This window comes from Chlamydotis macqueenii, chromosome 3 (genome assembly GCF_036417535.1).
Source record: "Chlamydotis macqueenii isolate bChlMac1 chromosome 3, bChlMac1.mat, whole genome shotgun sequence".
Classification (NCBI taxonomy): domain Eukaryota; kingdom Metazoa; phylum Chordata; class Aves; order Otidiformes; family Otididae; genus Chlamydotis; species Chlamydotis macqueenii.
The window spans coordinates 55,991,557-56,052,504 of NC_141558.1; the positions used below are offsets into that span (position 1 = coordinate 55,991,557).

General features: G+C 40.9%; 3 protein-coding genes across 7 annotated transcripts in view; 2 read left to right on the plus strand and 1 right to left on the minus strand.

Moving 5' to 3' along the window:
• The window catches only part of LOC147601250 (uncharacterized), a 25,719-nt gene extending 6,320 nt beyond the window's left edge, over positions 1-19,399 (plus strand). For 2 of the 5 annotated variants that reach the window (XR_015258126.1, XR_015258125.1), the window contains exons 2-5: positions 4,525-4,643; positions 15,711-15,780; positions 17,347-17,422; positions 18,877-19,399. Coding sequence is in view for 2 of the 5 variants with exons in the window: in XM_086744577.1 (XP_086600703.1) it covers positions 9,790-9,903; positions 13,013-13,200; positions 15,711-15,780; positions 17,347-17,422; positions 18,877-19,103 (675 nt within the window). In the remaining 3 variants the exon portion in view is untranslated. Of the gene's footprint in view, positions 1-4,524; positions 4,644-8,652; positions 8,846-9,468; positions 9,904-13,012; positions 13,201-15,710; positions 15,781-17,346; positions 17,423-18,876 lie in introns of those variants that run through there. The other 3 variants (XM_086744577.1, XR_015258127.1, XM_086744578.1) reach the window with 3 other exon arrangements.
• A 3,734-nt stretch (positions 19,400-23,133) lies between these two features.
• HSF2 (heat shock transcription factor 2) lies at positions 23,134-39,023 on the plus strand. The gene is made up of 13 exons (XM_086745125.1): positions 23,134-23,340; positions 27,147-27,255; positions 27,478-27,605; positions 28,337-28,461; positions 31,032-31,107; positions 31,930-31,991; positions 32,105-32,189; positions 33,092-33,261; positions 34,515-34,784; positions 35,362-35,467; positions 37,028-37,081; positions 37,624-37,708; positions 38,065-39,023. The coding sequence occupies exons 1-13, from the start codon at positions 23,203-23,205 to the stop codon at positions 38,352-38,354; spliced, it is 1,698 nt and encodes a 565-aa protein (XP_086601251.1). The 5' UTR covers positions 23,134-23,202; the 3' UTR covers positions 38,355-39,023.
• Positions 39,024-40,026: 1,003 nt separating this feature from the next.
• Positions 40,027-59,711, minus strand: SERINC1 (serine incorporator 1). The gene is made up of 10 exons (XM_086743593.1): positions 59,576-59,711; positions 52,434-52,595; positions 50,834-51,027; positions 47,524-47,603; positions 47,189-47,326; positions 46,114-46,283; positions 45,912-46,002; positions 43,692-43,833; positions 43,349-43,579; positions 40,027-41,659 (listed from the first exon to the last, which is right to left on the minus strand). Exons 1-10 carry the CDS (start codon positions 59,612-59,614, stop codon positions 41,521-41,523), a joined length of 1,386 nt encoding a protein of 461 aa, XP_086599719.1. The 5' UTR covers positions 59,615-59,711; the 3' UTR covers positions 40,027-41,520.
• Positions 59,712-60,948: the final 1,237 nt, after the last annotated feature.

The following is a 60,948-nucleotide window of genomic DNA, read 5'->3' on the forward strand; positions in this document are numbered from 1 at the left end:
GCTGTGCTTTACTCAGTTGTAAGTTTGAGGTTTTTTTTGTCTAGGGGAAGAGTGTGAAGGGAGTTGTTTTTTCAAAGAACTGAGTTTAGTCTCACATTGAAGAACTTTTATGTATGAGACACTGTGTGTTTATAGTAGTTTCTCAGTGGGTATCAAGATGCGTAGTGCAGTTTACTTGAGCATCTGGGCAGTATCTGCTTATGGAAGCTGAGAATGTAACTCAAAGGTTTTGTGGGGATATGCTTTTGTGGGTGGGGGATGGATAGAGAATGTTTGGGTTGTTCTTTTTTTTTTTTTTTTTTTTTACTGTGGGGCTTTGTCCAAACTTGGAAACCTCAATTATAATTTAAACTTTAGAGTATTTGTAAAGCACCTTCAAATTCCAAAGGGAGAAGATTTCTTTCTTTCCATCCATCTCTCTCCCCACCTTCCAGTCCAATTTTGGGGGAGAACTTCAGTCTGTTTGTTTTTTTTCACAGAAGGTCACAAGGACTTTAGTCCCATCTGTGTCCAGTTTTGACAGCTAAACATACTGTTGTCATTGCTAAGGCAAGTCTTAACTGTTTTGTTTTGTCTTTTTATTTGGACACAAAGATGCCACTTAACTCAAACATTGTGTTTGTTTTTCATTTTAAATTATTTTCATAATGTTATGCAATATGAGTTGGGCTTTGCTAAACAAGAACAATATGGTTCTGGCAAGCACCAACATCCTTTCTTCAAAAAAGGATAGGAAACGTTGCTGTGAAAGATTAAAAGGAAAGGAACTAACTTCAATTTCTGTTTCCAGGTAGTAATATCTTGAGTTTGTGAATAAGGTTTTAAATATTGTATTTCTACTTAGGATATCTCTCAGATATAGATGTGTTCTAGTCTTGAACTCTTGGTTAGTCATATTCACTTTGTAAGGTATAAGAGGCCATTATCAAATGTTGCTGGAGAGCGTCAGTGTTGCTACTATTAAGTCATTCTGGTTGCAGACAACATGAGTACAGCTTCTGTAGTCCTCACTATTTGCACTGTGTTACAAGAAAACTTTTTATGGTGAGCAACCTAATATGTTATCTTCAGTTAAAAATGTCAGAAGACTGAAAGGCACAAACTGTAACGTCTCAGAAGGCACAATTAGGTACAGTCCTGAAATGCTGGCAGTTCTTGCAAATCTAACATCTGTGTCTAAAGAGCTGTGTAAACAGCATTCTCATTTTGGAATTTAAATATCCTGTTTCAGTTAATGCGAATGTTAGAAGTATGCAAGCTTGCTTGTTCTGGTTCTTCAACCTCATTTTCCTTCTAATCAGTCACCGGATGCTAAGGGGATGAACAGGATCTTTTAGGGATGCTGGGCAGAATGATGATGGCAATAAGCTGTCGTTACAATTAAAGCTTTCTTTTCTTAACAGGATATTATGGTTAGTGTAGCACAGAACTTGTGATTAGAACGGCACAGGATTTCTACAAGCAGAATCAATGTAGCACAGCTCATCAGTAGCGTAACACAGCGTTTATAATGCAACTTAACTTACAGTTTCTAATCACCTGGACCCTCTGCAGGTCGGGTCAAATCTTGATACGTGTTTCACTGTATCAATATGACAATCGTCATCTAGACTTGAAAATTGTATAAAAATACATGTCACTCCTTCAGTCCTGCGAGGAAGCAGATGACAGTGGAGGCATCCCTGGTCATCGAGGGGAGTCACAGCTCTCACTGTCTCCCTGTCCAGCAGAAGTTTGGGTCCAAGTTCCCTGCTAAGGGCTTGCAACTGCTTGATTTTAGAGACAGTGCTCTGTGTGCTGTTATGCTTCCCTGGGGTCATCAACAGTCCCAGCTGGCGGTGTGCCTGGGACCTTCAAGGCTGGCAAGGGAGGGAGTAATCAGCCTGGTGCCTGGGAACCTTGAGGCTGGTAGGGAGGGGAAGAAGGAATCTGTTTGCTTTGTCTACTTGGTTCACAGGACCTTCAGAGCCTGATAATGAGGGAAAGGGAACAAAGACATGAACCTGCTTGGTCACAGAGAATGACTGCTTGCCTTAGAAAATGGCATTAGTTATGCTAACCACATTATCAGGGTCAGGAGCAGGGGGTACCAGTCACATATACATGCTTCTTTCCTTCTCATGAACCTTTTGAGAATGTGAGGGAGATGCTAAATAAAGGAACTTCTTAAGCAGTTGTTCTGTCTCTTTCTTGCTGCTTTTATTCAGTGTTCTATTTTGGTTGGTTTAGGAACCTTTACCTTGTATAGAAATTGGTATGCATGATCCAGAGGAGATCAACAAGGTGTTAGCAATTGTTCATCGGGTTCAAGTAAAACAGGATGTAATGGATTCCCCACTTTAATCATTAAAACAGGATATCAAATCCTTCTAAAGCTGGTACCTATCAAGACTCTGAGCATGTGAGTTCCTTCTTGGTTTATGGGTGGGAGGTTTTTTGTTTTCTTTTCTGTACCACTGTTCTCAACAGTTGAAATTGGCCTTTCTTTGGGTACTGTTGGGAAACAGTCATTCCACTTTTTCTCTTGATTGTGGAAAACTGTTCCATTATGAAATTGTACAACTGTCAGTTTTTACAGCAGCCTGCTTAATGGAATCGGACTCATGATAACAAAATGTGGTAGCCGACAGCCTGTATTTCATAGGCTGGGCTACTCCATGTGTTATTGTCATTTTTTGACCATGTTGAACCACGTTCCCAAATAATATCTTCAGGATCCCAGTGCTCACCAAATTATTTTTTTTTTGTGTGTTCATTTATCTAGCAGGGTAGACAGTTGAAGAAATAAGCTATTTGCTAAACCGAGGAACTCTTAAAATCAGATCTCTTGAGTCACCGCCTTCTAGTATGGGATAAATTACCTTTTGGATGTGTGCGGCTTCCTGAACCTGGACTCATTAACTTAGATATCGTCTTTTTAGATGCCTGAAGGTGACTGCCACAAGCATAAGGTGCTCCAGGCATACTACATCTCAAAGTTACTGGGTTAATGTCTGATGTTCAATTTTATTGTGAGAATGCATTTCTTAAACAGAGGTATAAATCTTGTATTGTAAGAGAAAGTTGGGAAACTCAGATTGCCTAACACATTCTTGTGCAACTTGAGGCTTTTCTCAGAGAACTCATGGTGGTGAAAGCTAAGGATCCAGCTGAAGACTGATACCTCACTGAGACCTTTTCAGGGCTTTTGAGTACTTGCTTGAAGAGTTTACTTTTAAAACTAATTCAGGAGGCTGTCAATGCGAGTAGCTTGGATGTACATAATCTCTGCTCCAGGTGAAGTACTGTCTCGCTTCATCTCTTCAGGATGGATGGTTGGCTTTCTTTCCCATGTTGTGTCTTTTTTTTTTTTTTTGTAAGAGAAATAGCTCCTGTATTGCAGGAACTCCTTTTAATAAATACCACTGTAATAATGAAGTTGTTCCGTGTTCACAGGGATTGAATTTCCTCCTGCTGCCATTTTCCATAGCATTACATTACAGACTTAAAATAAGCAAGTAGGGTGCTGCTCCCTCAATCTAGGGAGCTCCCTGAACATACTGTCTTCCTGTATATAAGGGCTTTTTGCTTGTTGGGCATAGCTTTTTGTGCTGCTCGTGACATTTTGATGAAGTGCTGTAACAGTCTTGAGAGATTGTGTCATGATGGTACATGACTCTTGCTAAACCAGTATCCTCATTTTTCACTTTTGCTGAGACTGCATGTGGTATAATAATCTAGATCAGATGAGGCTTGCGGAGGGAGGTAATTATCTTTTATTAGACTGGCTTATAATAGGACACAGCACCACGCAAGCTTTTGGTCACACAGTGACCTCAACAGGCTCACTTGCTGAGATACACATAAGGTCTTTTTTTCCAGCTATATTCGTTAGTCTAATAAAAAGTCTTACCTCTCCATAGGAACATTGCCTGACTTGCAGCCTTTGTGATCTAAGGATGCAACAACATGGCGATCGTTACCGAGGCTGACCAACATGCTCTTCTATCTACTATTTCAGTTCCTCCCACTCTTGTTTGCTATGTGCAGTTTTCTTGTCTGGGGTTTTTATATTCAAGATGCGATGAAGTCATCTTTAATCTATTGTGAAACAGAAGTTAATTTGTCTGAATTCAAATGGAAAAATTCACTTTGCAGAGCCTCTGGCATCTTTCAATATCACTTTAGTGCATGTTTTAATAAATGAGACCTAGGTTTATAACTCTGGAAACTTAAAGGTCATCCATGTTTGAGGTATAAATGTGTAATTTATCACTATGTCATGTTTGTTTGCTTTAAAACTTATTTGTGTTCGTGAGCAACACAATGCTTCACGGGATGACGTTTATTGTTGCTTTTCAGTTACTAAGTGAAGGACACTAGAAACTTTTTTTCATGTAAATAGGTTTTACTTCATGATGAAGGAAGCGTTCAATGATTGTTTTGAGGAGTTTAGTGTTACAAAATCCTAGTTTCCCTTCCCCTTCTGTCAATTTTGGGCTTTTTTTTTTAAGATCTACTGAAATATTTCCCTTGGATTTTCAGGAAGGAAAAACCCTTTGAAAGGAAGTTATTGATCTTAAACAGAAGCAAATGAGGCATTGACAGCTCTGAGGCAGCGAGTAACCATAGCTACTGAGTGATGCTAAACCATAAAACTTTAGGTTAAAATTGTGTGATTGTGTCCAACTTATGTACCTCTGACTCTGAGGTACAATACTGTATTTGCCGACTGTATGGACAACAGTATGACATATTTTGTTTTAAATAAATAAGAATATCTGGCAGTGGTTTATATTGCTACTCTTTAGAATTCCTTACTTATACCTGCTTACTCTGAGGTAATGTTTAATATTAGTCTTCCCTCTTCCCATAAAGGAGTATATGTGTGTGTATAAATAGTATAAGTACAACATATCTGTCTAGGCAGCTACAATGATCAAGATGATGGAGCCAGAAAGGTTCCTTTGCCATGGGTGTCTTCTGTGATGGTTTTTATACTGTTAACAATCCCTATAATACATCTGTTCCATTAACAATAAAAAGTTTTGTGCTGGCAATGTAATGGCTAATGGCTTTCCAGTTTGTAAGTTGATTATTTTTTTACTGCAATCTAATTAGTTACTGAGAAAACTACTACTTTTTTTTTAAAAAGCAGAAAACATAGCCATAGTGCCCCAGCATGTATATGTTTTCATTAACTGTGTACACTTACTTTTCTAGCAAAACGTACAAACACACACGCCCCAAGTCTTTTAATGATTATCTGAAGAAGCCAGATTTCAACGTGCTTTCAATGTTATTGAAATTATGATACTTTTAGTAATTAAGAGAGGAATGGGGAAGCATTTGATATCCCTCTAGCTGTAGCCTTCTCCAAATACTATAGGCTTTTATTATGCCTCTTGAAGATAATATGTTAAATGAATTTTGGTCAGTTACCAGTAGATTAACTTGCCTTCACTTGATGTCAGTACTCTGACTCTTCCTTCACTTCACAGGGTCTTCAAGGTATTTTTGGTATTTTTTTTTTTTTGTTTTGGAAGTTAGAGCATCTTTAATCTTGGGGAAGAGGAATTGAATGTAATTAATGCCACATCATGTTTCTGAATTTTTCTCTTGTGATTACAACAATAACTAATGTGTTGCTTGTCTTGATTATGAGTGAACATCTAGACTTAGACTGATGTAGGAAGGATTATTTTTTGTATAACTATTGAGTGGGAAGTGGTCTGTTCCCCAGTTCATGCTCCCCTTCTTCCCAGTAAGTGAAACAGATGGTAAAACTTAACTTTCTGAAAAAACTGACCCAGGTGTTTTCCTGCATGGATTTATGTTATTAAAATGGTGTCTCCTCTGGTGGCTTTTTTCCTTAGAATTTTAGTCTCTTTTTGTCAGATCCAGTCCAGGAAACATTTCCTGTCTTGATATTGAAGTAATCTAAATGTGAAAGTTGTGGGTTTTTTGTTCCCTTTGCAAAATACACACATGAGAAGATAAGAAATTACTTATAGAAAAGGCATTTTGATTACAAATCATGGATTTGCTCCATAGCTATTTGAGTGATTTAAATGTTATACTTCTATACAAATCCTTGTCATTGCGGGAAACCTTTTTCAGAACTTTTTTTTTTAACATAGACTACACACACTACAAAGTTTACTATGTCTAAATCTATTTCAAGCCTCTTTCTGAATGAACTTCTGGATAATTTGCATACAGCAAACTTGGAATAGTGGCAGATATAGATTTGTTTTTACCAGCTATCTTTTGCAAGTCCCTTAAAAGTAATTCATGATCCACAGTTGAAAACTGGTCTCAAACTCCCATAAAATTTCTCACATCTTTATTTTTCTTCCTCTGTTTTTAGCCAGTAACTGTTCTACCACAAACCCCAAGAACTTACAGCTGCTCTTCAGAGTAACTAGTGGTGTTCAGCACATATTTGCTCTGTCATGGCTGGAGCTACACTTGAATTCATAGCTTATAGATAGATATTACAATGAGCAGAGTAGTCAATTAGTATAGAGTCAGTACTACTTAGCACTTCCTAAAGGTGTAGAGAAAGAATTCCCTTGGAGATTTTTAATATTGCCCTGAGTTCTAACTCTCGTAGTTTTCAGGCTTGGTAATAATAAACCTCACTCTTCCAGGTCTTAAAGCAACATTGATGCAGATAATGGAGTTTTTACAGGGTGGTTTTTTTTTTTTTTTCTTATTACCAATGTGAGATGTAAATAACTTTATATCAAAGCAGTAAGGAATGTTTACAGCTGAAAAATATGGAGTAACTTTTGGAACCTTACTGTCAGAGTTCTCTTGCACTGGTACTATGCAGAATAGAGCTGTTTTTTAATAGTCTCACTGTCTTGGGTTGGTTTTTTTTTGTTGGTTTTTTTTTTTTTTTTAAATTGAAAAGAAAGCTTAGAATCATAGAATAATTAGGGTTGGAAGGGACCTTCAAAGGTCATCTTGTCCAACCCCCCTGCAAGGAGCAGGGACATCCCTGACTAGATCAGGTTGCTCAGAGCCCCATCCAACCTGGCCTTGAACGTTTCCAGGGATGGGGCATCCACCAGCTCTCTGGGCAACCTGTTCCAGTGTTCTACAACTTGCATTGTAAAAAATTTTTTCCTAATATCCAATCTACCTCCCTCTATTTTAAAACCATTACCCCTCGTCCTATCACAACAGGCCCTACTTGAACAGTCTCTCCCCACAACAGGGGAGAGAATTCAATCAATTCTGAATCAATTCTAGTGTTTTCTGATGTGTATCTTTCAGGGTCAGAGATCTGATTTGAAAAAGCATATTCTTCAGAGCGTTCTGAAATTATGCCTTATGTGACAGTAATTCTTACTACCTACATGTGGTCATTCTAAATTGCTGTTCTTGAGAATATGTTTCTCTTTAAGCAATCACCTTAATATCCTGCAGTGTTGAAATGCAGTTTGTTCAGTCTTGAGACAAAGAACCTCAAAGTGGTAGAAAAATATTTCAGTAGTCACACTGTGCTGACTATTGAAATTGAGGAGTTAGCTTTTTATTAGACTCATTTGGAAAATATTCACTTCCTGAAAGATAAACTAAGTTAAGTACTGCTATGCTACTTCATGCTTTACCTGAAATATTGAGAGAGAATATTGTGTAACTTGAGTTTAATCTTTTACATACTAGTTGTATGGGGCTGTAATTTAGCAAGCAAGGATTGAATCTATTTAAATTGAAGCATCTTTTTTTTTATATTCTTGGGATTGTTACATGGGATCATTCAGTTCCCTACTGAATTTTAAAGTGCCAGATCTGTTTTCTGGATTAGTTTGAAAAGCTTTATTTATTGAAAACTCACGGTACAATAAAGTATTGATTGAAATAGATTTTAGAGCCTTCAGAGATGAGAGGGTTTTGAGGGACTGTATAAAAATAGCGTGCCTTGCTGAAAGAGTAGAAAAATAACTTGGTGACCTCACAGCTGTAGTCATCAGAGAACTACATTCCTTTCCATGACAGATATTAAGCTGTTGCTGCTCAGACTGTTTGGATAATGAGGTTGATAGTTTGCCTACAAAGGTTCCCGGAAAAACATTAAACAACTAAGAGGACAAAAATGATTGACTTAAATGTCGTAACTATGATGAAAATGTCACGGAAAGCTCACTTTTCTCTTGAAAAGGAATTTTGATAAATTCAATATATCAAATTTCTGAATTTGAAAATACAGTGTTAGGAAGCGTATTTTTGATCCTTGTTGATGTTGATCAGCAAATCCATGTTATCAATGATTGAAGTTCAAAGCCCTCATGTACTGCAAGAGCTTAAAGCGAGCAAACTACTGGAGATCCATCCACTCTGTTGTCCTTTTAGCAATGCTGAACCAAGGGCACCTTAGAGGTTATTCAGTATTGTCATTAGGTATCCTCATTTCCCTGTTTGTGCTCATAGCAGTCTCCTCGCATTCTTTGAATAACGTAAGTTTAATTTGAATAATTCCTTGTGTAATAAAGTAAATAGGACCATATGATTTTGAATTTAATTTTTATCTTATTTTACACTGAATAAAGATTCAATTATTTCAAACAAAATGGCAGCATGATATAGGGGAAAGAGGTTTTTTGCCTACAAACAATCACTGAGTTGCCTTTTTTTTTTTTTCTGTCAGAGTTTGGAAAATCAGTGTGATGGGACAGGAAGGAGAAACAAAGTTGCAGCTGGAGTTGGTGGCCTTGATCAACAAAGAGTTGGACCAGGCACATCTCAGACATAGAAAAGGATGGCTGAAGAGTAAGAGCAGTACATTTAATTTTAAGGGGAAAACAAGACCTGAATTCTTAGGTCTGTCTAAGCAAGGAAAAAGACTGATCTTGGAGTTGAGTATTGTTGCTTTCCATGTAACAGTGAGGGGACAGCTTTGCTGTAAGGAAGTTGAACTAATATCCTTGTTTCTTGTTTGCCTTCAGCTGAGGCTGACGTTCTGATTCATGGCAGTTGGTTCAGCATGTTCTAGCTTGTGGTCATAGCTGGTTTGTGTTAGCTGTTCTTGAACTAAAAAAATGGGTATAGTAGTAGGAGAAAGGAAGACTTACGTGGAGCAGGAGCATGTGTTGGGAAGGATGAGTGGGCATTCCTTGTGTTTTGAATGTGGGAAAAGAGGAATGAGATTGCTCAAAAAGTTTGCCACCCTCCTTCCTTCTCTGGCCTATTGTGCTCATGAATTAAGAAGAAGAAACAGAGCTTCGAAAGGAGCTTTTAGGAGACGAGGGGGCTGGGAGCAGTCCCTTATGTTGATGGGAACAAGGGTGAGAAAAGGGACCCTTTTTCTGTCTCTGTGGAGACTTCTTCCTTACAAGCCTGCTGATTCTCAGGGTATTTTTTGTTTGGCAGGTTGAGTTGAAGAGTGAGCCTTGAGGTTTTTTGTTTGTTTGTGTTGGAAGTGGAGTTAAAGCAGAAGCAGGCAGCGGTGAGGGGAAAGCGTTCAGTGGATATAAGCTATTGTGATCCAACCATTGCTCCAAATGAGCTGAGACACACGTATATTTTAGTTCTTGCTGTTGAATGTTAACGGTGTTCTGCCATGTACAAAAGCAAAGGCTTCAGAATGACAGCTTGGGTTCACAGTCTGAGGTGGAAATGGTGTTTTTGTTTCCACTCCTTTTCTGATGAGAGTGCAAATGGCAATTCTTACTGAAACTCCTCTGTTGCATTAAGAACAAATACACTAGTTATGTTTTTTTAAAGGGAATTTAAATAGTATTCAGCATATAAGTATACCGGAATAAACATACGTAGTGGACTCTGAAACATCCATCTGAGATGCTAATGAAATTTATTTTCTGGAACAAAACAAAGACATATGAAGTCACTGTTTGCTGCTTTGAATCAACTGTAGTTCTTTCAGACAGATCAGTAATATTTGAGACCTGTCAGGTAAAATCTAATGACCTTGAACCATGCATCTTTTGTTTTAAATGTGCCTTTCTATAATATGCTTAAAAGTGTTTTAATCATGGACATATGTTTTTGCTAATGTCAGGTTGCCTCACAGGCTTAACTGCACAATGGTGATTTACTGAAGCTTTTTAAGCCTATTGCATTTCCCTCCATGTTCTCTGATGGGCTGCAGTTAAAGAGCTGTTGAGCAAATGTGTCTTGTTTTGATTACGTGTTTTTAACTACTTTGCTACAAAGCAAAAGACCAAATAAATCAATAGGAAGACCTCTGTTGTGTTTTTACACCAAGAGAACAGAACTTAAGAAAATTTAGTGATTGCCATGTGACAGGACTAGGAGTAATGGTTTCAAAATAGAGGGAGGTAGATCTAGATTAGATATTAGGAAAAGATTTTTTTATACTGAGGGTTGCCCAGAGAGATGGTGGAAGCCCTGTCCCTGGAAACGTTCAAGGCCAGGCTGGATGAGGCTCTGAGCAACCTGATCTAGTCAGGGATGTCCCTGCTCCTTGCAGGGGGGTTGGACAAGATGACCTTTGAAGGTCCCTTCCAACCCTAACTATTCTATAATTCTATGTGTGTACTACTCCTGTAATTAAAGCTGGAACCCTAAAAGTATGAGCGTGCACTTCAACAAGGTTGAGATTGAGAAGCTTGCTGCCAGTCCTGAAGAATTCAGAGTGTAATTAACTGATTTCACATATCTACTGCAGGGTATGTGAAGCTACCACCATTTTATAAATAAAGTGAAAATTAGACTAAGATTTGCACAAGGGTGTGCTGTCATTACATTTAAAGTTTGTCACCCAGTTCCATGCTACAGTCAGCGGACATTGTCTATTCTGTGGCAGTTTGAAGTGATCCTGTTGCTTAAAAGGTTTACCTCTCCGAAGTCTCCTTAGGCTTCTCCCAAGCTACAAGATGATTAACTAATGCATTCTAAGAAATAATCCAGTCCTGGTTGCTGTCTTCAGTTTAAAGTTATGGAAAACAGTTACTTGATTGTTAACTATTCGCTATGCACGCACGCAGCGGCACCCATGTTCTTGCACCCATGAGGCCTACAGCTTCCAAAAATGCTGAAAATAAAAGCTGCTTGAGATGAAATTACATGGTTTTGTGATAACAAGGAATTTTACAAGAAAATACTTTGCTTTAGTAAAGACCTTCTCCCTTTTTTACTGTTTCACTCATGCAGCTTGAGAGAGAATGTGCATTTGCATAGTCATACTAATGTAGAGGTTAAAACAGAACTTAGAAAGATACTACAACTGAGGTGCAAGACAAGTCAGTAATTTAAGAAAAAATAGTCATGGACTGTGTACAAACCAAAATGTGCTTCACCATTCGTACTTCAACTCCTGGCTGGCATGATTAGTAACTTTGTTAACGAGGAAAACTCTTTAACTGGGTATGTTATCCTAAGGGTTGTGTAACACGAAACAGACTGAATTGTTAGGTAAAACTCATGTTTATTTTATGCAGTGAAGCATGTGGCTGGCTTAAGTTACCTTTGGGTTTTTTTTTTTAGTAGATCTGAACTTTTGACATAGTTAGCTTTTGTTGGAACACTTCTAAATAATGCTATTTGCTGTTGCGCAGCATATGGTGTGTTAATGCTTTCTTTTTATTTTTAGTATGCCAGAACTATGTGTTCCACCCTACAGCATGAGCCGGCTTTCCTTGCTCACATTCCTTGCAGTCCATCTGCCTATAAATGTTTTTAGAGTGCATCAACTGATGATGCTAAGATACTGATGTGTGAAGTCATTAACAATAAAAATAAACCATAAAACTTTGTGGTGCAGTTGGCCCGAACATATTCCACCACCATGCCAAAATCAAGTAGGCTCTGTTTTTTAATTAAAATCTTATCTGGAAACTCTTCATCTGAAATCATCATTTGTCACATTTGTTGGGAACATCTTTGGAAGCAAATCTGAAATTTTCTCCTGTAGAATGCCTAGTGTTTTGTGGAGAAGAAAGATCAAAAGATTACTTGTGATTAGGGCAGGCAGTGTAAAACAAGTTCTATCAGACTTGGGAGTAATCTAAGTTTTTGTTTTTTTTTTCCAAATCATTGTGAAATGAAAGAGCCTAGAAGAGGATACATGCCTGTTAAGACACAATTCAGCTAGGAAGTTATATACCTAGAGGTGGGTGATTTTTACTGGATAATCCTCATCCAAAACAAAACTATTATTTTGGGATGCTGTGGTATAAAACACTCTGTATTTGCAAAACAGAAGAGGCCACCACTTCTTGCTTTACCTCAGTAGTTATTGATGTAAAAATACTAACAAACTTACAGTTGTCTCTAGGTCACAAGTAGCATTTTTCGCAGTGGGCTCCTCGGGATTATTGAGCGTACTGTAGGAGTAATGCCTGCTGTGGCAAGAGCCTGGAACTTAAAAGTGCTGTTAAGCAAGAGTCACAAATCTTGTGATCCCACGGTTGAAAAAGGGAAAACAGGTGGTAGGACTAGATACAATGGTTCTTTCAATTTTTATCAGAGCTTTGACAGCTTTCCCTAAGAAGTTTTCTCTTTAGAAAAGAGATAAAACTGTAAATAGAACTGGCCGGGCATACACAGTGCCTGTCAGCCTCTTACTCCTGCCATCTGCAGTATAAATCCTTAGGTTTAAGATTTGGTCCTTTAAAATTGTTGCTGCATGAATGAGTACTCTTTATTTAAAAACTAAATTAAAATCTTTCATTGTCAGTATATGGCATGCTTCATTCAGTAACACTGTTGTTAAATTAGTGTTGTCTGTCAATGCCTATGTATAACATAAAAAAAAAAAAACCACCCTTGAGTAAAGAGCTGATTCATAGCAATATCTCTGTATTCTTTACCAGTCCTAGATCAGTATCTAAATAGCAGAGTGGCATACACCCACAGTCTTGTATGTAGTAATAGTTTTGTATTTAGTATCAGCATTTTCTGACACAGTTTTGTTTTGGTTTTGTTTTGCTTTTTTTTTCTCCCCAGAATAGAAAAGGTTTTGAGGTGAGAATTCTGTGCTATGTTGAGTCGGGATAGCCAGCTTTGTACTAGTAAATGGGCATATTGTTCTCATCAACAGCTACTCAGGGATGAGCAGAAACCATCGTATCAGTGGCACAAACCTATGTTCCAGCAAGAAAGAGGAAATATGCAGAACAGATGCTGCTTCATCTGGATCAGCAAGGCAGATATTAAGTCCGAACCCTTTAACACTCAAATGACTGTTGTATCCACGTTGGGATATTCTTTAGCAGAATCCTTGGAAAAGTCTTAAATGCCTGTGCATAACATGCCACTTCTGGCATGTCAGTGTCCAAAATTTGGTGGGTTAAGCAACCTTTTTTTTTTTTTTTTTGTAAAAGCATGTCTATTTACCCCCCTTATATTAATTTCCTCTTTGCTGCAGCCTTTTCTTCAAACACTTGTGCTAGTGAATAGGTATAGCATTATCTAGCTTGTCATTTATTTCAAATGGGCATTTAAAGGGTTTGGCTCTGATTAAAATCCCACTGTTTCTATACTTTCAGTAGTAGGGTGACTTAAAATGTCTTTGTCAGATGTCTTCAGCCTCTCCAGCTGTCCTGTCAGTGAGGATGAGTCAGAAGCTGGAGTCCTACAACTAACACTCACTAAATCTGGAAGGCTTAACTGTTAGCATAACAGCTTGGGGCAGGATGTAGACTGGTGTGTCACTGAGGTGACAGCAGCCTTTCTGGAGTGCTGCCACATCTTGAGGAGAAGAAAGTCTCTTGGTCCTTTGTTTTACTCTACACTGACAGGGAAAACAGTGTTTTGCAGGAGAGCTGAGCTGACTGTGGGCTCATACTAGAAACAGTGTTCATGGGAACTTTTCAGGCTGATTGCATGGTGAATACTTTGTTTCACTTTCTGTGCAGAAACAGCAAGCCTGGTGTTTGGGGGAAGGTGCAGAACGTGCAGTACATGCATGATAACAGGAGGTGATGGGTCTGCAATCCCCCTGAGCCTGAGAGAAAGTAGATGGCTGGCCCAGTTAGAAAGGTCTCTGTTAAGACTTGGATATCCCTACTGTTTAGTAGTGATATATATGGTGTATGTGCAAACTGAGTTCATGTGTTCATTCTTGATGTATCCACATCTGCATCACCTGACATTAAACGGACGAACAGGATCTTTTAGGGATGCTGGGCAGAATGATGATGGCAATATGCTGTGGTTAAAATTAAAGCTTTATTTTCTTAACAGGATATTATGATTAGTGTAGCACAGAGTTTTATTAGAATGACACAGGATTTCTACAAGCAGAATCAATGTAGCACAGCTCATCAGTAGCGTAACACAGCGTTTATAATGCAACTTAACTTACAGTTTCTAATCACCTGGACCTCTGCAGGTCGGGTCAAATCTTGATACGTGTTTCGCTGTATCAATATGACAATCGTCATCTAGACTTGAAAATTTTATAAAAATACATGTCACTCCTTCAGTCCTGGGAGGAAGCAGATGACAGTGGAGGCATCCCTGGTCACCGAGGGGAGTCACAGCTCTCACTGTCTCCCTGTCCAGCAGAAGTTTGGGTCCAAGTTCCCTGCTAAGGGCTTGCAACTGCTTGATTTTAGAGACAGTGCTCTGTGTGCTGTTATGCTTCCCTGGGGTCATCAACAGTCCCAGCTGGCGGTGTGCCTGGGACCTTCAAGGCTGGCAAGGGAGGGAGTAATCAGCCTGGTGCCTGGGAACCTTGAGGCTGGTAGGGAGGGGAAGAAGGAATCTGTTTGCTTTGTCTACTTGGTTCACAGGACCTTCAGAGCCTGATAATGAGGGAAAGGCAACAAAGACATGAACCTGCTTGGTCACAGAGAATGGCTGCTTGCCTTAGAAAATGGCATTAGTTATGCTAACCGCATTACCAGGGTCAGGAGCAGGGGGTACTGGTTACGCACCTGATGCTGGTTATGGCAGTGCTGCTGTACAGATATTGTTAAGTAGAAACCCCTCCTCACAGTAAGGAAAAAAAAAAGACTTCACAGAAAGTCAACCTGTGCAAACAGTGATTAGAGCCTGTATGTCAGATTTGTGGCCTTCCCTGCCTTTGAATCTTCCTTTGAATCTTCAAAAGGAGAGCTCTGTGCTTCATGGTAACCTGGCAACTGCGTACACAATACGACAGAGTGATTTTTCTGTTTTCAAGTTACATCATTTTGACTTAGCCAGTTACAAGCTGCTGTTATCAGGTTCTAGATGTGTGGGTTTTTTTCTTTTTCCAGAGAAACTCCACAGATTTAACAGCAATTTTTTTGTAAATTTTAAGTGAAGTATAGACAAACTTGTAGTCTTAGGTCCATAGGCATAGAGAAATACGGTTTTTCTGTATTTTGCTGATGGTTACCCTGGCTGCATGTTTGAATACACTTGTGTTTTGATTTTGCTTTTAGTATAGTGTTAAAACTGTTACACAAATAATGCTTTCATTTTACTTATACAATATCTTCTACAGGCTTCAGGAGAAATGCAAACAGGACACAAGATTTAGTCATAGACTCATAGAATGGTTTGGGTTGGAAGGGACCTTAAAGATCATCTAGTTCCAACTCTTGCCCTGGTTAGGGACATCTTCCACTGGACCACGTCGCTCAAAGTCTCATCCAGCCTGGCCTTGAAAGTCCTAGCTTTATAGTGACATTTTAATTGTCCTTTTAAAAATACAGCTTATACAGTGGTAACCATAACATTTTTAACTGGAGATTCTTTTTTTCAAAGCCAGCTGGATTTGGAGTACTCTACTGAATAGTTGTGAAAAGAATACATCCATCCAATACAGTTTGGGTACTCAGACATCGGAATAGAAGTTGTGAAAATCAAGAATGTCTAGTAAGAAAAAAATACTATATTCTTCTGCTTGCTGTTTATAAACATAACTATATTTCTTATAAACAAGGCTATATTTAATATATATATCTAATATTTTCCTTTTCTTGTTGGCAAAAATCTTGGCATTTGTCAGTGTTGATCAGGAAAATACAAAGCACTTGGAATTTGGTTTAACTTATGCTTCATCCTATGATTTAAAGTATTTGAAAACAGAATTGTCTTGCTTTTATTGTACTTGACTCCTCTTCATAAATCCTTCACTGGGAGGAGAGAATCCCAAGATATAATTTGCCCTAACTCTAGCTTCCTAGCTCTTCACTTCCACTCCTCTACCGTTCCTTCAGTTGGGATGATGCAACTGCTTTTGCATCTGAATTACAGAACTGATACAGATTAAAAACCTACTCTCCCCTAGGTGTTTAAGGAATTTGTGTGCATGTGTTTTTTAAATCCAGTTTGCCTTGATCTAGTAGTTATTGCAGCATAGCATAGGAGGTAGCACAGCAGGGAGCGTGTGGAAAAGATTGAATAACATGGCGTTGTGGGAGGAGGTAGGGAGGGGGAAATGTTATTGGACTACAGCCTTTTACGTCCTGAGGTTGCTTGCAGTGTTCTCTCTGTTTTTGAAGGAGTAGCACCTAGCTGAAGAGAACTAGATGGCAACAGTTTCTGAACAGTGACACGGGGAAAAACATGTTTCTTGGGGGGGGGGGGGGGGGGGGGGAGATTACTATGTTTATAGGGCTTCTGTAGTAATATAACTAGTAAATCTGCAAGTGGAATGTCCTAGTGGTCCTCTGTGTGTTGACTGGCTTGGTAAAAGAGTAACTTAGTGTATAGCCTTAGAGTACAGATTCTGGTTCATAATACATGCCATTAACAGAGAGTGCCATAGACTGAGCCTAGTTCCTCAGCACTGAGTGATGGACCCTAATGATGAGTAGTGAAATGAAAGAAATATTAACTTGTTATTTGTAATGTCCCTAAAGGAGGTGACTCTGGGGTATGATTGTAGCCCTTACCTAAAGGCAGGGAGAGGAGGAAGTGACACATTGCTGAGACTACATTAAAGTTTCAGGATAAGGGACCAAACATGTGCAAACCACAGACAATCTGCCAGAACTGTGATGTCCGGATGCTCTGTCTGTGTTTAGTTCTTACATCTGCAAAATACAGAAGACTACCAGTTGTGGCTTTGTCTTTTTTTCTTTAACGTAAGCTTTCAACATAATAGCAAATTTGTGTGGGGAAGAATATGCAGCCTAGCAATGAAAAAACATTGATGCAAATTCAAAAATAACTTGATTACATTTTACTAACTGAACAAAGGTGATGACAGCTGCAATTGCAGTTGCAGCGTAGATAGCGTTTCAGTCACCAGCTGTCCACTGTACTCTGGTGTGTGGCTGCTACAGCAGTAGTTTTAACCAAACTGGGAAGGAAATAGCAGAATCCTATAGCAAGTGATTACTTTCTCTAGTATCTCTCACAATACAGGAAATTAGTCATTTGGGTCACATTTTTGGACATCAACTAATTTTTTTTTTCTTTTACAAAAACTTACAGGAATCTGAACAAGCAGTGGACAACAGTGGATTAGAGACAGACAGGGAAGATAACAGTTCCACGTGTCCAGATTCAGGTAAACTAGATTGAGATTAACCAGCACAGTTTGTTCTATTTTCAGTCTGAGGGTTTTCCATTTCAAACAGGCTGAAGAGAGTTGTTAAATGGTCATTAGCGTGGGGGGAGACATGACATGACAGACAGACTCCACAACCACAGAACAAGGTGGTTTTTGTCCATTCAGATCCTATCACTGACCTTAAGAAGCAGACTAATCTAATTAATTATTGAAATAAACTTAACTTTAAAATTTTGTAAGAACACTGTTAATGTTACATGTCAAATATATGGTTAAACTTGCTCACTGGTACTTTGTGAAGAATTTCTACTGTGCTTTGTGCTTTTGGTAAGGGTAAACCAATGCAAGGGATGTTCTTTGAAGAAAGCTTTCCCATATTCTGGAATTGAGCTGGCAGAACAGTTATTTTATGGAGGTTCTAACGTTTGGAATGTGAAACAGTGTGAAATCGAGCCCTTTGAATAACTAAATCATTGATGTAGTATGTGCTTGCTAGTGTCAGGTTAGACAAAAGCTTCTTTTCATGCCTTACTTAGTTTGATTTATGAGCTCTTCATTGTCATAACATTCATAACTTCTGTGTTATGAAATCCTACTTGAAGAAACAAAATCTTGAGGAAATTATGCTGACAGTTTGTATCTACTTTTCATTTTGGAATAAAAGCATGTTAAGTTTGGATGACCAAATGAGCACATGTTTAGGGTTTGTTGTTTTTTTTTTACCATAGGAACTGTTTTTCTACAATTACCAACATATGGCCACAGCAAACTGCTCTAAAACTTCTGTAAATTTTTCTGCCAGGCATGCTCCCCATGAAGCCTCCTTCCCTTTTTTCCCAAATCTACTATCCTTACGAAAGCTTCAATAAAAAGATTAGTTCTGCAGAAAGTCCTGAAGATCAGCTAATCTGGCATGAATTTGGAACTCCTTTTTAGCATGTTAAGAAATGGGTTTAGACTCAGATGAGGTATTTTTGTCTCCTTTTTAAAGATGGGGTAGGGTTTTTTTATGGCTTCAAGCATTTTGAGACTGGGCTTTTTTAAAGAAACTGACTGCAATTAACTGAACACTATCTTTAGCTTGTTTAAAAGTTTGTAACTCCTTTCCTCATAGTACAAGAAAATAGTCTTTTAAGATACACTGAGCATTTTCACAGAGCCTGGAAGATCTTGTATAAATGCTAAAAACCTAAAGCAGGTATTCCTCATGCATAAGCAAATAAGAAATGGATGCCAATTCTGTGCCATTTCCATAGCAAGCTACCTTGAAGGGTTAGTAGTAAATACAAATGTAGGTCTGAATTTTTCTTTCAAAAAAAAAAGCCATTGATCATGAATGGAAGTGGGTTTCAGTTGTCATAGCTGAATTTTAAAATTTACTGCCAGTCTTTATTTTATCATTGTCTATTAGATATCCGGTGTGCTGACTGTGCCATCTGCTTTTCCTGCAGGTCATGTGGAGAAGAGAAGGAAAATAAATCACTTAGCCATCCAAAAAGCTAAACAGTACTTGAATCATATGAACAAGGACAATGTAAAACTAACTGAAAGCATAGTGACTTTGGAAGAACAATCTCTTCAGAAGCTCTCTGAAATTTCATCTGCCTTTCCTACTTTAGCTAGTTTCTTCATGAACATAAAAATCTCAAAGGGTTGTCCGAGGTTCAAGGAGGATTAACTTAAAGCTAGGGCTCTTAGGGCCATTTTTAATTCAAAGAGATCTTAATATATGCAGAGTTGGGACTCCTAGGAACATTTTCAATTATTTAAATGGCATAATACCTTTTTTTAAGGTAGAAGGCTTGCATCCAATTTGGCTATGAAGTGCTGTGCACAGTGTTTGATACTACAGACATTCCAGGATGGTTTACTTGTGGCCTTCTCTTTCTTCCAAGGGCAACATATGTGCAAGCTCAGTGATTGGCAGGGATCAATATAGACAAATCAATAAAGATAACTGATCTGAAACACGAACTATAGCATGCCTGAGTGTTACAGGATGACTGTGTTGTTCTTTACTACCTTATCACTGCCAGAACCTTTTAATGTCATGTATTTGAGTTGAGGACAAATAGTGGTCACAAAAAGAGGACGGTATCACCTTGAAATCTGTCACCCTACCTTTGGCTCCCTTGACATTTTCAGTTGCTTGTTTTGCATCATGCTGTTTGCTTTAAGGAAAATCTATAGACTGGTATCCCCTGGGGAGTTGACTTAGGCTTTACTCAGGGTCTGATGTAACAGGATTTCATACAGATTGCACTTCAGACTTTCAAGAGCCATAGCAACAGCCTGTAAGGAAAGCTTGACCCTTGCTGTATATTTCACTGTGGTGGAAGAAAATAGGAAGTAGGAGAAGATAGGTCAAGTTTATATCCGAAAAGTATTGTTACATGAGGGCTGTTTTGTGACCTCTATTTGCAGGTATGCTGTAGAACAAAATCCCCATCCCAAATTATTTTTCTTAAGCTACATCAAAACTGGACTATCAGTGGTCCAAGCTCACTTAAGAGAGTACAGGACTGCTGTGGGGCTTGCCTGCTACTCTAGCATGAGAGGAAGAGACCAGTGGTGGCTGTGATTCTAAACATACGCGATGTCAAAATAAATAGGTAGTGATATGAACAGATACCTAGCTTTATTCCCTTGGCTGCCTGCCCAGATTTGAGATACTGCTACCTAGATAGCCTCTTTATGAAAGCTGTGAGAAAGAGAGCACTGGGAACAAGATGTTCACTGTTGGCAGCACTCTCCTAGTCCCCAACCACTAGGTCTTAGTGGGAACTCCTGCATGCGAGAAAACTGTGGGCCCTAGGGAGGGGGAACAAGGTTGGGGAGGAACAGCATCTGCTGGGGCTCCAGGGGTTAGTTAAGGGATGTGGGAGGAGATCTGTTCTTTCTGAATTACCAAACTTTCATGATACCGCAAAAGTTTGAGTGGTATGCTTTTCTGATGGGAGAAGAGTGAGAACTGTACTGTGAAAGATTTACATGACCTGTCTCAGAACTGATAATTACCAGATTTCTGCAAGCAGAATGGAGGAAAATTTTACTGCAGAGTGGAAGAAAAATGATTGATAGCACTGCTCCTGATGATACTGGGAAGTAAAATAGTCCCAGGTTAAAGGGGACTACAATTCTACAATTGCTGACTTGTAAAATAACGTAACAGGAAGCTTTATGAACATGGGCAAGCAATTACCTTGTGCTCAGATATTGTAAGATAATAAAAAGCTAACTGAAGTGTTACTTGAGTTGTACACAGCTAACATTTTATGCAAAGTATTAAATTAATAACTTCCATTTTTTAAGGCTTCGGAAGAAATTTTTTTTCTTAAACTGAGTTTTAGCAAGAAAGGTTAAAAGACTTCCCTCAACTGTAAGATGTTGGAAGTCAAGTTATACAATGGTCTTTCTCACCAAGATGATGTTTAATCTGCTAATGAAATGGAAAAAATTAAGTGCATGGTTCTACTTCTATCTGAGACACAGATATTCATACAACATTTTACCTTTTGAAATAATGCAACATTTACAAGCACAATTTGAAATACTGTCCAACGATTCTGGAAATCAACTCCTATTTTCAAGTGTATGTTGTAAACAAAAAATGTAAGATGGAGAGCAATGCTGTGTCCAGATTAAATCACAAACGTATTCTCTCTGCTTATCTAGCATTTGCAGCTAGATAAATGGAACCTGGTAAGAGCTTGGTTTATGCACATCAGGATGAAAAATTACTTGGACAATTACTGTAAACTTGTGCAGAAACTTGAAAGGCATTCTTCTAAGTTTTATCGTTACAAATACTGACCCTGAAAAGCTAAGCCATAAACTTAGTAACTGACTTCTCCTCTCAGGAATGATGTAGTGAATGTCAGTCAGCAAGTTCGTTACGGGCTGTTGTAGCCTGCTAATGCTATGAGGAAAAAGATGATGTGTGATATACAGCTTGAAATGGAAATATTTAAAATATTTTTCCTGCAGGCTGCCAGGCTAAAGGTTGTCAGTTTTTATTCCTATGTTGCTGTGCTTTATTCTCACTGAAAATTGAAGCAGATCGAGCTGACCTTGATTCTTTGAGACTTTGTTTTGCAAACTCTCCACAAAATAAAACATCAGTAACGCTGTCAGTTGATAAAGATTTGTTGTGAGAATACTAATTTTAGTTCCATAGAACAATTTCTTAAAAATTATTTGTAATTAAATTTGCGATTAAGTTCAGCAAAATACATGGTAGAGTGTAGAAGGAAATTAATTTTACTGCACTTTACCATTTGTTAGGCTAACAATTTTCCTAGAGATATCCTTTTGATTTAAGCCAGTTTCCTCTCAGAGTCTCTGTAGCCAACAGGTCTGAAGTCTCAGCTCAGCTTGCCTTGGAAAGAGGTCTCCTTAGGAACTGCCTGACTCCTTTTCTAGAGAGGTAGCCTGGATGTTTCTGTTGTGCATATGCTTATATTGCTATTATTGTTATATGGGGTGGGGGGTGGTTGTTTTTTTAGATCACGTGTATAGTGATTTACCATGCTATGTGTGCCTCTGTTTTTCAGCTGAATAGCTGGTTCTTATCCTTGCTCCTAGACCTTTCTGAGAACGTTGGATGAAAAGAAAGGCATGTTCTCTGCACCCGTATGCTGCTGCTGAGGCCTTGTCACCCTGTTCCACTTCCTTCCCCCCATTTCCACCCCCCCCCCCCCCCCCCCCCGATCTCAGTCACAGGAGGGAGCAGATTGCTAAGAGGTAACCGGCGGCAGAGGAAGTGACTGTTTTAACTGGCTTTGAAAAACCTGAGCAACTTTGTACTTATTTTCTTCGGAAAGGTCATCAAACTGAGGAACTTGAAGACTTGAAAGTCAGACTTTTTTAAAAACTGTTATTATTATTATACTTATGAGAAGCTTGAGGAAGATAAAGAAGGCAAGCCTCTCCTACGAGGTCTGAGCTGGTAACTTGCCAAAATAGTTGAGGAGTGGGCTGGAGGGGAGGGTGCTGAAGCCTTTTTGTTTGGCAGTGCATCAGCTCTCAACGTGGCCTCTATTTCCACTGTGTGTCTGAGACTTTCTGAAGGGGAGGGAGTGCATCATCTTTCTTCAGCTAAGGGTCCCACCAAGGAAGCACTACTGTCCTTAACGTTTTATACATCTGCTGTATAGTGCCTGCCAGTCCTTGTCTCCCCCCGTGGGGGCTGATGGGCTGCTCTCAAGAGCAGCTGCAGCCCCCCGCATGCCCTGAGGCACGGGCTTGAGACGGAGGTGCCCGGTGCCTGCGGTTATGGCTGCCCTCTGCCCTGCGTGGCCCCTGGGCAGGCCGAGGAAAGTCGTCTCCCGCCGGCCCACAGCCGCCCTCCGCCCCCCCCTGCAGCTGTTCCCCAGCCGCGTCCCAGCAGCCCCCTGTCCCGCCGGGAACGGCCGCCCCGCCCACCGCGTGGCCCCACCCTCCCCAGAGGAGAGGCGCGCCCCCATTGGTCCTGGCCCCTCCATATTTGCATGGGCGGGACCCGCCCGCCTCCGGCCTCCCTCCCCACGCACCGCCCCTGCCGGGCGCGCGCTGTTGTGACACGTGAGGGCGGCGCACGTGGGGGCCGTTATGTAAACCGCGGGGTGGAAGGGGCGGGGCGGCACGCACGCGCACGAGCGGCAGCCCGCTGCGCATGCGGGGGCCGCCGAGCGCGCAGGCGCGCGCGGGGAGGGGCGGGGCGGGGGAGGCGGACCGAGCCGGTTCTCCTCCCCCCTCTGCCCCTCCCCCGGGCAGACGGCGGCGCCTCCAGAGCGACAATGAAGCAGCAGCAGCAGCCGCAGCCCCCCCAGCCCCAGCCGCCGCCCTCTGTCGCGGCGGGGGTTCCGGCCTTCCTCAGCAAGCTGTGGGCGCTGGTGGGCGAGGCCACCAGCAACCAGCTCATCACCTGGAGCCAGGTGCGGCGTGCGGGCCGGCCGCGGCGGTTGGCCGCCCCGCCTCCCCCCCCCCATCCTCCTCGTGCGCGGAGCGGCGGGAGGTGCCCCCTTTCCTTGCGCCCCCTCACCCCCAACCCCCAGCCATCTTCCCCCGGTGGCGCCGGGCAGCCCCTTCCGACCCCGGGGCCTGCTAGGCGAGGGCCGAGCAGGCGGGTCGTGGCCCTTCCGCTGGGCCCGTGGTGTCGGGGCGGGCCAGGAGCCGCGGGCCTCGGCGCCCATGAGGAGCGGAAAAACTGGGCCCGCCCGCTCGGCTTAGTCGGGCTCCTTTCAGCTGAGCCGAGGGAGCGCCCCCTCGGGCCGGGCCGGCGTGCGGCTGCTCCGGGCTTCCCCTGCGCCACGCGGAAGCTCTGCTCCGGGCTTCCCCTGGGCTGTCGCCGCTCTCCCAGCCCGGGCAAGGCTGCAGGGGAGAGGCCGGTACCTGTGAATTACGAACGCCGGTGTCCGCCGCGGGGGGGTGGTGGTGGTGGTGTTTGCCGGCCCAGGCTGGGGATTTCCCTGGGAGGCCGTCGGCGGGCGCCTCCCTTGTGGGGAGGGCAGGGATCCGAGCGCGGTGGGGTTTCGCGGTGCGCTGGCAGGCGGTGGCATTGAGCCGTAGCACGGGAAAGGCAGGGCTGCGCTGGGATTTTCCAGCGCGCGCGGGTGAGTTCGTTAACAACGGGGCTCGCTTTTGGTGAGACGGGGGCTGCTTGGCACCGTCCTGCTCCGGGGTAGAAGGAGCTGGGGAGGTCGGGCTGTTTGCGTCGCCTGTACGCGGAACAGGCAGGAGCGCGCATCGTCCCCCCCGCGTCCCCTGTGCGACACCGGTCCGGATCCGGGGGCCGCGCTGCCCACGGGGGCGGCAGGGCCCGGGCCGGTTGGGAGCGGCCCGCGCTCATTGGCCGGTGGGCGGCCACGTGGGGGCGGGCGGCCACGCGGAGCGACAACTGTTGCGCGCGAGTGGTGCCTTCCCGGGTTCCCTGTCCACGTGCTGGAGCGGGACCCCCCCCCCCCTCCATCCTCCCTCCCCCCTCCATCCTCCCTCCCCCCTCCATCCTCCCTCCCCCCTCCATCCTCCCTCCCCCCTCCATCCTCCCTCCCCCCCCATCCCTGGTGGTGTGCAGGGGCGGGCGAGTCGTCCCTGTGGGGAAAGTCAAACGGGGTGCCCGTCAGTAGTGGTGGCGGGGCGGGACACACGCACACGCAGGTGTTGATCTACCCCTGTTTGTTTCAGTGACTGAAGGCCCTGTCCTCGCAACCGCAGGTTAAGCGTGGGCAGTGGTCACACTGATACACATCTACTTGCATGTTTTGAAAAAATAAAAATGGAAAACTCGGATTGGATGTCCTTTCACCCTGAATCCTTTCTGTTCAAATGTTGTTGTAGTAAATAATAAAGAAACGTTATCAGAGTGCAAAGTTTATAAGTATCATAAAGCACAGTAAGGCAGGAAGTAGCCTCCTTCTTATAATGTAATGAAAGGCTGGCAAGTTTGCCGCAGTAGCCATCATTAACTCTTGTGATAAGCCCTAACCAGTTGTCAGGTTTTTTAATAATAACTTCATTTTTCTCTGTGTCTGAGATGTTTTTAAAGTAGTTTTTATTTTAAAAATCCTATTCTCAAACTATATCAAAATCTTCAAGTGATGTTGAGATGGCAGCTGTCAGCTGAGATTATTTTAAATCCTCAACCAATGATAAAATGTCTTCTTAAACATTTTACTGATAATCAGTTTCCAGTAACTTCAGGCAAAACTTCCTGAAGAAGGAAGCAGGTAGACTCAGTATATTACGGCAGCTTTTTCTTCTTTTTTATTTTTTTTAAAATTTTTTTTTTCTGGAAGAGAGATGCTAAGGGCTGTATGAAGGTTCAGATTTTGTCTAGCTTAAGAAGTGCCATTTTTGTCACCTTAGGCTTTTAATGGAGACTTTGCAAATTCATTGCTTATGCTTATCTCAAGTAAGCACACTAAGGTTATTATTAGGTATCCTTGTATTATTTTTCTTAATACGAATAAAGAATAATTATTTGAGATTCTGCAGGTCGGTTTGTGGAAGGAAGATCCACTAATCACAGTTGATATTATCAGCGTTCAGCAGGAGGAAAGTATTGAGATCACTTGATACGCAAGTGATGACATCTTTTAAACATACTCTATGTCAATATTATGGGGTACAGAAAGTGTGTGAAGTGTAACAGAGGAGGAAGAGTACAGTTACTATAATACTTCACTTTCCTCCTCTGCAAATCCATATCTTTGTACTGTAAGGATAAACACTCTGAAACCAAACAGACAAATTTTGTCTGCCTGCATACGTATCTCAGTGCAACCACGGGTATGTGTTGTCCGTGGAAACAAATACAAGGAGTACCAAGTTAAGTACTTGGAAGATTGCCATATGCTGCAGTCAGTAAAAAAAAAAAACTTACTTAGCTACGCAGCAATGCTTCAGTGAGTTCAAGTCAGGCCTTAACGTCTGTACAGCTTTGCTGTAAACGACTGTCAGGGCAACAAGAACTAGAGATGTGTTTCCCGGATTTTTTCAGTGCTAGGCCTGAACAATGTCAAAGTGTCAATGAAGTGAAGCGCCACATGAAAGCTGTCTGTTGGCGTTGCAGGTCATTGTAGTGCCATCTGTTTGAGTACCTTCAGCTGATGAGTTTCATTAATGTACTGGCTAAAATGATCTGTTCTGCCCTTTCTTTTGCTTCCTTTTTCCCTTCCACTGACTGATTCTCAGCAGGAGGTAGGTAGGCGTTACTGGGAAGTTTTCATCTTCCTACTCCCCTTTCAGTCTTAAGCTCCTAACTCATCCAGTGGTGAGCCGTTTATAAATCCTGTTTCTGACAATCCTTGCTGGTTTGCCAGAAGCAAGCTCATCGGCAGGCATCTTCATGTGATCTTGTGGTTGGTTCTTAAAGCTTCATGGGATCATAGAGCTGCTGGTGTTTAAGAGTAAGACACAAATATGACTTGTTGAACTAAAGGGCTTCTAAGAAGGTGCAATATCAGTGTTGACATTTGTTGAAGATTATAGGCTTCTCATTAAATACAAGGTGAGAGTATTGTGGATGTACAGACAACCTAAACTATTTTCATAGCACGGTAATTTTGAAGTAGGTAATTTGGATTCTGCCAGTTATTTGTCCTTTAGTTAACGGAGCACAGTAACTGAAGAACAAAGAGCTGAGCCTACTATTGTAGTCAAAGTCTGTGGATGAAATAAGATATCAGTCCTCTGTCACAATTGGCATCCCAGGAAAAGGGGGATATTTCCTTGGGTAATTACCTTTTTGGTAACTCCAAAGCCCCATGAATACCCTCAGCTCTTTGACAGCTCCATCTGCTCTACAACTCATATCAAACTAATCATGATTTTATACTGGAAAGCAGAAGGGACTCTCAGATGGCTGGGGTATTTTTTGCCCCTTGCACACTCTATTTGTTAGATTCCTTCCCAATACTTTGAAGCTACATACAAAATTGGTAGTATTGTTCTGTAGTGAAACTGTGCTAATTGTTGGTAAACAATTCCATTCCTCTCTTGAGTAAGCAGTGATTAACACTAGAGATTTTCCCATTGAGATATGGATAGCAATGTAAATTGATAGTACTCTGTTGCTTTGCAACTGCAGGGTTTGTACACCTTTTGTTGTGGAAAATTGTAGGCAAGCAGATCAGGTGCGCACTGCATGCACAAAGGAAAGGTTCCTATCTGGAGGTTAATTCTGAAAGATGTGTTTTCTACACTAGTCTTTAAGTAGCTTAATGTGTTTCTCTCATTTTAGAATGGCCAGAGTTTCCTGGTGTTGGATGAACAGAGATTTGCAAAAGAGATTCTTCCCAAGTACTTCAAGCACAACAACATGGCAAGCTTTGTCAGACAGTTAAACATGTGTAAGTTCTTGTGGTTTTGCTTTCTAGCATAGTTCTAGATCCTGTACATGTTTACTTACAGACAGTTTTCTTTGAGCAGTGGCCCTGTGTTCTCTGCAACTAGGATGCTGTCTCATCCTCATAACTGATAACAGGATAGTCGGAAGAGCATAGTTTGAATTTCTTAATGTGGGTTTTGAGAGTGTTTTTTTTATTATTATTTTTCTGTTTCTTTTTTTAAAGATGGCTTCCGTAAAGTTATCCATCCTGATTCTGGGCTTGTCAAAGTGGAGCGAGATGGTCCAGTAGTGTTTCAGCACCCATATTTTAGGCAGGGCCGGGAGGACTTGTTGGAACACATTAAAAGGAAGGTCAGTGAAAACTCAGTATGTAGAAAACTTATACTGCTAAGTATGAATGAATAGCAAAGTTCAAGTTTAATTGCAGGATTGTGAGTGCAAGTAAGTTTGGGGTTTGGGGACGCAAATTGCACTACTCATGTATATCTTGACTTGTTTGAAGATATTTTGGGGGATTTGACTAGGCTACTTTATCTAAACTGCTTTGCTGTCATTATAATACGTTTCACAGGTGGAAAAATGAGTGAGTTACACAAATACGACATTTTGCAAATGAGTATTGGAAGCGCAGAGCATGCTTTGACTTTACCATCAGTAGTATAACAACCTGCTTGTTTATGTAGCTTGTTTCAGAGCAAAGCTACTGTAAGCATTAAACTTTCCACCAGAGAGAACAGAGGCAAACCTATAAACATGTTTGTTACAGATTAAACTGTGGTGAGAGGGATGCACTTATTAACATTGGGTTACTGTGAAGCAGTTATGATGAAGCAGAGCATTTAGGAGAATGCTTGAAGAATCTGAATGTACACAAATGTTTGTAACAATGAAAGCTAATGTGGTGACAGCTGTAAGAGGAAATTTGTGTGTTTCTTTGTATTTTTTATTTCATGTTTGGTTCCTTATCAACTGAAATGCATAGTTTATCAACACTAGAAGAAAATATACTTGATCGCCAAAAGAAAATGATAGTTAACAATGAGTAAAGGAAAATGTTATTTCTGAATTCTAATCTTCTAAAGGTTTCTTCTTCGAGACCTGAAGAAAACAAGATACGTCAGGAAGATCTCTCCAAAATAATAAGTAGTGCTCAAAAGGTGCAGATTAAACAAGAGACTATCGAATCTCGATTGTCTGCTTTGAAGAGGTAAGTTGCTCCATCAGCTGTTGATCCCTAAAATTGAGTAATTATGATAATAGATCATAGAGTCATAGAATGGTTAGGGTTGGAAAGGGGACCTTCAAAGGTCATCTACTCCTTGCAGGGGGGTTGACCAGGGACATGCCTGACTAGATCAGGTTGCTCAGAGCCTCATCCAACCTGACCTTGAACGTTTCCAGGGATGGGGCTTCCATCACCTCTCTGGGCAGCCTGGTCCAGTGCTTCACCACCCTCGTTGTAGATGTCAGACAAAGACCTAATTTTAGATGCCTGTTGATTTCTTATTGCCTAACTTTAAATATTACTTTAGGAAAATTAATTTCAATAGAACAATTACAATACAAATTGAATATTCTGAAGTGGCTGAAAGTAATAGGCAGTGTTGGTGTTTAAGGAACTGTCTAGTAGTGGGCAATTAAATAACGCCTATAATAATAGTTCCATGGTGCTGCTGAGGCAATTATTCAACTTAGCTCTTAGCAAAAAATACGCTGGTTTGCATCTTCAGATTTGAAGTAGTTACTGTGTTTAGTTTGAGGCATAGTTTGGTTTGTGCTAATTGCCTATAATACTTTCTTACTACAATTAATGTCTTTGCTAATTTCTTTTTATTTTTCTGTTGGTGTCTTCCTTCTCCCACTGCTAAAAATTGCAGAAGAGTTAATGAGCCTATAAAAATCTGTTTAGAAATCTAATTTAGATATTCATTGGTTACCTGTTCTGGTTTTATTTAGTGAGGCGGGGCCTAAGGTGGCAGCTTCTGTAGGAAACTGCTAGAAGTCGCTCCCCTTTGTTCAGTGGACTCGGCCGGGCCTAGGGTGGACCTGCTGCTGGCCAAGGCCAAGCCGATTGGTAGCAGAATGTTCCGTGATAATGCCTTAGTGATAGAGGTACAGAATCTGAAATCCAAATGTAAATGGAGTATTTTAAAAATTGCATTATTACCTATTTTGTAATTACAATTTATTCTCCTGAGAGAGATGTGTGTCACAGGTTACTTAATCCTTTAGAGTATGTAGATGCAAACAGCATATAAGCATAAGCTCATGTACTATAAGTCACAGCACCTCAACAGTAACTCTATTTCAGGACTCCTTAACTTATGATGAGAATGTAAATATGATTGTGTACCACTGTGGCAGATGTCAGTGATCAGTTGAAGTTTTCAGAAGAAAATATAGACAAATTTGGGTTGGAAGGAACGTCAGGAGGCGGTCAGGTCCAAACCCCTGCCCAGAGCAGGGCTGACTTCGGCTGAAATGACATCCAGTTGCTAATGACCTGACAAGTTTCTAGAGATAAGAAAGTAGAAAGGTTGGTCTTTGACATCTATGTTGTTGTCCCATGAGTTTAAAATGATTGAGGTAGAAACTGGAGCTAAATCAGAAGACCTATCCCTACAGAATATGTTAATAAAGCTGGTGAGAAAATTTGAGGAAGTTCAGAATCCCTGACCCTAGTTGTTGAATTTGTGATGGAGCTGTACTCTTAAATTGCATGTTGGGCATAGGAGCAGCTTGAGGAGTGAGTAATGAGCTTCATCCCTGCATATAAACAGCTGTTCCTAAAAACTTAGCATAAGGTTTTCTAAAAATCCAAACACCAGTGGAGAGATTTTCATCCTTGTTTGGCATACATCTGTGTTTTAAACTGCACTGCAAAGGAGAGTCAGGTGGTATGTTGTCTTTCCTTATTCATAGAAACTTTCTGTGTTCATTATCTCCCTCTATATGCTTTATGCTGTTGGAAACAACAAGGTTCATGGATATGATAGCGAGGGCCACTTTACAGCAGTTTTTATGCTGTCTCAGTAGCTGGACTCCTGTTTGTTTGGGAACAACCAAAGTTTGTAAAATGGCAGTGTTTCATGAAAACTGCCATCTCTGCTGTGCTCCTATTATTTTTTAGCACCTAACATGCCCCTTTTCTGGAGCTAATAGAGGCAACTGTTAGGATGACCTACAGCTGCTTGTATGACTTCAGAGCTTGTTCTGTAAAGATGCTTTCAAGGTGGATGTACTGTTGCTGACAGGTGGCTTTCATCCTAGTGAGATGTGCGTGAGGGAGGACAAACAGGCTTGATGTAGATGAGGAAGTCGGGTTTTTATTTGTGCGAAGAAACTGCATTCTTAAGCTGTTTGGTTCTTTGCTGCTGCCAGAAACTAGTTGTATGCTTGATTGTTTTTTTACTTAATTCCTTAGGCTTTAATTAATAGAATGAAAAGGAGAAGGTAACTTTGTTAGGGGAAAGGAAACAAAATAGTTCATTTTGAAATGCTGAATGTGTATGTAGTAAGTATTGCCAAATGTGGGAATTTTTTTTTTTTTAAGGGGGCTGGACATTCTCTGCGGGCTATTTGTTGTGCTTGGGTCTCCCGTTTTGTAATTATTTGCCAAGGCTGCTGCTGAGTGTGTGACTTTTTTTTTTCCTCCACAATTTAAAAACACATTTCAAAGAGGTTTAATGAAGCCAACTAATCTTTAACAAAAATGATTAATGTAAATATTTTAATACTTAATTTTAGTTTGACTTTTAAATAATTATTTTCAAACAGGGAGAATGAATCCCTCTGGAGGGAAGTGGCAGAACTGAGAGCGAAACACTTGAAACAACAGCAAGTTATTCGGAAGGTAGGGCTTCATTCAAGTGTGGTATATGAGTGAGTGAGAGTGTTTCTGAACTAGGAATACTTTGCCACATGTTACCTTGCTTTGCCCTCACTTTTTTTTTTGTAGTGTGTGAAATGTCTTTTTAATAGAAAAAACTACAGAGTGGTGTATGGTGAACAAATCTTTGTGAAACAGTCATTCAGTGTATTTTACCACATAAGCAGAAGATAAGGCCAAATTCTTGTAAACGTTTTCAAAGAAAGCGATTCAAGAACGTCATACATAATTCATTAAGGTACCCTTAAAACGGTCCGTCCATTTTTTATTACTTCAGGAATCAGATGACTAATATTCTGAGTTGGATGATATCAGGAAAAACTCTTTCTCACAGTGAGAATTAGAAAGTTCTGTATTGGAAATTCACTACTGTCCCACTTAACTGACCCGCTGACTGTGTATTTTTGAAGTTATCAGGAGGATAGATTATTGAGTAGAACCCACTGATAATAGCTTAGCTTAGTTTAACAGTTAGATTTACAGTCTACCAAAATTGATGTAAATGCAAAGAGCTTCTAGATTTTTTTTAACATATCAGAAATAGCAACGCTGAAAGCAGCCTTCTAGCAAAGACTCTTACTGGATTTTTTTTTTCCGATTTGTTCAAGCCAGATACATACATAAATTTAAAACACAAGGAAGAAAATCTAACATTTCAAAAGGAAAGGCAGCTGATAAATACTTTTAAGTGTAGATTTTATTATTTAAGTCTTCTGCTATAAGGTATTCTGGTGCTCTGAGAGAAACAGAGTAGAACGACTAACAGTAGTGTTCTTTTCCTTATAGATTGTACAATTTATTGTTACCTTGGTGCAGAATAACCAACTAGTGAGCCTAAAACGCAAGAGGTAAATATGGTCTTGAAAACTTGCTGTCCAGTCAGTATACTGGCATGTTTTGCTGACTAAAACCAAAGAACTAGTTTTGAGATGGCTTTCTTCCTTTACTCTTGCTGATTTAGGCCTCTACTTCTGAACACTAATGGACCTGCAAAGTCGAATGTATTTCAAAAAATTGTGAAAGAACCAGCTGACAGTAACCACCATGTAAGTTTGGGGTTTTTTATGTGTACTCTTTGTTACGATGAAGGAAGGAGTGGAAGGGGGCAGACAGATCAAGTAGCTTGCCTTACGGGGAATAAAACATAGCTGTGTATTGAGAGCTATCAACTTTTAGAAGTGATGTGCCATGTTGTGTTTCCTTCAGAAGCCAAGTGTGTTGGTAATCGTCATTCACTTTTCAATATAGGCATGTATAAGCCCGTTACCTGTGTATTAAACACAGCTTGATGTGATCCTGCTGAAAACAGTTTGCTTTTAATAATAGTGCTGTTAGAAATGGTATATGTATGTTGTGGTGTTATCTCTGGGAGTTAGGCACCCCTAGCCACATACGGGGACAAGGGTCCAGCGTGTTGCTCTTCAAGGCAGCATCCAACCCAACAAAGTCATGTCTAGTTGCTGTGCTATTTGAATGTGCCACGCCACTGAAAGTTATTTTCTGCTGTCCACATAATGTTGGTGGGGCAGTCATTAGAATGAGTGCTGTAGCATGGTACTAGAATTAACAACTTTATAACAAAGTACTATTAATAATAATACTATTGTTAAAATGGCAATTGCGGGTTTAGTATTTTTAGTTCTTGTGTAGTCCTGTTGTCGCAGCTTTTTTTTTTTGCTTTTGCTGACAGTGATAGTATGTTTTTTATTTCTATGCCTGTAGTATTTGCCAGACGTTTCTTTTTCTGTAGTTACTATTCTCCAGCTTGTTCATGTATTTGTGTTTTTTCTATTAAATGTAGATGTATACAAACAGCTTGTAATCTCCAAGGTGTATGAAAGCTTTTACACCTCACTAGAATTGAAGTGTTGTAAGATACAATGATAACTGTCAGAATGCTGAAGCTCATTGTCCTCACTCCCCTGACTCTTTTAAAAATAATTCTCAGGTACCTCTGAGCAGAAATGAGGGCTTAAAACAAAGGGAACAGATTTCAGATGACATCATTATTTATGATGTCACTGAGGATGTGGGTGATGAAGAAAATCCCATGGGTGATGAAGAAAATCTTCCTATTACACCAGAAGCAAGTGAAGATACCACTTCAGATTTTTCCAAGTAAGAAGTCTGTAGAAGTCTGTATAGATAGTTGGCTTTCAGTGTTGTATAATATGCAATAATTGAGATGTCGTGATAATTTTTTTTTATGAAGTGATCAGAATTATTCAGTACTCCTGCACATGTACAAGCTTCATCTGTGAATTCACACCAGGTTCTGATTTATATTAACCTCTGGATTTGTTCCAAGTAGTTAATTGGCTGTTGGAGTTTTAATATGGTGAGGATAGAAAGTAATGAGAAGCAATCCGTATTACTGCACTCTTGTTAAATGTACTACTTGTCCAAGGAACAGAGTAAGTGATGTCTTCTTACTTTTGCTTCTGAGTACAGACAGGAATGATTTCCCTTGTTCTTACCAACTTTTGTGGAGAATGGTTTGCTGTTTGTCAGTTGTTGATGTGGTCTTTGAACTTTATTAAGCCAGTTAATTTCAAGTTTGGGTTTTTCTTAATCCCAAGTATTTTGTGACTATGTTACTTCCTGTCTGTACTGTAGAAGTAATTCATCTTTCAGCTATGAGCAGTTGAAACTTGGTCCAGGGGTTGAGATGCAACTCTCTTCCTGAGTTGCATTGTATTGATAGGGCCTGTATTATGCCTCAGGGAATAAAATGTAGATATTTCTGGCTTCTACTCAAACTAGTACCATTGTTCTTGTTCAGCTGATGTCTGGGAATGCATTTTCTGATAGAAAAGCTTTGTGAAGATAAGGCTGTGATAGAGAGGCAGCACAACTAACAGCTACTTAAGGGTTAAGAAAACCAGAGTATGGAGGAGAGCAAATTATTTCAAATTGTTGGTTTTTAGGTTGCCTTCCCAGTATACGTAACAAGGTTAATTAACTACAACACTGTTGACTGAGATCCTTTATGTTATGGATGCTCCGGAGTTGATTCTGTCTAACAGGAAAGATGCAAAATACATGTTGTCTGTCTAGCTTGATGGCCTCATGTGCTTTGATCCGCTTTGTACATACTTCACATTTATAGTTGTATTCCTGTATCTTTTTTGTCATTATTGTTGTGGTGTAGCACAACAGTGTCTGCTAACTGAGCTGCATTAACTGTATTGAGCACCATATCAATGGAAAATAGATGTTTAGAATATCTTGCCACATTTCGTATTAAAAAGCTGTAGGAAAGTTTATTTCCTTTTAGTAGCTTGACTAAAATGAGAATTAACTAAATCTGTGGAATAGTACCAATTAAATGAGTGTATGAAATGCTTTAATTCATTTGTCTCATATTACAGCTGTAGTCATTCTCCCGATATTGTAATTGTGGAAGATGATAATGAAGAAGAATACGCCCCTGTAATTCAAGGGGATAAAAGCACAGAATCAGTTGCTGTCCCAGCTAACGATCCCCTCAGCCCTGTCAGTGACAGTACAAGCCCACTCATGTCAAGTGCTGTACAGCTGAATAACCAGTCAACTTTAACTGCAGAAGATCCCGTCTCAATGATGGATTCCATACTCAATGAGAATGGAGTAATTTCACAGAATATAAATCTTATTGGAAAGTGAGTAGCCCAGTCTTCTGGTTTTTGGTTTGCTTGTTTTTTTTTTTTTCAAGTATTAGAACTGATTGACTGAAGTAAAAAGAAGTGAAGAGTAGTTTCTACTGAGAACTTTAAATTTATAGGTCATCTTTTTTCTCACCAGTTTCCAGAGATCCTTCTATTTTAAATATTTTAAGATAGGACCTCTGATTTTCATTGTGAAGCGAGTGAGTTGGGGTGCATAATCTGACAGTGTAATGTTTTGCATATCATTGTTTAAACCGTCAGATTTATCTGCGTAGCTGTTGCAGGCAGATGGGACTCATGAGGGCTACCTGGATGCAAGAATGCAGATCTCTGCTGGTGTCATGTCCTAGTGTTATGTTGATGTGAGATCTGTTTCAGAGCACCTGTCTGCTTTACTTGGGTTCTCCTCTAAAAAGGCTAAAAGTTTTCATTTTTTCCCAGAGGTTGTTTCTAATGAAAGACTTAGTTCATTCTAGTTCTGCTGAAGATTTTTAGAGCATGTTGTACATCTATGTAAAGCTTAATTCCTTTTGTTAAGGGATACAGCAATAAAATACTGTTTGTCTTCTAGAGTTGAACTTCTGGATTATCTTGACAGTATCGACTGCAGTTTAGAGGACTTCCAAGCTATGTTATCAGGACGACAGTTCAGCATAGATCCAGATCTCCTGGTCGAAGTAATTGTCACTGTTTATTTTATAAGTATTTTGGTAATACACTACATAAAATATTTGTGTGGGTTTTTACTGTTTCAAATAGATTTAAAACAGTTTGTTTTTTTTTTTTCTTTCTTTGCTTTAAAAAAGGAAAGTTATCCATATTTGAGAATATGTGTTTCTGGAGCACTGGTATACTTGTTAGTGCTAAACCACTGCTCAAGTGAATGCTTAAGTTTTTTATTGAAAAATGGCTTTCTTAGTGCTTGTATTTGTTGCAACATGAACTCAGACACCAATAATATTAATACTGTTGCTTTTAAATAGCCCAGCACATCATCTGTGGTCTTCTCAATGAACTGGGGTTTAAAAGGCTCTTGGCATTTATTTTACAAGTTTCTCTGCCATTTCAGGTTATTTCTTAGGAGCATGTATATGTTCTCAATTCCCCTTCAGATTTATGTCAAGTAGAGTGGTCTAGGTGGGAAGATACTTGTGCAGGTCATCTAGTCCAGCCTCCTTGCTCAAAGCAGGACCAGCTTGATATTGCCAGGCTCATGTGGTTCAGGACCTTGGTGACTCAAATTCTGAAATCTCCAAGGATGGGAGATTTTGCAGCCTCTTGGGTGCCTGTTCCAGTGCTTGACTCTTCATTAAGAATTTCTTAGTCTGTCACAATTTCCCTGCTGCAGCTTGTAACTCTTGCCTCTTGTCCTTTGTCTTCTCCATAACACCTCTGTAAAAGCAGTGGAAGAGAGCAGTTATCCTCCCTTGTCTGCCCTCTCCAGGCAAGATTAGCCAAGCTCCCTCAGCCTCTTTTTTGTCATAAACCCCCAGACATCTGTGGCCCTCTGGACACCCTCTAGTTTGAAAACTCTCGTACTTGGAGGCTTAAAACTGGATACTTTTCCCCAGGTGGCCTCAGGTGCTATGCAGAGGGCAATGATTCCTTCCAGTGACCTGCTGGCTATGGTGTGCCTGAGTGTAGCAGGGCCCTGCTGCTGGCTCGTGGTAGGGTGTTGTCTACCGTGACTCTCAGGTCCATCTCCAAGGAGCTGCTCTCTGTCCGTTTGGCCCTTTACCTAGGCCAACGCGTGAAGTTATTGTGTTCTAAATGCATTTGGCTGTTGAAGTTGACGGAGTGCTTGTTGGCCTCTCTTCCACCTTCCTGAGATCCCTCTTAACAGCTGCTCTGCTCTTCCATACATTGATGACTCCTTCCAGTTTGCTGTGACTTGCAAACTTGATCAGATGTGTTCTTCTTTACTGTACACAGAGTTCTCCATGCAGCAATGTAAGAATGAATTGGTATTTTAAGACTGCAGCAAACTGTGTTGGTCTAAGTTAGACGTAATTAAGTTGTTTCCTTTGTGATTGAGGTTCATGGAATTCCAAACCATTATGCTCCAAAGACAGGTTTTCTCTGCAGAAGTAGTAACTACCTGTAAATAAATTCTAATCCTGATAGAGGGTGAAAACATTAAGTACAGGGATTATTCTCACACCTGCAGATGTGATGTTCTTGTATTCTTAATAGCAACATCGAGATACCTAAAACTTGATGTGTTTTGTCTTACTCAGCTTTTTACAAGCTCCGTGCAGATGAATCCCACAGATCATATCACTAATACCAAAGTAAGTCTCAAATCCATTGCTCAGTGTGCACGGTAGTGAGACGCAAAGTTTATTCATCTTTTACTGCTTTACTGGTATAATAGCACTTTTTTCATGCTCTGGCTTTGATGACTTCCCTGAGATTAGGAAGGCTACAACTGAATTCATCCTGTTTGTTAGGTTTTGAATAGAAAAGGGAAAAGCACACCAATTAATAATGTCCTTTAAAACTTCTATTACCTTGAGGCCGGTACCTCTACATTTTACCAGTCTCTTGACCTGTGGGGAAAGAAACACAAGAATAAGCCGTAGAGCGAAAACCTAGCTCTTTGAATTTGTCCTGTTCATTTATGAGCATTGGTTTTGGTTCTGGCTGGCTTGAGTAAGCTTGTGTTTCTGTTGTTTGACATTTTCTCAGCCACGGTCTATTAGTATGGGTAACTGATACCAGTGTGCCCCTTTGCAAGTAAAAATTGAAATTTTTTTTGTAGTTAGTCAGCTGTGTTCTAGTGGCCTTGGAAAAGGCCTTGAATGCGTGTGTAAGGTTTTGCTTTCATTTCCAGATGGAGACAAAGGGAATCGAAACTACCAAGAATAATGCTGGTCCAGCAGCTTCACAAGAAACACAAGTTTCTAAGCCCAAATCAGGTTAGTTGTAGTGTTTCATTGAAACAGTTTAACAGTTGAACAAGCATTGTTCTAAAAAATCATCTCAGTTACTTGCTCTTTGTCTATTTTTGTGTCATGCTGATAACCAAATAGCCAAAACACTCTATTTGCTTTTTAGGTTTTTGGCACTGCACCAGGTGCAGTGAAACAGAACAATGTTATGCATGAATGTAACAATTTTTTCATCACTCACTTAAAACAAACAGCTATAATGGTGTTTATTAATTATCCTTTAAATAAGTTCTGTGAGGTAGATTTTGGTTTTTTGCTTCTGCACATAGAAAGGCATGTGAACTAATAATGTTTTGGGAATTTTTTTTTTTTTTTTTCATTAGATAAGCAACTCATACAGTACACTGCGTTTCCACTCCTGGCATTCCTTGATGGGAGCCCAGGCTCTGCTGTTGAGAGTGGGAGTTCTGCAGCTGCAACTCCTTCCTCTGCTGACAAAGCCCTGGAAGTGGATGAGCTCCTGGAGAGCAGCCTAGATCCTGAGCCCACCCAGAGCAAACTGGTGCGGCTGGAGCCACTGACAGAGGCAGAAGCAAGCGAAGCCACGCTCTTCTATCTATGTGAACTTGCCCCAGCACCTATGGACACGGACATGCCGTTCTTGGATAACTAATGGGATGGGGACTCTGTATATAGTCATGAAGATGAACTATTTATTTAGGATATTGTTTGGTATATGAGTTTTTGTAAATCACTGTTTTATGTAACCAGATAATGTGGAATCTAAAATACCTTTCCTATGTTACTTCCTACAAGCAGTTGTTTAACTGCACAGTTAGACAAGCTGTTAGACACGGTTGGCAATACCAAGGCAGACTGCTACTGTGCTGCTGTCAGGTCCTTGGTATTACACATATCACTGAATATCCCAGGTAACGGAACACTTGTTAATAGTAAGCTTTGATTTATGATTTCTTATACTTCTGGTCTCATGTATGATGACAGACTAGTAGCGTATGGTTAGGGAACACTGACTTTCTGTATCTTCTTTTTTTTTTTTTCTATTTTTACAACATTTTGTTTAACCAAGATGAGGCTTTTTTGGGGGTGGGGGGACCAGGACTTGATGTAGGCTTTTTTTTTCCCTGCTTAAATTGGGAACAAAGTGCCTGTACCTTCCTAAATCTTGGTTCTGCCTTACTTTCACTTCAGTGGAAGTGCTCACACATAGCACAAACTGGGGAAAAGTTAATTACAGCTGCCGGGCCCCTTGACTGCATGAGTACTTTTAACTTGGACCATCTACTCTGATAAAATAAATGTTACTCTCAGTGTGATAACATGTTAAGAGTTGTCTCTTATTCCATGTGCCACATTTATGGGAAAATAGTTTCATTCTCTCTGAACTTCAAGATTTATTTAGAAGCCTCCAAAACATGGCTAATGCAGCAAACTGTTTCCTTTAGTGCTACACAGAGGGGTGTTTTCTCCTTTGTTTTCTTGTTGAAAACTATGGCAGAACCCTGTACCTTTCCTTCCCATGGAAGCGCTCTACCCTATGCAAAGGTGTGTTTCCATTGCTGCTTCTAGTAGTCTTCCATGTTTATTGAAGTGAACATGCTGTAGTTGTGTGACACAGCTGACTGCCAGAGGGCTGAAGGTGCAGTTGACCCACTTAACTAAATCAGCTCATCCTGGGCTCCTCATTTAATACATAAGTAGTAAGTTAAACTGTAACTGAAGAGAGAAGTTTTCTTCCCTCTCTACCCTCAAAAGCTGGCAATAAGGAGTTTTGAGAAGCTCCAGTGTGTATGATGTTCCAGTGAAGGGAGAAACAGGATTTTGGTGACTTCATACATGCCCCAGGAAGAACACCTTCCACAACTCTGGCACTGCATTCAAAATCTGCCTTTTCTTTTTTAAAGGAGCAGTCTAGCCACTTGTACAATGAGCTGAATCTAGAGAGACAGCAGAGCCAGCTGTCTCTTCATCTTCCTAAAATCCTGTGACTAGTGCCTGAACTGCCGTTCAGGTCTCTTATCCAAACTTAAACACAGGTACAACACAACACAGCAGCAGCAGCTGAAGGAGGCGTGCAATGACAAGTGTGAAGCACGTTTGTGTTTTTTTCAGAGAGGTGGATGCAGAGGGCACAGCGAGGAGAACTGTCCGAAGGCTTCACACAAAGGGTTATGGGTAACTTCCCAAGGAGCCAGGAACTGCCTTACAGGTGTACTTCACAGCACTGCCAGCTGTTGCATCCCAGAAACAGAAGATGAGAACACAACACAAAACCCTACACTATCCCCCTTTGGCAGTAGTAAGAGACACCAAAAGTCACGGGACATCTTCATCCAAATTTATTTATTAATAAGGTAACAACATACTCCAAATCATTACAAGCCTTTATTAATCGTTCCATTACCGTCTCAAATTGGACTGACCTGTCAGACTTCTGCAGGAAATGTCAATGTTTAGGTGCAGAATTAAAATAAAATCTTAGAGAATAATTAGCAACAGGAAGTAACAGTATAAACACCACAGTAACACATCAGCACGACATCTGCTGAAGGTTCTAGGGTCACTCCCAGTCAGGCTGCTCTAGGCTCAAGCCGTATCAAGTAAGAGATGTGTAAATAATACAGCTCACATACTTTGGTTACAAAGCAGCAAGCACAAAAGCATTTAAGATTTTGTGACTGCACAGGAACTATACAGTACTTTAGTCAAACAGATTAATGTCTTACCTCATGCTGAGATTCAGACTTTAGGCTCAAGTCCATATCTGGCCACGGACAACAAGCAAAATACCTAATACATTAAAAGATCTCAAAATTTAGAGCCCCAAATATATTAAACTTTTTTTGTTCAAGCCTCCTTTAATGACTGTAATTTCAGTACTCCTTTTTCTCCATTTCTTTTTTAACCCCAATACTTAAAAAAATTCCTCTAAAGGGCTTACACAGTTTCACCACTCGGCTCCTTGCAAACTCTGTGATTGTAGCTCAGCCAAGAAAGAAAGTAGCACACAGAACAGCAATAAGTTACAGCACAGCTATCCCATTTAAACTACTTTAAAAAAAAAAAAATGTATATAATGATACATAGGTGCACACTGTAAACAGGTGCCTTCAAAACATGCTTCTGAGCATCTGATACCAGGATGTTTTTCCCCTGGGCATCTGTCCTCATGACACATGGGACCCAACAGCACCAAGGAAGACATCGGCTCCTCTGCAGCTTCAGGTGCCAGTTTCCCCATTTAACATCTGTGCTAAAGGTACTGCTGCCCTCAGTACGGGAAAAGGTCAGGCTGATTCGTGCCAAAATGTTGCAAATGACCAGTAAATTCCAACATGCACAATTTCGAGTGTAACAACCCTTACTCAAGACTTACTTTGGAATCAAGGCAACAGGGATCAAAGGCAGCCCCTCCTTTGCTTGCAAAGCCTGATCTAATACTGTCTTGTTACCTGAATTAACACTTGCACTTTTTTTTTCCTACAACTATTTAATGCAAATGAGGGGAAAAAAACCCTACTTCCAAAAGGCCTTGATCTTACATCTAATGCTCCCAAAGCACTCAATCTAGGAGTAATTCTATGAAAACCATCATTCTAGCAATTGTCACTGAGCTCAGCTAGAAAAAGCCATTTAGTGAAGTGACAAGAGACATGACTCAGGGTAATCATGCAGAATAAAGCAGGGTATACGACATGGAGAGCACACGCACACTCGCGCGCACACGCACGTATTTACAACTGCACTATTATCTGGAATACTGGTTTGTTTCAAAGACAGGGTGAAGCTAGCACAATCGCCCTAGAAAGTGGCACAGCTTAGTCAAAGTCACGATTTGTAAGAACCAGCGGAGCAACCAGAGTCCACACGTACAGCACGATGCCAATCCAGCTGGAAGATATCTTCACCCAGACAGACGGCCATTTGCTGGTCATTGTCTCATAAGAAGAATCCGGACTGCAAAAGAAGGAAAAGAAAAAAACATAATCTGCAATTTTTGTTTCAGTATGACATGCTTGTGTAGTAAGCCACTCTTCAAGCACGTTTTCATAGTAGGTCATTTTCACTTCAGCTCCACACCTCAAAGGACATCTCTACCCTTCTTCCAAGTTCACACCAAACTGTACAAGATCATTATCCGTAAGTTGGTGTCACAGGAAAGATGGAAAGCCACAGCAGCCCAAAAAAATATTTAGTAAAGAAGTTGTTACAAAGCAGAAAAAGTTAAGAGCAATCTCTAAGCAAATCCATGGAAAGACAGGAAATCAACAGCACGTGTAAGGCCAGGTTGGATGGGGCTCTGAGCAACCTGATCTGGTTGGAGATGCCCCTGCTCCTTGCAGGGGGGCTGGACTAGATGACCTTTAAATGTCCCTTCAACCCTAACCATTCTACAATTCTATGGTTCAGTAAATAATGTGTTTTACCTTGCTAAAAGACAACACCTTGACGTCATATTGAACCAAGCAGGGACACAAATCAAATCCACAGCAAGACTACCTATTAAGAGTTATTTTTGAAGGGAACACCTTTCTAGAGTTGTTATTTTGATACAAATTGTCCTTTAACAAGTTATTAGAGACCATAATTTATATTTTTAAATTCTAAAGAACATCTGCTCAAGCTGTTAACATAATAACAATTCACACATAGAAGGGCTATTTTATTCCGAGGATTTTTTCAGGGAGTAGACAACCTAATTTCCTTCCACCAGACCCAGTCACAGAATGGCTGAGGCTGGAAGGGACCTCTGAAGGTCATCTGGCTCAACTCCCCTGTTCAAGCAGTGACACCTACAGCCAACTAACCAACACCATGCCCAGATGTTTTTTTAATACCTCCAAAGGATGGAGACACTCCACAACCTCCCTGGGCAACCTCTGTCAGTGTTCAGTCACCCTTACAATGAAAAACTGTTTCCCAATGTTCAGAGGGAGCCTCCTGTGTTCCAGGGTGTGCCCGCTGCCTCTGGTCCTGCCACTGGGCACCACTGAAACGAGCCTGGCTTTGTCCTCTTTACACCCTCCCTTCAAGTATTTATTTATATGCATTGATGAGATCCCTCCGAGCCTTCTCTTCTCCAGGCTGAACAGTCACAGCTCTCAGTCTGTTCTCATATGACAGCTGCCCCAGACCCTTCATCATCTTTGCGGCCCTTCACTGTACTCTCTCCAGTCTGTCCCTGCCTGCCTTGTACTGGGGAGCCCAGGACTGGACCCAGCACTCCAAGTGTTGTGTCACCAGTGTTGATTAGATGGGAAGGATCATCTCCCCCCACTTGCTAATGTAACATGTCCTACTGCTCCTTTTCCCAGCCCTCTGTCCCAGACATGGACCTGTTTTTTACTTATTTTCAGTTGTTCAAGAATTTAAGACTCTATACTGTTCACTTCACCAGGACATATTTCAGCAGTCCAGTGAATCATGAAATTATTCTAGGAAACACAACACGCACTTGTGAATAAGGTTGGCTACTCCAATTTTCAAATACAATTCACTTAACATACATCAAACAGTACACTTCCCCTGAGGAGTTCCATTCAAGACCTACATTCCTCACAGCACACAACTTACACCTCCTTGTCCAGTAAAAGATAGCATCTGGTATGCTCACTATTAGCACAAAGTATTATCAAACATAAATACCTGTACCAGTTGGTAAGTGTCATCATGATATACAGTGATGCCAGGAAAAGCATGAAATGAAAGAAGGAGTAACTGTAAGTAACTCCATCCCTCTCGTTATCTATGGCTCGGTGAACATCATCTCCGTCATCAAGGGAGCCATCACTCCTTGGCATTCCATCCTCTATCAGCGTTGATTCATCACTGGTCAGCATCAGCTTGTTCACTTGACTGTTGTTGGATGTTCGGATGCTGTATTTGACAGGAAAGGACACAGTACAGTTACCCAAATAAATACAATCTAGTATCTGACAATGAGAAGTAATACAAGTTAACAGGGATTTTTTTTTTTAAGGAATCTGACCTTGAATAGAGAACACACAGCAAAAACAGAACCAGTCCTACAATTCCTTGTGCATCCCACCACTGAACGACCTGACTTTGGGTTGGGATGGTGGTGCTGTTGTAACCAATGATGCTCAGCAAACTTGGGTTACAGCGCCTGTCTGTGTGGAAAATGACATTAGAACTTACATAAACCAAGAACAGAACAAATATTTAATAGTACATTTCCACAAGGAATGCATGGTAATAGAAAGGAACTTTGTGACTGTGACAATCTTGAAGTAAAAAAGCTTTGAATCCAATTTTAGCCTAGTGAGTCTCTCTAAAGCAGGCAATCACAGAATTACAGAATTATCAAGATTGGAAAAGACCTAAAAGATCATCCAGTCCAACCATCACCAATACTTCTCAGCTAAATCATATCCCTCAACACAACATCCAAACGTTTCTTGAACACCCCCATGGTCGGTGACTCCACCACCTCCCTGGGTAGTGCATTCCAGTGCCTGACTACCCTTTCCGAGAAGTAATATTTCCTAATGTCCAGGCTGAATCTCCCCTGGCGCAGCTTGAAACCATTGCCTCTAGTTCTATCACTGTCTACAGGAGAGAAAAGGCCGACCCCTAGCTCACTGCAACCTCCCTTCAGGAAGTTATAGAGAGCTATAAGGTCTCCCCTGAGCCTCCTCTTCTCCAGACTGAACAATCCCAGTTCCCTCAGCCGCTCCCCTCATAAGGCCTGTGCTCCAGACCCCTCACCAGCTTCGTAGCCCTCCTCTGAACGCGTTCCAGGGCCTCAATGTCTTTCTTGCAGTGAGGGGCCCAAAACTGAACACAGTACTCGAGGTGCGGCCTCACCAGTGCCGAGTACAGGGGGACAATTCCCTCCCTGTTCCTGCTAGTAACACTGTTTTTGATGCAAGCCAGGATGCCGTTGGCCTTCTTGGCCACCCGGGCACACCGTCGGCTCATGCTCAGCCGAGCATCAATCAGTACCTCCAGGTCCGTTTCCTCCACACAGTCCTCCAGCCACTCCGCCCCAAGCCTAAAGCGCTGCCTGGGGTTGTTGTGGCCGAAGTGCAGGACTCGGCATTTGGTCTTGTTGAACCTCATCCCATCGGCTTCAGCCCAGCTCTCCAGCCTGTCCAGATCCCTCTGGAGGGCCTCACTACCCCCAGGCAGATCCACACTCCCAGCCAATTTGGTGTCATCTGCGAACTTACTGAGGGTGCACTCAATGCCCTCATCCAGATCATCAATAAAGATATTGAAGAGGACAGGCCCCAGCACCGGCCTTGTGACCACTTGTGACCGGTAGCCAGCTGGATTTAACTCCATTCACCACCACTCTCTGAGCCCGGCCCTCCAGCCAGCTCCTTACCCAGCCAAGAGTGTACCCATCCAAGCCATGGGCTGCCAGCTTCTGCAGGAGAATACCATGGGAGACAGTGTCAAAGGCTTTGCTGAAGTCTAGGTAGACCACATCAACAGCCTTTCCCTCATCCAGCAGATGGGTCACTTGATCATAAAAGGAGATCAGGTTGGTCAAACAGGACCTGCCCTTCATGAACCCATGCTGGCTAGGCCTGATCCCCCGGCCATCCCGCACATGCCGCATGATCTCCCTCAAGACTATCTGTTCCATAACCTTCCCTGTAACCGAGGTCAGGCTAACAGGCCTGTAGTTCCCCGGATCCTCCTCCTCCGGCAAGTGACAGTATGCGGCATAAAAATCTGTCTGAGCAGATAAAAGGATTTTAAACTGATAAGATATGCATCAACTGCTTTACTGTTCCATCTCATACAATTAGACGCAACAAAATAAAAATGCTCTGTATATTAAGCTTTAGAAATTCTACCACTAGAAAACAAGTTTGACAAATGTATACTCTACAGATGGGGTACCAGAGTCATCTCAGAGTTGGAAAAAAAATGCTACAAAATCAGTTCCACATTATCAACAGTTTCCAACCCACATCATCTGCAGATAAAACAGCTGAAAGTAGTAGATGATCTAATTTACCCATAATTACTGCAGGAATTCTATATGGAAGTACTATTTCTTCAGTATTATTACTGAAAGTTGAGGTGGAGGGAGAGAACACAAACTAATGAGTCCTGCCTCTTAACATGCATGCATTGTAGTACTTCATTTGAATATTGCCCTACAAAAAGGCTGAAGATACAAATTACTGCTGAACTGGTTACCCAAAAAGCCATGTGTTGCTACTACACTTACCTGGTTCATTGGTCATAGCTGACCAGGTCAAATACATCGTATAAATAGTGATCACAGATGACTGCAGCAAACCAGATCTTGGCTGAGATTCCTATAGGAGGAAGTCAAGAAACAGCAAAGTTAGGCAATTAAAAGATCTCAAGCATGATTATAATATAGGTTTCTGGGACTAGCAGATAAGACAACAAAATTAAAACTATACCTGAATCTTCGGCAGAATTGACATTACAGAAGCACCGATACACAGCAGCATATTAACACTGATGAATGTCTTGTTTTCAGAACAACCTTCTGGATGAGTGTAATAAACATAAAACAAGACAATGGCTACTAGAGACAGCAGATAATTGACAGCTGTAGCTGACAGCAGAGCTGTGAAAAGAGATAAAAACATTACACTTGTTAATAATGCAGAGTACTAAAACTGAAATATTGCAGGATTATCAGGTTTTGGATATGGTATACAATGACAGAGAGCAGCTCTGGGCACTGAAATGTAAAGGAAAAGTTCTTCTCAATACTCCGAGGTGTTAAAAAGAAAGAACACAATAAATATCTGATTCTCCAGTGCTCTAACAGCAACCAAGAAGACTAAGTATGAAGGAATACAGTTACACTATATACCCTTTGGCTAACAGCTTAAAAAGAAACTGAATAACTACTACTCCAACAGAAGGAAAAAGAAAATGTCATTTCCAAATTTCATCTTATTAAAAACATTAAAGAGTGAAGTGGCCACTGCACAAAGACAGGCTGTGCTGTCTTCTGAAACACCTAAATTATCACATCTGAAATGCTTTATTAAAATGAACATATCATTTCTCCAGTGAGATGACTCGTACTCTCCTTCACTACCTTGGCCTTTCACTCAGCATATACCTTCAAAGAATGACCAACCGGTAGACAGGAAATAAAAACAATTATTTGAGATGCTTATGCTCAACATGAAGCAGTAATAGGCCACTTACTTGCAACTGAAAAAAAAAACCCAAAAAAGCTAAAATTGCCACTTCTTTATCATAAGCTGATGATGCCCTGCTCCCAGGGAGTAGATCTTATTACTCGGAGGCAGCTACCCTCTCCCTGGCCCCTCCCTTATTTAACTTGACATCAAAAGGACAGCAAGACAACAGAGCTGAACTACACCACCTCAGAAAATTATACTTAAGCAGGAAGCAGCCCTTCTGCACTCTGGTAAAATGCACTACTCTGTGAATAACTAACGTAACATAACGCACAATGAAATTTAAAACTTGATTTTGTAGTACATCCCTTACCTGCATACCAGCATCTTGAGTTTCCTTCCTCCATTTTTTCAACCCAAGATTCATTCCAGGAGTGGGCAAAGTCAATAAGCAAGACCAGCTGAATAAGAATAAAGCAGAATGCTCCAGCCATACCTACATAAAACCACACTAAAAGAGAAATTAAAAAAAAAAAATCTTTTCAGAATCATAGATAATTTACCATCTTGTCTACATCTCTAAACACAGGGAAGTCCTATAGTCACACAGCTACAATAAAAAACTGTAAGACATTAGCATGCACTCAGTTTTCTTTTAAAACCAGTTACGATTACACTGTGATACAGTGGAAGACAATATTCCCTTACCAGTTGTAAACGGTCCCTCTGGTATGAAGAAAGCTCCAACACTAATTGCAACTGCTGTTGCAAATTTAAAGAACCAGAATCTAAAGGGAAATTTAAAAAAAAAAAAGTGTCAGGTAACTGCTGAAGTCTGATCTAATTCACAAAAACTGGAAAGTACACAAAATATGCATCATTAAGAGTTGTTTTTTAATTCACTCATTCTTAACTTGGTTCTTTTGAAGTAGGATAAAAATTTTATCTGCCCAAGATTTTTGTTCTCCAGAAAGTTATGCTTAAACTGTGCTAGACTGACACAGAGTTTGACACGTTTCCCAGAGATATCTCACTGATGTATTACAAATGAAGCTAGGGTGGAACACAGTTGTGAGGGGTTTGGTTTTTTTGGTTGTTGTTTTGTTGGGTTTTTTTTTTTTTTAAGGTTTTTTAACTAGAGCAGTGAGATTACTGAACTCCCTGTATACCAGAAAAATGGGTTAAAAAAAAAATTAAAAATCTTTATCTGTTCTTAGTATCAAAACCAAAAAGGCAGAAGATCTGGTTGGTGCCAACAACGACAGAAAACATTATGCTGGAATTCCCTATCAGTCTCAATTCATTTCCTACAACAGAGACATGTACAAAAGCCTGGATTTGTCCCACCCAACTTCAGACTCTTTAGGCCTACATCTGATGAGGATTTATCACAAGAAAAGCAAAGAGTTTCTCCTTTACAGAAAGGACACCATCAAATTTTAATTCCCTGTTCCAGCGCAGCAGAATCGTGGTTTTTCTTTTCCAGTGAAAGATATGCACTCATGGACAAACAAAACAGATTTGATGTTTTCTAGAAAACAGGCAAGGAAATATCTTCCAAAATTTCACCAAACTCATTCCAAATACAGACTGTGTACAAATATAACTTGCATAGGGAACTTAAAATCAAAAAGTTATGCCAGTGAAACTATAAGAAGGTGAAGACTATTTTTTCTGATCACAGTGACAGGCAGCTCCAAATATAGGCATGGTATCATCCACATGTACTTCAAAACTGAATATAGCACAAAGACATGTACCACACCCCCGCAATGTCAAACGCCTGCACGGTTTTCAAGTTTTCTATCCCTCCCTCTTTTTCCCGTACTTTGAACAAGCTTAATCTCTCCTTCTGGCTGTTACAACCAGGTGGTGGTGACCAGAAAAGGAAATTCCAATTGTGTGGAGAGGAACTGAGATGACAAAAGTGAGAAATATGGGGAAAATGGACTAATTCACTGGGATATAGAGAAGTGACTAAACCCAGTTTCAAAGCTGAATTAACTTATAACTTTTATGGTGTAATACATACCCCACTAAAACTAGCATTTGAATCCACATGTGGCATTTTTTAAATCTGTGGCATTTTCAATTACAGAAATAAAAAACAGGTTCAAGTTTGTATAAATTTAATCTCTAATTCCAGACTTCAAGGGATCTTAACACTCTACCCACATAACATGCATGACAGTTAAAAACAATACTCATCTGAAGTAACACTTTCAGTTGCTATGCATTCTATGCAACCCGCAATAATTCTGTGAATATGCTGGAACCAATTTTTTCTATTGTTATTATTAACCTGAGGCAAGAAGCCATTCTGACTATTGTTACCAAAAGCAAAGAAGGTGAACTTTGGCACTGGACCACATTACTGGGCTTAATTTGTATGCAAGTATGAAAAAGTTAGTACACATACATCAGAAAACATAATATTCTAAATATTTCAAATAACTGACAGAAAGATTACATTGCAAAGTATTACTGAAGATACATACAATTTCAAATATCAAAAGCCATGGTTTTCATAAAGCTACTTCTAATGCATGCTGTTGAAGCAACTAGTTATTACGGAAGTGTTGGAAGTCACATTATTAAATATTGTACCAGCAAGAAGTAACAAGTACCATTTTTCCTTTTATCCTAGTGCTGACACTAGATTGGCTAAGAAGAGTAAACTGCTATGGGTTGCATGAACAGTACCAAAATTCATACTGAAAAGCATAACTCCAGATAAGGGCATCAAGGACATTCCAAACACTTAAGAAGTAGTTTTAGGTAAAAATATCCCACATCATGTAAAAGGTGTCTTTTTTTTTTTTTTTTTTTTTTTACACAATAAAAAAGTGTTGATATAGAATGTATCTGAACCATTTTATTTTTGCATGTTCCAAGTATGCTCTCCTGAACAAAGCAGGGCAGAGGGAAAGGCTGAACTGAGATACTGCTGCCAGTGCATCTTAGTGCTGTACCTGGCCTCTTTTCTTTAAACGGAAACAAATAAAGTAAAGAAAGCAATATTCTGCTCAGTCTTCATTATTTTCTCTTCCCCCAGAGAAATAATCTGAAGTTTATTTTTCTCATTTTATGCTAGAAATGTTTAATCTTATTATACTGAATATAAAATTACTTCTTCATTTTTATGGTTTAGCTGTTCACACCTTCCATTAAATATAATCATATTGAAAAAGCAGTAGTCTAAGCAATCACTGGGACCAAGACTAGGCACCACAAATAGTTTCATGCTTTTTAGTGCCATGCCCTACTACAAAATTTTACATCTCCCTTGTTCAAGAAGCTACATTACACATAGGCTGAGTCTGGATGAAAATCGCCACTTGTGTCAACTCGCAAGCTGAAATTCCACTATTATCTTCCACCTGATAATCCTACCAGGAAATACAAAATAAAAATTTACTGGGAAGCTCAGAAACTAAATATGTAACTCACTCTTCTTTATGCAGAGGGGAGACTGAAGAAAAGATAAAAGAGGGGGAAGAGATACGTTATATATCTATATAGAATACATATAAACTGTTATAATACTTAAAACTGTGCAGAAAAAGACCAAGCCCTTACAAACATCAAAGTTAAGAAGAATGTAATTTCTAGAGGACAGACAAGACTTCTATCTCAAATCTTTCTATTTGTTGAAAAAATCCCAGTGGAATCAAACTCAGTACCATTATTCATCTCAGAATTTTCTCATCTTTGGACAAAAACAGAATCTCTAATCCTGGGAAACCTCTGGACAGATTATCCATTGTCATAGCTCAGGCGCCAAAAAGTGACAGCCACCTGTATCTTTTCCTCTTACGAAAATTAATCTGCCATGTCAAAGAACTCCAATAAGTTTGAATGCCCTCTACTGCAACAACATTCCCCTAGCTACTATGAAATTCTTTGTGGATCAGTAAATTTGACCAGCACGCTCAGCCACAGGCTTTATTTTCACAGTAGGTGTATGTCATATGCACACACCACACCACCCATCTCAGTTCTCATTTCTGTATCTTACCCATTGTGCACTGCTGCTCTTGGGTCGTTGCTGCTCTTCACTTTGATCATCAGCAAGGAAAAAAGAAGGAAGAACATGGCCATACCAAAGCATACACGATACACAGCTTTGTAACCAACGAGTACATCACAATTCACGTGGCCGTGCACACCAGGAATAGTTGTTCCCATCCCTCCATCACAAAATCCAGGAATCTGTGATAAATACAAAACACTTCAGTGATCTGTAAAAGGCCTCCTGTGAGTAAATACGTATTAGTCATGTGTTAATATACAATTCATTAATACTGTAACATTATGCAACTATTAACATTGCCAGAAAATATGATACTAAAGGACTGTATTGTTAGTTACAGTCCAACCAGCATATTAAACACATTCAAGGAAAAAAATTCCACACAGGCAAATTCTAAACAAAACCAAAAATAAAGCTTATTAACAGCAGTGGGTTGGAGGTTTTTGTTATTAGCAATTTCAGAACTTCTCAAAGAAATTCAATTTTTACTTGTTGATCTCAATCAGAAGATAAATTAACAGATCAGGTATTTTGTAAATTTGACTTGACAGTTACTATCAAGTTCACGACACAGCTAGGAGAAAGCAGCCTGCTTTTTAATTCTAACTCTTTAAAACAGAAACAGCCTCCCCAAAAAAGTTAACATCACAATCAATTAGAAGTATCTGTCACTTCCATATGAAACAGCGGTGAATACCTTTTCCAGTCACTATCAGGACATGAGTAACACCTTTTTGAAATCAAATCATATTCCAGAAGGCTGTAATTTTCTTTCCTAAGTGACTAACATGGCTCTCACTGAAGTTCTAATACGGTTACTGTATCACACTGAAATAAACATTTACAGATTAATCATTTGGGGGATAGAAAATCAAAAGCATGCCTAACAGATGTTACTATCTACTAGAAAAAAAAATAAAGAGAGTAAAGCAGATACTAACAGAATCAAAGTACATGCACATACTTGCACATCACGAGTTCAGTGAACCTATAAGCTCTGCTACAACTCAAATTATCACTCTGTAATTTTACATGCACTATTGTATCTTCATGTACCTAATAAACTGTAAAGTCCTATAAGCACTTCCTAATATCCTTAGTGAAAAATAAGCTACTATCATTAGTGAAAAATGTTTTTGTTATGCATTTGCAGACTTTAAAATAGAATTTTAACTAGTACAGCACAACAAAACAAGACAACATCTTTGATTGTGGTTGTTCTTCCATTCTTTTAATAACAGCAATCAAAATTATATATTATTAAGATGCTTGTATTTGTGGAACTTGAATAATTTAAAACTCCACATATATAAATTATATTTTCTTGTTTGACACAAGATTTTTTTTTTCCTGCTCTAAGCTGTTAAAGAACAGATACGACTTTATTTCTAAATAGTGTTTTTCAACTATGCAGTGGTTATCCCATGAGTTCTTTCTTTATTTGATCTAAAAATCAAATTAACAATGACTGTGAAGCACAGGTGGCAGTACAATTACGTATTTCCAAATAAAACCCATGCTTTCAAGACGTCAATTATCTGTGACATTTGCACTACCAAACATATTAGCAAAGAAGTAACCTGACCTTCTTCAGCTGCTCTTCCATGCCTGGTATTAACATCACACAGGCAACGCTCACGCCGAGAAGTAAAAAGAACGCATAAATCAGCCGAGTTATGGTGGAGTTGTTTCCACTGGGGCAGCATCGGCAGAGCAGGCATGGGGCACTTCCACATAAGCATGGTATCTGACAGAGAGACAGGACATAAAACAAATTCTTTAAAAAGTTTTGCATTGCTAGATTTCAATATTTCATCAGGCTGTGTAAATCATCAGAAGTTATGACGGAAAATGACTCATCCTATGCACCTCATCACTCGTGTATATAGACTACGTCACTACAACACGTTAGAGCCCCCTAGCAATCTTGGCAGCACTTCCTAATGCACCACAGTACAGTGAAATTAGTGCTATGTCAAAAGTAATCATACATCCATTCACAGGAAATAAAGACTGGATCCAGGCTCATTTGCTCTCTTGAATTTTATTTCACTTCAGCTAAACAAGATGCAAGGATTGCTTTTAGTTATCAACTACATCCTCCCTTCCACAGCTGCAGAAATTAAACAAATGCACCACAGAAAAAAAATTTGAGCGCAACTGCCACGTAGGTACACTTTCAGCATCTGGCAGAGTTGGGCCTCAACCCTCACTGAGCCATAAACACTACTGGAGCACAAACAACAGGTAAAACAGTCTAAAGCTTAGCTGCATATTTAGCAGCTACTCACATATCACACAACTCTGTTAGCTGGCAAAATTAACTTAGGCAGTGTAAAAGTTACAAACTGCAAGAACGAAGCAAGCACACAGTACACCTATTATCATTGCTACCAAATATCAACAACAAAAGTAGATGTACAGTTGTAATACTATGAGGGAAAAAAAAGAAAAACAGGACAAAGTTTACCCGTATTTAATTCTTAAACAGAAAGTTGTGGGAAGAAAGAAAGGGAGCAAGCAGCGCTATTTCACCTGGGGCGGGGCAGGCAGCAGGATACATACTTCACCCCTTCGCAACTTTCCGCCACTTGCTGAGTGACAACTCAGAAAGTGGAAGAAGTGCAAAGTTTCACAAGTAAACATCAGCCAAAATAGGAAATGCACGATCAAAATGGTTTGGGTTTTTTAACTGGCAAATAAATTATTTTGCCTGGAAGACATGGGAATTCCCAGTGAGCAGTTAACATCTAAGTTTTGGAGGCCACATATTTCTCAGCTAAAGTAAAGTTACCAAGCCAGCGCTGCTCTCGCTGACCTACAAGAGACCACGCAACCTCTGACAAAGATACAGAACGGCAGTAAAACCCAGCTTCTCCCTCGGCACACGCACAGGGACACCTCTGCCATGTGGCGAAAGCCATAGGTGTTAATCATCGCATGAAAGACATCCAGTCAGTCACATAGGAACATGACTAGTTGCGTGGCCACATGACCAGTGCACGTCAATCATCCGGTATGATTGGCACTTGTCAGAAAGATTTCTTAAAGAGTTTAGTCATATGAAAAACAAAAATGCCAGCAGTCTGCTGCTACCAGACCAGGAAGGCCCCAGGGCTTGCAGGGAAGAGCAGACAGACTGCCACAACACTCAGCAGCCTTCCAACAAACCCTCAGGAAAAGGCACAGATGATCTGTTCTTACAGGTTCAACCAGGCCCACATACTGGAACCACAAGCTGGGTCTTTTAAATAATTTCCTTGTATTCTTTTCATCACTGTGCTTCTTTCCAAGGACGGAAGAGACAAAAATTTTCACTCCGCTATGCTACAGAACCATTTTAAAAATAGAAAACTTCACTATTAAATTTGCCTTGGTAAAAAAGTGAAACTAGGTAGATTCTCATTATAACTATTTCAATATGTAAATGATATTACAATACCCTTTTTCACCTCCTCCTCTAGTCAGTATCATTATAGCAGAAAGAGTATGTAAGTGTTGATTCCAGGAGAGGTTTCATCTTGATGTAAGGAATAATTTTTTTACAGTGAGAATAATCAGTCACTGGAACAATCTCCTAAACGATGTGGCAAAGTCCCCATCACTGAAGGTTTTCAAGACACAACTGGACAGGGTGCTAAAACATCTCATCTAGACTTCCTTTCCCACGAAAGCTGGGACTAGATGATCCTTCAAAGCTGTTCTATGACTGCAAGCAACTACATTAGGGGCATCTATGCTTAGTAAGCTGGAAACGTATGGCAAATACTGGCTTAGGATGCATTGGGATTTTATGGTACTAATGTATTACATTATTTCCTACACACACAGAAATAACTTTTGTAGTGAAGATTATTTCTATTCTCTGTTCAAAAAATTACTTCATTGAACTAATTCTGTTTGTACTAATATTTTTAAAGACACTGCTGAATGAAAGGTTGAATTTGGCACAGCAGAATATAAGCCTAGGCTCATTTGCTGCAGAAAATTTGGTGCAAGGACTGTCTGGCATAAAAGCAACTTATCTGGAGAATCCCAGTGTTAAACTGTTTGTTAAATACCTAAGTAATTCAAGCAGCTTCCTCCTGAGTGCATCACGGGGAACACAAAGGAATGCATGTTTCTAGAGACAGGGGAGGCTCACAGTGGCTGAAATAAAGATGAGTGTCTTCCCCTCATTGGGAAACAATGTGCCTCAAACCAGGCAATATACCTCATTTAAATGTCTGAGCCCCAAAGCCAGCTTTTAAAACATTTTACCCCAAAGAGCTCATTTTTACACACTGTGATCATGTACATCTCTGAACATGAGACACCTAGTGATAACTGATACTACTTATACAAGCTGGCCCCTTCTATAAGGGATCACATTACAGATTAAGTCTCTCTTTCTTTTAGCAAGACAGAATAAAATATTTACCATTCCAACAAAATAATTATATAATATTGGCAAAACCACTTCTAACAACTAACAGACTTCAAAAACGAGAGCAAACGACATTCGGGCCATGGAATTGAGTTTATTCTCAGAGGAAACAAGGACAGTTTGTGCCACTTACTTTCTTCCTAAATTCAGAGCATGCCTCCTACAAAAAATACTTCAGTACAAACAGTAGGATACTACTACACAGATCAATGCTTAATATTAGCTCCCTGAGTGAATCACAGAATCACAGAATGGTTTGGGTTGGAAGAGACCTTAAAGATCATCTAGTTCAAACCCCCCTGCAAGAACCAGGGACACCCTCTACCAGACCACGTTGCTCAAAGCCCTGCCTTGAACACTTCCAAGGATGGGGCATCCACAGCTTCTCTGGGCAACCTGTTCCAGTGCCTCATCACCCTCACTGTAAAGAATTTCTTCCTTACATCCAATCTAAACCTACCCTCCTCCCATTTAAAGCTATTACCTCTTGTCCTATCGCTACATGCTCTTCTCAAAAGTTCCTCATTTTTCTCATAAGCCCCCTTTAGGTACTGCAAGGCTGCTATAAGGTCTCCCCAGAGCCTCCTCTTCTCCAGGCTCTCTCAGCCTGTCCTTATAGGAGAGATGCTCCAGCCCCCTAATCATCTTTGTGGCCCTCCTCTGGACTCACTCCAACAGGTCCATGTCCTTCTTATGTTGGGGGCTCCAGAGCTGGACACAGTACTGCAGGTGGGGTCTCACCGGAGCAGAACAGAGGTGGGGAAATCACCTCCCTCAACCTGCCGGCCACGCTTCTTTTGATGCGGCCCAGGATGAAGCTTAGTCATAGATGCAGACAAAGAGTTACTCCACAATTAGTTTTGAGTTTGTTTTCTTAAGGAAGCTAAGACAACAGTTACTAAAGCCCACAGCCATCCAGTAACTTTTGGACCTACCAACCAACTTACGTTTCCATACACTTTTGAGAAAAACAAGCAGCTTGTTGCTGTTCACTGAGGCAAAATAAGAAAAGATGACCCACACACCTATTCTGGGAGCAGCCAGCTGGGCAGACAAGTTAATTCATGCCTGCTAAACTAGTCACTTCCCTCTCTAGGGCACCAGAAATTGCAGGAGGAACATGTAAGATGAATATTGTAGGATAGAGAAGGAGGGAGAAAACCCCGCAAAATCACTGAAGGTCAGGTGCTACTGCCCCTGATGCACACAGAACAAGTTTTTAATATCAAATGTAATCCTCTTACCGGGGTAATGACTAAATGATTATGTACTGAATTAAGTATCCGCAAAAACACTAGGCCTCCCACTGGCCCTAGTCAGGTTTTAGCTACATTATCCCTATTCATATGCTTAAAGGAACCGATTCAATCAAGATCTTTGCCTTGACAGAGAATATTAAAGTGAGGGAAGCAGCAGCTGAGCTATTTCAGAGAACACTGCAATAGAGGCAAGACACAGCTGACTTAAAATTGCACTGCCTGACCAATCTAGGTCATCAGGATCAGAAGATTTTTGCTGAGATGACAGTGCTCCTAAGGCCCTCCCTCCATCTCCAGCTGGCTCATCTTTGCTCTTAAAAAACACCAAACTGAAACACTGCCTGATCAGTGCGCAGTAAGGCAGAGCTACGATCAGCAGTAACACCACATTAAAAAAACCTAGAAGAAACAGAGGTGTGAGGCCGGATGCCAAGGTCAGGTACCCAGAGTAACTTTGCACGGCCTTGCAGAGAAGCTACGCAGCTGAAACAAGGCCAGGCCATTAGCAGCTTCTCCACCGACAAAAGAGGAACAGCCTAACAGCTCGCTTCTCTTTCAGAGCCATGAATGCTGTGTATATTTACATATCCTTACAAACTAGTGCAGATTTCTCCTATAGAAAATATCAAATAGGCTTTAAGTGTTGATTAGCTGTGGTTTTATATGTGGAAAGAAAATCAACACTTTAAAGCCACCCGGAAGAAAAAAAAAAAAACAAAAAAAAAAAAACACAAAACCACAACCAAAACAAACAACCCCCAAAATCCCTCCGATTTGTTTGGGCACTTTAAAGGAAGGGATGTAGGTTAGATAAATCAGATTTACTGCAGGTAAGATCACATTCATGTAAACCAGTTTATCTAAAAGATCATCAGCTGAGTTTCTCTGTACAGAAACAGAACACTCAAAACCAAGAGCAATTATACAGGGATTCTTCATGCACTGCAAGTACCAGCCAGTTATCAGAAAGGCTGCTTATGCACTTGAAAACACACTACATATTAACTCAAGTACTTGAATTAAAACCTATAGTTACACTGTCCCTTAGTATCTGGCAATATTAAAAAATGTTAAAGTTAACTACATTCAGCTAGTGATTAAAGCCTTACTGGCTAATCCCTTAAGTAGCGTTTAAAATGTTAATTAAAGCAAAATGAACACAGACAGTACTTTGTTAGCAGGATATTATCAGTGGTCTAGGTGCTTATTTACAGGCATATTAGCCTGGAAGCTCCACTCCTATGATCATTTCATATAATTTGTACAAGAGATTAAAGAGTTAAGTATCATCTCTCTGATCAAGTATCATTCTGTACTAGGGGAAACAAAGTTCATTTATACTGATGTTACATGACATAAATGTTGAAAATTAAATATCAGTATGAGGTGATTCTTGCTAACTGTAGAACTGTAGTCACATAGGTTAAATTTTATACGAAATCTATTTGTCCTTAGAGGGAGTGGGACCCTAGAGATATTATAATACGCATTTGTTAGAAGCTAGCCTAGCATATCTTTAATACAATGGTAAGTCCCAAACACCCCCAAACACCACCTGCAGAAATAGGCCCTGAGCCATCACTTTGGAGCCAGGAAAATCAAGGAGCATCGCGACCTGTTCTCAAGACCATATATGGAGATTTCAAGGAGGAGTTTGACCAGCGAATTTGAGGAGGGGGCGTTTTGACGACCACCAAGACCACCAAAAGACCCTCGACTCAAAAGACTGGGCATGCGCAAGTGGGTGGGGAAATGATGTAATGGTTTCTCAGAAAATTTATGTTTATGCATATTATTTCTTGGAATTTAATGAATATGTATAATTAATGTGTATTTAACCCGTGCTGTTGATCAAATGGGTGCGCACGCTAGGTGGAGCGATCCCCCGTGTGCCCAGCGCTGCAGTAAAGAAGTGCCTGCTTCTTAACTTCTCATTGCTGGTAAGGAGTTTTATTCCGGATTTCGGTAACACTGATAGCAGAAAAGACAGGAGTTTGAGTCAGTATGAGGTTTTGTTAGACCATCAAATCATGTGTGTGAACTCCTGTTTAAATATATATAATTTCATTTAATCCAAGGATGGCATGATATTTTTGGTATGGAAAATTCAGGTTTTCACAACCCAACTGACATTTTTAACCCAAGAGTTACAATTCGCCTGACTGTCACTACTGTATAGACTATATCTGGAAAGACACATCACTCAAGGATAAGAGAGCAATGCCTCAGCTGAGCAGAGGACTGCCATGCAGGATATCTCTACCGACTTCCCTGGTTTTATGTGTAGCGCTAACAGTTTTTAAACCATCTCAAACTATTGTTTCCCATTAACACAAGTCACCTGACGATGCTCAGCATGGCGGTGACACATCACCACACACTACCGTGCAATGAAGAAATGACGGCTGGAGAAGACAAAGACGCTACAATGGGTGGAGCTGTTCAAGACAAAAGCCGTAAGAAAAAGGAATTGAACACAGTAATTCGCATCAGAGAAACACGCGAGTTGTACTTTTCCCGAAAGAAATGCCGAACTTCATAGGCATGTAATTGGATTTTGACTCCTTTGCAGATTTGGGGAGGGGGAATTTTAGCGGACACAGTAAGGCGGATTAGGCAGGCACCAGCACCGCGGCAGGCCCGCCCGTCTGAAGAAGCGCGAAGCTCCCCATCGCCTCAGCGAAACGGCTCCGGCGGATCCCCGGGGAGCCCCGGAGAAGCCCGAAACCGGGGGAGCACTGCTGGGGCGCGCCCCACGGCCCGCCTCCTCCAGCCCGCCGGGAAAAGAGCCCTGCCCGGGCGAGGCGGGGGCGGCAGAAAGCCGGGGAGGGGGCGTGCAGCCCGCCCGCGCCTCAGGAGCCAGGAAGGCAGCACCGCAGGCGCCCCCGCCCCTCGGAGACAAAGGCCTGGGGAGGCGAGGCCCCGGGGGGGGGGGGAGGGAGGCGAGGCCCGGGGGGGGGGGGGCAGCACCGGCCGCCAGCTCCGGGCCTGCGCCGGGCAAGGAGGGGGAGGGAACCCCCGCGCCGCCCGCCCCCGCCTTACCCAGCTCGCCATGGAGCAGAGGCCCAGCACGCCGCCCATGGTCCGCGGCGCGATACGGCTCGGGCTCGGGCTCCGGCTCCTCAAAGATGGACGCGCGGCTGCCGCAGGCCCTCGACAGGGTTGTTTACCGCTCCCAACGGCGCTTCCGGCTGCTGTGACGGCACGAGTACGTCACTTCCGGAGGGGGCGGAGCAGCGGCGGATGGTCAGCGGGGGGCTCCGTGAGGGTCTCGGAGGAAGCACCTTACCCTAATACAGGCCCAGGCCCAGGCCCAGGCTCAGGCTCGTCCTTCCTGAGCCTGTGACGGGAAAAGGCGCTGGCCTGCCCGGAGCGGTCCGGCTGCGGCAAGACGGAGCGCCTGCCCTAAGAAACGCTGCAGTGGTCTCCAGCTTCCCCTGGAATGGCATCGCCGTCGTGTTTTGGTCACCCGCCGTGGGGTGTTGAAAGGAGATGGCGTGGTTAGAAGTTGGCCCGTGCTGCTTCGTTGCCTTCCCACGCGCACCCGAATCAGGGAGTGCTGGAAAGCGGGAAGGTGTCACCGGGAGCAATAGACCAGCCTCCCCCTTGCTATGCTGTTTCCCAACACCACCCAAAATCAGCTAACGGGGCAGATGGAGCTGAGTGGCTGTAGTCTTCCTTACCTGAGCAATACTAAAGGGTAGGCTTCATCCCATAAAAACCCTATAAAACCATATCAAATCTTCACTACATCAAATCCCATTAGGGACCACATTTCTTACAAGCACTAATAACAGCGTTGAGCCTGCAGGATCTTCAGGCTGTCATGGTGATACGTAGATGATCATGGTCCAAAAAAAGGAGATACTCCAAAAAGAAAAAGTGTTCTTTAAAAATCTTTATAAAATTATTGGATAATCAAGGAACAGAAAAAGTATATTTTAATAATACAGACATAATAATATCATCTCAACTAAAATAATACAACCACTTCATTTGTCAAACGTGCTTTAATATCCAAAAGTAGGCACTTAAGAAGGATAAACAGTTAAATTGAGTTTTAAAGTAAAATAATGTTCAGTAGGAGGCAGAACATTTTATATGGAGTAAACAGTATGTAACATTTTACAAATTAAGAAACATTTTTTACTGTCACAAGTTTATCTTCTTACTAACGTATAAAGTGATTATAGTACTACATACTGAGCTGCTGCTCAGATTGGACTTAACATCTATGAATGTTGCTAAATCTATCATTTGTAATTGATTTTAAAGGCAAGCTTATTTTCAAAATCAAACATGGAAAGAAAAAGCTAAGAAGGAAGTTTTGCAGTCTGAAGGTTTAAGGCTGCAATTGTTTTCCAGTGATAAGAAAGGGAATGGGAATAATTAACAAAATTGTTATAGCTATTCGT

What these genes read in the sequence shown, in the direction of transcription:
- SERINC1 (XM_086743593.1), bottom strand. Translation starts at nt 59,614, where the DNA reads ATGGGCGGCGTGCTGGGCCTCTGCTCCATGGCGAGCTGG. An exon ending in AGAGGGACCGTTTACAACTG is followed by an intron (nt 47,327 to 47,523) that starts GTAAGGGAATAT and finishes TTTCTCTTTTAG; the next exon opens with TGTGGTTTTATGTAGGTATG. An exon ending in CAATTCTGCCGAAGATTCAG is followed by an intron (nt 46,003 to 46,113) that starts GTATAGTTTTAA and finishes TTCCTCCTATAG; the next exon opens with GAATCTCAGCCAAGATCTGG.
- HSF2 (XM_086745125.1), top strand. Translation starts at nt 23,203, where the DNA reads ATGAAGCAGCAGCAGCAGCCGCAGCCCCCCCAGCCCCAGCCGCCGCCC. An exon ending in AGCTCATCACCTGGAGCCAG is followed by an intron (nt 23,341 to 27,146) that starts GTGCGGCGTGCG and finishes CTCTCATTTTAG; the next exon opens with AATGGCCAGAGTTTCCTGGT. An exon ending in CAGCTGACAGTAACCACCAT is followed by an intron (nt 32,190 to 33,091) that starts GTAAGTTTGGGG and finishes AATAATTCTCAG; the next exon opens with GTACCTCTGAGCAGAAATGA.